Raw genomic sequence first — 72,089 nt, 5'->3', positions numbered from 1 at the left:
CAGACACTAGAGACCTATACACACATGATAGGAGGACACTGAATTGGGTTCACATACTCTTTACTCTTCATTTCAACTTGTGATATTATATTGACTAATGTTTTAAGTTTTAAAACAATACAGTTGATCAGTAATTCTCAACAGGCTTTGTTGTACTTATATACAACATTAAAAAACGTTTATTTATTATATGTGATTAACATTTTCTTCAAATTTATTCCATAAATTTTAAATTTGACATTTACTTCTTAAATCCCAAAAATAACATAAAGATTAATAAAAGTAATAGGTACGTTAAGCAACTTTTTCAATTTATTTTCCAAATTGAAGATGTACTTGAGAATAATTAAAATGTTAATACTTTGTACTCTAATAAAATTTATTACAAATTTTCTAATAAAAAATTATACATATTTTCATTTTAATTAAAATTTAAAAATAAAATACTACATTTTTTCCTTTTTTTATTGGGTATTTATTTCATTTACATTTCCAATGCTATCCCAAAAGTACCCCATACCCTCCCGACCCACTCCCCCACCCACCCACTCACACTTCTTGGCCCTGGCTTTGGCCTGTACTGAGGCATATAAAGTTTGCGCAACCAATGGGCCTCTCTTTCCACTGATGGCCAAATAGGCCACCTTCTGATTCATATGCAGCTGGAGACATGAGCTCCAGGGGGAACTAGTTAGTTCATATTGTTGTTCCACCTATAGAGTTGCAGATCCCTTTAGCTCCTTGGGTACTTTCTCTAGCTCCTTCATTAGGGGCCCTGTGATCCATCCAACAGCTGACTGTGAGCATCCACTTCTGTGTTTGCTAGGCCCCGGCAGAGCCTCACAAGAGACAGCTATATCTGGGTCCTTTCAGCAAAATCTTGCTAGTGTATGCAATGGTGTCAGCATTAGGAAGCTGATTATGGGATGGATCTCCAGATATGGTAGTCTCTAGATGGTCTATCCTTTCATCTCAGCTCCAAACTTTGTCTCTGTAAATCCTTCCATGGGTATTTTGTTCCCAATTCTAAGAAGGGGCAAAGTGTCCACACTTTGGTCTTCATTCTCCTTGAGTTTCATGCTTTTAGCAAATTGTATCTTATATCTTGGGTATTCTAAGTTTCTGGGCTACTATCCACTATCAGTCAGTACTTATTGTGTGAGTTCTTTTGTGATTGGGTTACATCACTCAGGATGATGCCCTCCAGGTCCAACCATTTGCCTAGGAATTTCATAAATTCATTATTTTTAATACCTGAGTAATACTCCATTGTGTAAATGTATCACATTTTCTGTATCCATTCCTCTGTTGTGGGGCATCTGGGTTCTTTCCAGCTTCTGGTAATTATAAATAAGGCTGCTATGAACATAGTGGAGCATGTGTCCTTCTTACCGTTTGGAACATCTTCTGGATATATGCCCAGGAGAGGTATTGCTGGATCCTCTGGTAGTACTATGTCCAATTTTCTGAGGAACCGCCAGACTGATTTCCAGAGTGGTTGTACAAGCTTGCAATCCCACCAAAAATGGAGGAGTGTTCCTCTTTCTCCACATCCTCGCCAGCATCTACTGTCACCTGAATTTTTGATCTTAGCCATTCTGACTGGTGTGAGATGGAATCTCAGGGTTGTTTTGATTTGCATTTCTCTGATCATTAAGGATGTTGAACATTTTTTCAGGTGCTTCTCAGCCATTCAGTATTCCTCAGGTGAGAATTCTTTGTTTAGCTCTGAGCCCCATTTTAAATGGGGTTATTTGATTTTCTGGAGTCCACCTTCTTGAGTTCTTTATATATATTGGATATTAGTCCCCTATCTGATTTAGGATAGGTAAAGATCCTTTCCCAATCTGTTGGTGGCCTTTTTATCTTATTGATGGTGTCTTTTGCCTTGCAGAAGCTTTGCAATTTTATGAGGTCCCATTTGTTGATTCTATATCTTACAGCACAAGCCATTGCTGTTCTATTCAGGAATTTTTCCCCTGTGCCCATATCTTTGAGGCTTTTCCCTACTTTCTCCTCTATAAGTTTCAGTGTCTCTGGTTTTATGTGGAGTTCCTTAATCCACTTAGATTTGACCTTAGTACAAGGAGTTAGGAATGGATCAATTCATATTCTTCTACATGATAACCGCCACTTGTGCTAGCACCATTTGTTGAAAATGCTGTTTTTTTTTTTTTTTTTTTTTTTTCCCCCACTGGATGGTTTTTGCTCCCTTGTCAAAGATAAAGTGACCATAGGTATGTGGGTTCATTTCTGGGTCTTCAATTCTATTCCATTGTTCTACTTGTTTGTTGCTATACCAGTACCATACAGTTTTTATCACAATTCCTCTGTAGTACAACTTTAGGTCAAGCATGGTGATTCCACCAGAGGTTCTTTTATCCTTGAGAAGAGTTTTTGCTATCCTAGGTTTTTTGTTATTCCAGATGAATTTGCAGATTGCACTTTCTAATTCGTTGAAGAATTGAGTTGGAATTTTGATGGGGATAGCATTGAATCTGTAGATTGCTTTTAGCAAGATAGCCATTTTTACTATATTGATCCTGCCAATCCATGAGCATTGGAGATCTTTCCATCTTCTGAGATCTTCTTTAATTTCTTTCTTCAGAGACTTGAAGTTCTTATCATACAGATCTTTCACTTCCTTAGTTAGAGTCATGACAAGGTATTTTATATTATTTGTGACTATTGAGAAGAGTGTTGTTTCCCTAATTTCTTTCTCAGCCTGTTTATTCTTTGTGTACAGAAATGCAATTGACTTGTTTGAGTTAATTTTATGTCCAGCTACTTCATTGAAGCTGTTTATCAGGTTTAGAAGTTCTCTGGTGGAATTTTTAGGGTCACTAATATATACTATCATATCATTTGCAAAAAGTGATATTTTGACTTCTTACTTTCCAATTTGTATCCCTTTGATCTCCTTTTGTTGTTGAATTGCTCTGGCTAGGACTTCAAGTACTATGTTGAATAGGTATGGAGAAAGTGGGTAGCCTTGTCTAGTCCCTGATTTTAGTGGGATTGCTTCCAGCTTCTCACCATTTACTTTGATATTGGCTACTGTTTTGCTGTAGATTGCTTTTATCATGTTTAGGTATGGGCCTTGAATTCCTGATCTTTCCAAGACTGTTATCATGAATGGGTGTTGGATTTTGTCAAGTGCTTTCTCCGCATCTAACGAGATGATCATGTGGTTTTTGTCTTTGAGTTTGTTTATATACTGGATTATGTTGATGGATTTTTATATATTGAACCATCCCTGCATCCCTGGGATGAAACCTACTTGGTCAGGTTGGATGATTGTTTTGATGTGTTCTTGGATTTGGTTAGTGATAACTTTATTGAGGATTTTTGCATTGATATTCATGAAGGAAATTGGTCTGAAGTTCTCTATCTTTGTTAGGTCTACTAGATTTTTTGATACAATCATTTTTAGGTTTTTAAAATCTTTGAAGATACTTGAAATTGGGTCTAAATAAAAGGATTTTAAAGCTCTGAATGGATATTCCATCTTAGGAAGAGTACAACATAAAAATTTATATTTTAATATATTTTTCTTTATTATTACTTTTATGCAAAATAGATTGTTTTTCATACAATATATTGTGATTAGGGGTTCCCTCCACGACGCCACCTAATTGCTAGGCCATCTTCTACCTTTCTCCTCATGACTGAATCCACTCTCTTTTTGTCTCTTGCTGCAGAGCCATCAACCATCTAGAGAATAATAATAAAATATACTGAAACAAAAATCAGACTTTGATAGGACAAAGCAAGCAAACAGAATAAAAAGCACAAGAAACTCTTATTAGATGCAGAGGTACACATTCTCACATACAGGAATTCCATAAAAACACAGAAAACAGAAACTTACATACTTACAAAGGACATGTAAGGCTTTTTATATATACCCCATCAAAATATGAGAAAAAGAACGTGCAGAGATATCATTTAGTTCATTTTTTGTTGGTCATCTATTCTGGTCATGGGACTTGCCCTTAGGCATTGTCTGTATCCCCAGTGAGACTCTATTGAAGAAAAAATAAATTTTTATTTGCCAATTTTTATCAATTGGAGATAGCTTCTTGGATAGGGATGGAAGCTTGTGTATATTTATCCTTCCAGTGCTGGGAGCCCATCTGGTGCAGACAAATATGCGTGTTGCTGACACAGTCTCTGTAGGTTCATACGTGAATCACAATTTATTCCTGATGTGTTTAGAATATCTTATTCCTTGGCAACCATCATCATCTCTGGCTTTTACTATCTTTCTGCCTCTTCTGCAAAACTCCGGGAGTGCTGAACAGAGGGATTTGAAAGACGCATCTCATTTAAGATTGAGTGTTTCAAGGTCTCACACTCTGTACATTTTCCAGCTATGGGTCTCTATATTTGTTTTCATGAACTGCAGGAAGAAGATTCCATGGTGATTGCTGGGCAAGGATGAGTATAGATGACTGTAGGTAGGGATACATTTTTTTAGCAGAACAGCAGTACTCAGTTTTACTTTAGGTCCCTGACCTATCCAGTCTCAGGTTCTTTGCCACCTGAGCTGCGTTGAGTTTGGGATTCATCTCATGCAGTGAAACTTAAATCAAATGAGATAATTGGTTGGCTACTCCCACATTCTGTGGGCTGCTATTGCAATAACACATCTTGCAAAAGGTCATCAGTGCATGGTGAAGGTATTGTGGTTGCATTGAGGTTCACATTTCCCCCTTGACAGAGAAGAGTATCTGATTATGTCACTAACATTGGTCCATAGCGGGGAGGTAGCAGCCCAATTTCTCCATGTTCAATGAGTTATGTCAGAGTTATCTTCAGTAATAGGGTCTTAATCGCAATGTGTGGAGAGCAACCAATACCTTTGACAATTGCCTTGATAGTTTATTTAAAATTCTTGTTTTTTAATCATCTATGAAACTCTCAAAGAACTAGTTAAGACTATGGAAATGACGTAAAATGCTTTCTATTCATAAATCTAACTCACTCTCAGTAAAGAGTCTGTGGAAAAACAAATCAAAATTTAAATCTGACTTGAAGTTCATGAACTCCATGTTTCTACATCTAGTTTGTGGTTGATTTTTACGTTACATAAATAGATTAAAGGACACATCATTTCTGCTTCCATCTCCTGTGTGTGCAATACTAAGGCAAATATTATACAAACCCAAGCAAAATGTGACAGACGATGCTCAAGGTAGTGTATGAGGGAGAAAAGCACAGTACTTTATTTCAACATGGCTGGACTAAAAGACAAGCGAGGTTTTAATCATGTGCAATGGAGAATCTAGAGTCTCCTGTGTTTGATTTCAGTCAACAAAGCCATGTTCATTTACTTTCATGACTGGAAGTAGTGCCCCTAAAGTTATGATCCTACACCATCACAGTAACAAGGAGAGCAGGCCTGTCTTCTGTGACAATTATACACCAAAAGATGACCACCACTCCCAACTCACCCCAGTTTTGGAGAAACTCTGCCAAGTTTCAAAACTCTGGAGAAAGTTCAAATTATTTGCATCCTCAAAAGATTAACAATTGTGGGTGTGATCACATAAAAACTTCACAAATAAGGAGTTCAGGGGTCTAAAGTTGCAAAAAAGATGATCTGGGATATAGTCAATTTAGGTTAAATATTTCTCCAAGGATTTAAACAATTGTTACAGTCCTCTTTCTTGGGCCTTTAACCCAAGTTTCAGACAACAGGAAAATTCTGCTTCTTGAGCTGTAGTGTTTTCTGATGTTTTCAGATTGTGTTTAGGAAGTAGTTAATTTGCTACATTGATATTTATTTTATTCCAGAATTCTTGGGGACTCACCATGATGACAATTCCTCATATATATTTGATTTCCAGTGTCAAATTTAATTTTCTTTTCATGAATACTAAGTTTTCATTTTAATAAAAATGCATAAGCTATTGTCATATTATCTTAAATGTATTTAAGGAATTATCTTGTCAGCAAGCTGTGACAGGGCTTTTTCTTCCCGTGTTGCATGTTTTCTTTCTGCTGTTTTACTTGCTGTGATAATTAGGATCTCTCACAGTATAATACAAGCAAGCAAGGTGGAAACCATTCTTTTTCTTTTTTCTTTTTTTTTTTTTCTGTTCCAAAAAAGAAATTAGACTAATATTTCACCTTTAAGTGTTAAGTCTTTTATAAGCTTGTGAGAAGACTGTGACTGAAAAAAAAAACCCAAAAAACAACTGAATACTATGTTTCTAAGAGATTTACATATGATTTTAATCTTGTGAGGATATTTTCTCCCTTAAAAATAGGGATTGAATTATAACATTTGTATTATAGAGAGTAATTTTTCTGCTATGTTGTTTTCTCTGAGTTTCTTATAGGGTTATGATTTCAGTTGGAGATAGAAACCCACCAACTTTTCTAATATGTTTTATATGCTTTTTTTTTACACTTAAGTATTTAATGTCTCCAGAATTACTATTGTTGTATCCTGGTAGTTTACTTAATTTATGTTGTCTGTTCAATGTCTGGAATACTATGATAGCATCTGTTTCTAAGCACAATTCCCTATTATAAAATAGAAATTATCATAGTGTCTTATGCCTGAATATGCAGCTACTCTACTTTAGACTTTATATCATTGCTGAATGTTTGAATGCTTAGTATTTAGCTTGTTTTATATAAAAATAAGGATGATAATGTAATAAGAAATTTTATATACATGCCCAACCTAGATTTTCACCCCTGGTTATTCAATAAAGTGCCACCCTAGTTACTGATCTAAAACAACTTCATAGACAGACTTAAGGTTATTTATACCTTCATATTAAGGTTCTTAATATGAAGATTAAAAAATGATATTGAATAATCCAGGTGACTAGTATAACCTTTGCTCTCCTAAAGCAGCAGGTATATTGGTCAAGGACATTTGTCTTCAGATAAATCAGGAAGGAAACACAGAAGAAAAGAGATCTCATGCATATGTAGAGAAGACTTGAACCTGATACTTGGTTTGAATAATGGGAAAAGATGCCCAATGTATACAGGCAGCCTCTAGAAGCTGGGAAAGATACTAGCAAAGAGAGTTCCATCACAGTAAAGAAATGAATAAAACAGATGGTCCAAATCTGTAAAATCTTTCCAAGAGATGATAATAAGAATCATAGGCTTACACATACTTGTCTCTGGGTTTATAAACCTGTTTTCTATATTGTGTAACAGAAAACAATGGGCAAATCTTTGTTTATATAAACCATGAAACATTAGATAATCTGTCACAGCATCTATTTGAAATTAATGCAAAAGCACACAGCAAATGATGACTATACCCATTAAATCATTTTGTTTGGGTAAAATACTAAGAGTAATCCTGGCAAGTATTTGAAAATAAGTCTGTTTATTTTTAAATAAATAATTAAATAAATAAATCTGAGTTTATTAGTAGTAAATACTCCTAAGAAAATTCTAGGTATCTCGGAAGATAACAAGTCTAACTTAGTGAATCAATAAGTTTCTTGGACTTATTTATAAGAATATGGATGGCACAAAGGCAGATATATCACCTAAATCATGTGCAAGCATCAGTGATGACTCAGAATGCCTGCATCCCTGGAGCTCCCTTGGGGGAAACCCGGGCAGCTCAACAGTTCAGAGGCTGGCATTCCGGAAGATTTGTTACTGCTTTCAACCATGGAGAGTGCCATTGTGGATCTTGCTGATTTCAGGAAATTCTTACCTATCTTGTGGTGTCTTTGCTTCTTGAGTCTTATAAGATTTTTTTAAAAACTTCCTGAGACTTAAAGTGACTCACTCCAAGAATATTTCAATATACCAGATTTTTCCATCACACCAACGGGTGACAGAACATCAGCTAAGATTTTGATATTTGGAGATTGCTGGCCAGCCCATTTAAGACAGAAACCATCAATACTAATTTGATTTTTCATAAGCCCACGAATTACTTTAATGGAAACTACCAACTCTACTTTGCGCATTTCAAATTCTGTTTATATGATTATCAAATATAAAAAATGATTTTATATATATATATTTTAAACCTCTTGGATCACATAGAAAAATACCATGAAATACTGTTGTATCTCGGCACACACTTCAGGCAAAATATTATTTATTTATTTATTTATTTATTTATTTATTTATTTATTTATAATATATTAAATTTATATATTTATAAATATATTTGTTATGTATAAAATATTTGTTTATTTATTTATTGTCCAAGCTGGCTTCACACTCATAGAGATTCACCTGCCTTTGCTTCTTGAGTGCTAAAAGAGGACATGACCATTCCTGGCTTAAGAATTATTTATAATAATATTTACAGAACATACTGGCATATGCTAACAGGTACTTAAGTTGAGACCTACAAATTATTATCTTTTTTATTAATCATTTTATATGTTTACATTTCAAATGTTTTTCCCCTTCTTGGTCTCCCATCCATGAATCCCCCAAACCTATGCCCCTCCCCTTTACCTCTAATAGGGTTCTCTCCCTGGGTCCCAGGGCTCCAGCCACATATGTGGCAGAGGATGTCATTGTTGGACATCAGTGGAAGGAGTGGCCCTTGGGCCTGAGGGGTTTTGATACCCCAGTGTAGGTGAATGCCATAGCAGGAAGGTGGGAGTGGGTGGGTAGGAAAACACCCTCATAGAGGCAGGGGGAGAGGGAAAGGGGAAGGGGATTTCCAGAGGGGGATCTGGAAAGGAGATAACATTTGAAATGTAAATAAAGAAAATATCCAATAAAAGAAAAATAAAAGAGGTTTCTCTCCCACCCACCCATGTACCCACTCCCACTTCACCCTTCTAGCATCCCCCTTCTCTGGGGCTTCTCTGCTACATATGTAGCAGGAGCCACCGACCAGTCTTTGTATACTCTTTGGATGGTGGTTTATTCCCTGGGAGCTCTAAGGGGCTCAATTAATCGATACTGTTGCTTTTCCTGTGGGATTGCAATCCCTTTCAACACCTTTAACCCTTCCTCTAACTCTTCCACTGGGATCCCAGGGATCAGTCCAATGTTTGGCTGTGAGTTTCTGCATTTGTATTGGTCAGGTGCTGGCAGATACTCTCAGAGGACAGCCATACCAGGCATTTGTCTGTAAGCACATCTTGGCATCAGCAATAGTGTTGGGGTTTTATGTCTGCTGATGAAATGAATAGCATAATGGGGGCAGTCTCTGGATGGCCTTTCCATCAGCCTCTACCCCATTTTGTCCCTGCATTTCCTTTAGATAGGAACAATTCTGGTTTAAATATTTTAGATGGGTGGATGACACCATCTTTACATTGTGAATCATGCCTATCTACTGGAGGTAGTCTCTTCATGTTCTATCTCCCTGATGTTGGGTATTTTGGCTAATGTCATCTTCACTGGGTGCTGGGCACCTCTCTCTGGAATCTGGGACTTTCTAGTGTTTCTCCAGGCTCCCCAGCCTACACAACTACTTATTTCTATTCATTCTCCTTGCCCTTTGCCTCATTTCATTAAAATAGACACAGATATGAATGGCTAAGGCAGACTCATGAAGGAATGTTTTGCTGAAGCAGATACAGGAGAGAGGATGTTCTGCTAAAGCAAGCAGATGAAACAAAATGTGATGAAAGATTCTTTGCTAATGACATGCATTATTGGTCCAGCTTACATTGCATAATGGAGCTGCATTTGTGAGGACTCCATGGAGAAATGAACACCAAAAAACTTGTGGTGTACTGCAGTTTGTTGCCACTTCCAAGGACTTGGACTGATTGGATACAAGGGCTGAGGCAAGACCTGTACTGAGCCAAGACCTGTGCTAAGGCAAAAGCCTTGCTGAATAAAGAGCCATGCTGAGGCAAGGCATGTGGAGAGCATGTGATTTTTGAAGGATATAAATAGGACTCCAGGGAGTGACAAAGACAGACCTTGGCTTGCTGATACAGCTAGCTGTGCAACACTTGTTGGTCTCACATCTTTGCTGATCCCTGCTTCCTTGAGAAAGTTATAGCCTAGAAAACTTCTCCTGGTGTTCCTGTTGGTCCCTCCTTCTGACTCATGCAGAGGCTGAGGCCTGGCTGTCTCTGCTAGGTTGCATCACCACTGTTGCTCACCCGACTCTACCAAACTAGACTGATGGTATATACAGAAAGTGTTTTTGAGTGCCTCAAGCTCTTGTTGCCTGTTAACCTGTAAACTGACCTGCCAATTTCCAGACAACACAGGCAGGAGTTGCTACAAAGAACCTTTCTAAACAGGTCCATTTCCTCACCCCTCAGCAAATCCTTTCTTTTCCTCTACCTCTGGTGGGTGGTGGGATACAAGGAAGGTTAATGTGTTTAATAATCTTTATTTAAAATAGGTTTTTAAAAATTTAAGTAGCATACCACTCCTGAGCATATACTCACAAGTTGTTCCAACACATAACAAGGATACACACTATCTTACTCTTTTCATTTTTTCCAAAGCACAATGAAACTACATTGAGACAATTACACATTCATGGAAACTAGAAGAATAAATGTTATTGAACCCATTTTGGGCAACTAACATCATAAACCTCAAAATGTCTACCTATTTTGAGTTAGTCATAAAAATGTTTCTTGCCAACTTCTCAGTTTCTCTTGTTTTTCTCACATTTGTTTCTGAATATAATTAACTTTCAAGCATTCTTTTATTTCTTTATACACTGAAAGACAACCTTTTAAAGAAAGAGATGAATGAAAAGTTTAATCCAAGAGTATTGAAACCTAAGGACAACTGTGACCAAGCTGAGAGCTATGGAAATACATTCAGAAAGGGAGCTGGACTTGGAGTTGGTAATCTGGGATGTATCATGGCTTCAGGAGCTTGCTGCCTGAGAGATGAAGAGACATGTGTGCATTATTTACAGCCTTGACCCTGAGTCAACAAAGTCTGTTTGCTTTACTACTGTCATCCACCCGTCTGTTCCTCCCTTTTTATTTGTATGACTACATGCTTGTCTTAACAATGTTTTTCTATGCAAAATTTTTAAAAAGCAAAAGGAAAGGGGAAATACTTATCAGAGATTGTTGTAGAGAGATGCCTTTCAGAGCTATCTCCTTCACATTTTTCAGCTCAGATGTATGTTAGAAAAAAAAAATCCAAGTTGCCTACATAAATAAAACATTGCTGTTAGTAAAGTGTAAAAGTGCATGATTTATAAGAATTACAGGAGGGAAAGTTTTCTTTCTCATGACCACACCACCTGATAGTTTATTGATAATCATGAATACTCAAATATTAAACAACGTCTATCTTAATGTAGTTCAACATTCGTGACTAACACATACTCAAGGCTAAGTTGAGTCTTTGGAAGCATATGATATCAACTCCCTGGAATTAGTAAACTTGCCCCCAAATTAAAGTAGGCTTACATTCTCACCAACTCATTCAAAATAAAAGTTCAACTATTTAAGTCAAGAAGGCATTTAATATATTTAATCTAGCATATACAATGACTTGGCCTAATTGTCCCTAACATTCTCACAATATTAATATCTTAGGGATGCAAAAATAATCTAAAACAATATCTAGTATAAATTAAATAATGAATATCAAATGAAATGAATGAAAGATCATGCTGAAATTATGAAAAGAACAATGACAGTAGTGGTGTAAGTCACTAAATGTCTCCTTAGGGCTTTGAATAATCTTTGTGTATGATATAGACATTTTTCCTTGTTCTTCCACTTTAACCCAGGCTCCAAAAGCTACTAAAGTACACTGTATAATAATAGAGATATCACATTGCATCTGCTATTTTAAGTCAGCAAATTGACCTAACCTAACAATTATTCTTTCATGATGTTAACAACACCTTTAAACATACAATGATTTTCCACAGTTGTAGCTTCTTCTTATAACCATGCCAGCCATTGTAATTGAGAACCAGCTTCCAGTACAGCTGCTACTAAGTATTTCCAGTCTTGGGGTAATAATCCTGTTTGGGGTAACACAGGTATTTAACATCTGTCTCGAATAGCGTGAATGTGTTCCATACGTTACTACTGATTCTTTAAAATGTTTAGGATCTTGTTTTTTTAACAGAATTTCAGATGTCCTCTGCTTTCTCCAATGTTTATGGGCTTTCTTCTCCCATCATGTTGGGAAGAAGATGTAAATGTTGGTTTTATTTCCTCAGATGAAGTGATGAGGTAAAATCTGTACCCAAGATATGTGAATACATGGCTTGGGTTGAGCCCAGAGCATTTACTTCTTTATTCTAATGATCACTAGGCATAGGCTTCAAAGCTTCTAATAGTATCTAATCTTCCAAACTGACAGGTGTAGAGGAATTTTAATCCAACAACATGGCTACTCAGGCAAGGAATCTAAAGACCTTGTAGATCTGTGTGATCTGCTGGAATGACATAACTTTAATTCATAGGGCTGGAATATGGATGGCTTCTTAGTATATACCTTTAATCCTTAATAATGGAAGGAGGAAGGAAGGAAGGGAGGAAGGAAGGGAGGGAGGGAGGGAGGGAGGGAGGGAGGAAGGAAGGAAGGAAGGAAGGAAGGAAGGAAGGAAGGAAGGAGCCATGTTTTAAAGTGTTATCTAATTGAAAGGCAAAGGAAGTTATGAATCAGAGAAAGATTTGACAGAATGAGTGAGACATAGGATATGCAAAAAATCTCATGAGAAAGAAAAGAAAGAGAGTCTAGTTGAGAACAGGAGAGAGAGAGAGAGAGAGAGAGAGAGAGAGAGAGAGAGAGAGAGAGAGAGAGAGAGAGAGAGAGAGAGAGGACAGACAGTTCAGTTCAGCTGAGTGCTCAGGCAATACAGTAGATTTCAGTTGAATTCAGTTAGTGCAGATCAGTAAATGCTGTTCAGTTCAATTCAGTTGAGTTCAGTTGAATTCCTGAAGTTCCACTTAGTTCTGTTCAATTCCTGTAGTCAGTGCAGCTCAGTTTGTGGACTTCAGAGGCAGTTTTACCAAGCAGAACAATTATATAAGAATCCTAGAGAAGCCAGTTTAATCAGTCAGCTAGGAAAAAGTTTTGAGCCAGAACAGTTCAGTTGAACCAGCCAGCCAGATTTCAGAAAGAACTAGAAAGGCCAATCTTATTCTGAAGTAAACTCCTGAGATAACAGCTACATCTGGTGAATAAAAGTTACTTTTACACAGAATCCTGGTCAAGTGAAAGTTAAGACAATCCAGTCTTATTATTTGAGCTTATTTAGGTACAAAAAAATGGGATCACATATGCTGACTTTGTAGTTACTTTACACACAATACCTTAAATCAACTTTGTTTATATCATCCACAATGTGTCTTTGAAAATGAGTTTAAGTGTCCTTAACTCTCTATAAGAGTTAGATTAAATTCTGCTCATAGGTCAAAAACAAAAATAAATAATAAGATGTTCAATCAATACCACACATATCTTGAATTAGTAATTTTCTAGTGTGTAGGAATTATGATTCTTATAGCATAGTAAGTGTCATCATTGTCTTGCAGTATAACATTTATTGTTCAAACAGCATGAATTATAACTTTTCTCTAGGCATCTATTTTAGAATTCTTAAATGTGAATCTCATCACACAGAAAGCCAGTTCAGAATATAAAATCACTGAAAATGTAATTGTATTCTGACAAAAAAAATGTCTTCAGTTTGAATAACTTGAAGATAACTAAACGTGAGTATAGATTAAGAAAATTTTAACATTCTTTAATGATATAATTTGTCTGTTAAAATATATCATGGTATACACACACACACACACACATATATATATATATATAATTTTATGTTCATATCAAATTAATCTTAAAATACCATTAGCGCAGCTTATTTGTTAATTTATATGACTGACCATTAGATACGATCATGATTTTGTGTTTAAGTCAATTTTAGTAATTACAAATATATGTGTGTTTTTATGTATACATAGCATAATTATAAAAAATTTTTGACCATGAAAATACAAATGACAAAACTAGAATTATCAGGTTTTATTTTTATATTTAAAAATATAATACATACGGATTGTACAAATGCATACATACAGATATTCATAAATGCATGTAGGTGTATATATATTTATTTCTGTATACCAAGAAGCTAATTATAATTGATACTTTCTGGTAAAGGGACAAAAAAAATCAAAATTTTAAGGAAATTTCAAATGTACTTCTCACAAAGTACGAGAATATATTAGTTATGTCACACAGCTCATATATACATTAGCTGCGTATATTTATTACATAAAATTTTACAACTATTATAATAATAAGCATTATATATTACTGTTTGCAATTTTCTTTGGTATAAATTTTTTATTTAATAAACTAAACCTACTCCTTAGCATTCTCATATTCCTGGTATGGGAATATTTATGTATGTGTATGTATATGTGTTTATGTATATGTTCCTGTTTACACTCGCTGGTATATTGTTTTACTTAAAACTCTTTTACATGTATTTATATGTATTTCTTTTTTTTAATATTTTTTATTACATATTTTCCTCAATTACATTTCCAATGCTATCCCCAAAATCCCTCATACCCTCCCCCCTACTTCGCTACCCACCCATTCCCATTATTTTTGGCCCTGGCATTCCTCTGTACTGGGGCATATAAAGTTTGTGTGTCCAATGGGCCTCTCTTTCCAGTGATGGCCATCTTTTGATACATATGCAGCTAGAGTCAAGAGCTCCGGGGTACTGGTTAGTTCATAATGTTGTTCCACCTATAGGGTTGTAGATCCCTTTAGCTCCTTGAGTACTTTCTCTAGCTCCTCCATTGGAAGCCCTGTGATTCATCCACTATCTGACTGTGAGCATCCACTTCTGTGTTTGCTAGGCCCCGGCATAGTCTCACAAGAGACAGCTATATCTGGGTCCTTTCGGCAAAATCTTGCTAGTGTATGCAATGGTGTCAGCATTTGGAAGATGATTATGGGGTGGATCCCTGGATATAGCAGTCTCTAGATGGTCCATCCTTTCATCACAGCTCCAAACTTTGTCTCTGTAACTCCTTCCATGGGTGTTTTTTCCCAATTCTAAGGAGGGGCATAGTGTCCACACGTCAGTCTTCATTCTTCTTGAGTTTCATGTGTTTAGCAAATTGTATCTTATATCTTGGGTATCCTAAGTTTTGGGCTAATATCCACTTATCAGTGAGTACATATTGTGTGAGTTCCTTTGTGATTGTGTTACCTCACTCTTTCTATGTAAGTACACACATACAACAATGGTTGAAAGTTAGAGAACAATTCTGGGGATTCTACTCTGATTCTCTCCAGGCAAATTCCAGGAATCAAATGCAAGCTGTTAATTTCTTTATCTGCTGAGCCATACTAAAGGCCTAGCTCTTTTATTTTTAAGGTTTGTTCCCTTCACTGAACTAAATGTTCATAAGAGGACATTGTGTTGGGCCACACAAAGCCATAAGTAGCCGCAGAGTTTCTATACCAACATTGTTCCTACTCGCACCAAGTCACAGCAGACTCATACCTCAGGAGCACTTAGTTTAAGAATACGTTATCATCTTCATTTTTTTTCTTATTTTTAGCACATCCTTACATATATGTCTCAGAACCATGGTGACAGAATCTAAACTATTGCCATGAAAGACATCACAGATGTTATTTCCCCTGGGAAATTCTTGTTACACCACGGTGAAGTTAGTGAGAAATTGTACAAGAATTACCTGTTCATTTTATCTGCCTGAAATAAGAAGACAACAAATTTTAGCATCAATAAACTATGCACTGTGACTTTTCATGATCTATACATCAATGAATGCCAGATTTAAAATATGATTCACATTTGTTTTCTACAGAAAGATGTGATGAATATTATGCTTTATGTTACTGCCCAGTACTCTGTTTATCCCCTGGTCTTAAATGGGAGAGCAGATCCCATCATGCACAGTGGAGATGTCATCATTTCATGTTTGATTATGTGCCCTGGATTTGAAATTGTGTCTTTAGGAAATGGCACAGATTTTCATTGCATTTAAAAATAAGAGGACATGTGGTCAAGACAGATCTCAGTTTTAATGAGGTATCTAAAGGCCTAGAGGACATAGCCAATAAACTCTCTTTCCCAGACACTCCTCTCTGCAAAATGTATGTAACCTCAGGCCCGCCATGAGAAGTGGGGTGTGGTTTTACTCATCCACTTTCCACCATTGCAATACATGCCTTAAACCCATGGATGGCCACTTTTGATTGGAATCCACCGTGGGGAGCCGTGGAGTCCTTTGCCTATAAAGTCTAGTCCAATCTCCCGAAGAAGGCCTCTCTGAGCTCCCAACCACGGCTGTGACCAAGCCAAGCCAAGCCAAGCCCAAACCCATAGCCATTCACAAGCCAAGATCCATCCAGAGCTCTTTCTCCCCTTTTTCCCCAGCCCTGGGCCAGATCAGCCCCCCCCGGGGGGGGGTGTCCCCACTCTGTTCTCAGATCTTCCGAGGCTCCCAGCGGTGCCTGGGTGTACAAGAGCCTGAGAACTAGATGGCCTCAAACTTGTTACAGGCCAGGGTCCTCTGAGCCAGTTCCTGCTGTCCCTAGAACCTCAGATCTCGCCTACCCGAGAGAGGCTGTGCTCTGCCTCAGAATGGACACAGGACCACTTAACCCTTAGAAGATGATACAAGAATAAATCATTATATCTTAAATGAAAATTTGCAAAGCGTACATTTTAAATACACTACATGAAAGTGGTTCTCTCTGATATTTCTTGTGTTCAATCTTTGTGAATTTTTGCATGACGATCTAAAATGAGACATATAATCCGTTGCATTATAAGAAGCATAGTTTTAGCTAGCCCTTATAATGAAAAAATAAGGAAAATTTCCATTATCCAAAGAAGCCTGGCCTGTTGTATTTCTGATTGACTATTAAAAGTGTGGTATTAATCATGCTGTTGTACTCATAATCAAATGACCACAATGAGTTCATAGATATTAGTCAAAAGGTTCATAATATAGTGATTGGAGGAAAAAGGAAGTTATTTCTTTTCATAGAATATACTGATCAATTGCCAAGCCAATGATCACAGAACAAGTCTGTTCCACATTAGCATTAGGAAACTATTTTTTTTTCTTATCATGTAGCAGGCACATTTGGTAAAGCTTCTATTTTGTCTCAGTAGTCAGAAACGAATGACTGTGCACTCTAACTACTGTTATAAAAATGATTATGACCTCCAGCTTGCCTTATAAGAATAGAAGTTGAAAATATCCATTGGCCACATAATGTTTGCAGCCATTAAGTCATATCCTGATGCACAAGATGGAGAACTATAACCTAATAATATTACGAAAAAGATGACATGATGCATTTTTCAAGACTACTACTTCATTTCTTTAATAAGTGATTAAATCTAAATATCTGATGAAAGAGTAAACGTTTAATAATATTTTTTAAATGTTATAATTGCCTTAAGTTTTAAAAAACCTTGTGTGTGTTTTTGTACGTACGTGTGTGTAGTGTTCATCTCTGAGATGTTTTATTGATATCTATGAATCGATATTTAAAAGTAAAAACTTTATAAAATAGAATTAAGCTCACTCTATAATATATTTAATAATATATCAATTCAAAGCAATGGCTGGCATACTACTATAAGTGGGTTGTGTACTTTGTATAAATCAGTCATTAAAATTTAATGTCCAATTTTATAGGGCTGAGAAGTAGAACATTAAAACACTGATCAGGTCATGGAGCCTCCTCTATCAAGAATAGGATTAACCTGATAGAAAACCCTTCCCATGTACTTCAACTCTCTGATCCTTCTCATTGAAACTGTGGAATCACATAGTATTATAAGAATAACCTCCCCAGGCATCATCTTGTAAATAAAGATCAGCTCTCATCAGATAGCTGAACATGCTGTCACCTTGAAGTTGGATTCCTAACTGTGAGAAAATAAAAATCTCAATTGTTAGGTACCGAGGCTCAAGTATCTTGCTATTGGAACAATGATGGGTTAAGACACCTGTCGGTAGTCACAGAAATTTAAAAGAAAAACACTCATGCGAGGAATCTAACTACCTGAGCATAGATTCATTTTAGAAAGATTACAATGTCCATCTAACTCATATTATCAGTAAATATTTGCAAAAGCTAAAGTATAGAGAATGTAGTTATAGCTCATATTTTTCGCTGGTCATGAAACTTTAGGCAGAACATCAGTGAGTGAGTAGAGAATTAGCCTTAATGAGGCTATGTGTACTTGTTAGTAAAAACTAACAATTCGATATAAGTCACAACACAATCCTACTGATATATTAGAGAGATGACAATACTGAGATTTCTGCCCTCCAAACACCACAGTGAAAATAGTCCGTGGTTGAAGAACTGAGTAGCCAAACAATATTGTTATCCACATCAATCTAACTTGGACATACTGTTATGGACTACATATTTATCATCTAATTAGATTTAGTATTTGGTAAAATTTGTCCTAAAATTTGCATCAAAAATTCATCAATCTTTTTTATGACTTTCTTTTATGTAGAGATTAAAAATTGTGTATTGAAAATAGATGATAATTAAGTCTGTAACATTAAATTTAACAGTTTAGCTAAGTTGATAATCATTTGTTCTGAGATATAATTGTAGATAATGTAGACTGACAAAGACAAGAAAAAGGCAAAGGCTTGTATATGCCACACTCAGCATGTACACTGCTTTATGTATCCATGACATATACTTTCTTCCCTTTTCTAGTTATTACTTAGTGCAGGAATAAAATACCCACCCCACACTAACTTTTGCCTTGTGTCAGATTACTTTGATTTTTACTAGGAAGGCACAGAAAACAGTTTCAAGAGATGTAACTTTTCTGTCTTATCAATAAAGAACAAGACTTAGATCACAGTTTCCCCTTTGGCTTCTTTAGGTAATAGGCAAAGCAATCTTAACAACAGCTTACATCCAGCATTCCAGTCTAGTCCATTCCAGCAATGACACCACCAGTATTGCTCTGAAGACCTACTGGAAACTTTTGGACACTAAAGTAGGATAAATGCAAGGTGGAATGATCTGAGAGTGTCATGCAAAACTAAAGTAATGTGAAACTTCAGAGAAAACAGCCTAAGATATAAAGCCCAAAACAAAAGTAAAGTAGGGTAATGAGATAAATCAAGGTCAGCAATTAGATTGCTATAGTATTTAGAAAATCGTAAACTCGTATTTAACATGACAACAGAGTTCCATACAACTGGAATGTGAAGTGAGCTGAGGTGGAAATGTTTGCAATGTTTCTGAATGAAGACATAGACATCCTGTATGTCAAAGGGGCTAGCACTAGTAATGAAGAGTCAAGGAATTTCATGTCCACAAAAAACACTCCTTGTGGTAAACCATTGTCTATGATTCTTGCAAACTTTTCACCCACTTTTCTGTAATGATCCCTGAACCTTGAAAGGAGAGCTCTGATGTAGATATTCCATTTAGATATGGGCATCCACAGTCCCTTAACTCTGCTCCTTGATCAGTTGGGGTTTTCTGTGTTACTTGGCATTTGCTGCAAATAGAAGCTTCACTGATGACGGTTGTGAGATGATTCATCTATGGGTGTAACGCACAATCACTAAGAGTGGGTTTAATACTATGCCGTGAACACCTCTGGTTGTGAGGCTGACTTTTGCTGGCTGAGCCATCTTTGCAACTAACACAATTCGAATATTCAACTACTAAAGAAATTTTACTTGCTTCCAATTTAAAAAGAGTTACTTGAGATGCTGTTGACATATATGTACAAAATTTGGTAAATATGAAGGGGAATTATTTCACTATTTTATGGTAAGATATTGTATATTTTCAGAGAAACTGTTAAACATTTGTAAGGTGACCTGTACCAATTACCAATCCCATCAGCCTTGAACTTAAATTCGCATTGCCCCATAACTCTGTCAATATTTCAAAGTGTCATTATTTTAGATTATGAGCAGGTTAAAAGATGTGTGGCAGCATATCAAATGCATTTTTAACTTAGTAGAATATGCTTATTTTTCATTTGAGCATCTCTTTTAATGTATCTTCTCAGGGTTTTTTGTTTGTTTGTTTGTTTGTTTGTTTATTTTGTTTTTTTGCCTGTTTGTGTATGTTTCCTTTTATTATATTTGAGAATAGTTTTGGTTTTTTGAATACCAGTCCTTTATCAAATATGTAGTTTACAAGTATTTTCAGCTCAAATCCTCAAGTTTTATTTTCACCATCTACATGTGTCTTTCACAGCATTAGAATACTTTTTTTTAACTTTACTAAGGTCCAAATTCTGTTTTCTCTTATGGGCTGTGCTTCAGATATTATATCTAAAACATCAACACAGAACTAAAGGACACATGGGTTTTATATTGTTATTTTCTAGTTTATGGCTTCAAATTTTACATTTCTCTCTCTTATCTGCCACTAATTTCTGTGAAAAGTGTCAAATATGAGTTAAGAATCTGCCTTGTTTTAAGTTTTGGTGTGAGGTTTTTAGTTTAGTACAGCATTATTTATTGAAAGGTAATCTTTTGTCCATTGAATGAACTATGAAAATTTCCCTTTCTGTTTGAAAGATAATAAGAAATATAATTTATTTATCATGAAGTTTCAATATTGTTGACATTTTTAATCTTTCTCCTTCAAGCAAGAAACAGACAAAGATACAAATGCTTTCACTCTATTTTTCTCTCCATCACTTTCATGCTGTTTGCTGATTACTGTTGAGTGGGGAGTGGGAAGCCACAGTCTCCTTATGTAGCCCACCTAATTGTAAACTCATAACCCTCCTTCCTCAGTCTTGAATCTGAGGATAAGAGGTGTGTGCCATCATGCCTGGTTATATTTGATTCTTAAGCACATTTGTGTTTGAAAATGCTTTCTTCAGGACCAAAGAAAATATCTGGAAAATGCCTTATGAACAATAAAATTGGTATGTTACTTGAAAAGAACATGCTGCCTTTTTAGCAGAATAGTACTAGGTCTTACTCTCGAGTTCATGACCCACATACCCAGAAGGTTTTGGTCAAATTATGCTGTCATGTAGAACTTTCATCTTTTGCAGTGAGTCTTAAATCCATAAAGAAAGTGATTGATTAATCCCATGATATTCTTGTCACAATTGCTCCAATGGCCATGTCTTGCCAGGCCAATATTAACAGTTGGTTAATAGTGAATAATTTTTTTTCTTCAGAGACTTGAAGTTCTTATCATAGAGACCTTTCACTTCCTTAGTTAGAGTCACGCCAAGATATTTTATATTATTTGTGACTATTGAGAAGGGTGTTGTTTCCCTAATTTTTTTCTCAGTCCGTTTATCCTTTGTGTAGAGAAAGGCCATTGATTTATTTGAGTTAATTTTATATCCAGCTACTTCACTGAAACTGTTTATCAGGTTTAGGAGTTATCTAGTGGAATTTTGGGGGGTCCCGAAGGCAATCTATAGATTCAATGAAATCCCCACCAAAATTCCAACTCAATTCTTCACTGAGATAGAAAGGGAAATTTGCAAATTCATCTGGAAAAATAAATAAAAAAACCTAGGATAGCAAAAACTATTCTCAACAATAAAAGAACCTCTGGTGGAATCATCATGCCTGACATTAAGTTGTACTACAGAGCAATTGTGATAAAAAACTGCATGGTACCGGTACAGTGACAGACAGGTAGATCAATGCAATACAATTGAAGACCCAGAAATGAATTCACACAGCTATAGCCACTTGATCTTTGCCAAGGGAGCTAAAACCATCCAGTGGAAAAAAGACAGCAGTTTCAACAAATGGTGCTGGCACAACTGGTGGTTATCATGTGGAAGAGTGCAAATTGATCCATTCTTATCTCTTTGTACAAAGCTCAAGTCTAAGTGGATCAAAGACCTCCACATAACACCAGAGATATGAAATTAATAGAGGTTAAAGTAGGGAAAGCCCTCAAAGATATGGGCACAGAGGAAAAAATCCTAAACAGATCAGCAATGACTTGCACACTGTAAGATCAAGAATTGACAAATGGGACCTCATAAAATTGCAAAGCTTGTAACGGAAAAGACCCTGTCAATAAGACAAAAAGGCCATCAACAGATTGGGAAAGGATTTTTACCAATCTTAAATCTGATAGGGGACTAATATCCAGTATATACAAAGAGCTCAAGAAGTTGGACTCCAGAAATTTAAATAACCCCATTAAAAATGGAGTTCAGAGCTAAACAAAGAATTCTCAACTGAGGAATGGCTGAGAAGCACCTGAAAAAATGTTCAACATCCTTAATCACCAGGGAAATGCAAATCAAAAGAACTCTGAGATTCCACCTCACACCAGTCAGAATGGCTAAGATCAAAAATTCTGGTGACAGCAGATACTGGCAAGGATTTGGAGAAAGAGGAACACTTCTCCACTGCTGCAGGGATTGCAAGCTTGTAAAACCACTCTGGAAGTCAGTCTGGAGGTTACTCAGAAAATTAGACATAATTCTACTGGAAGATCCAGCAATACCTCTTCCTGGGCATATACCCAGAAGAAGTTCCAACTTGTAATAAGCACACCTGCTCCACTATGTTCATATCAGCCTTATTTATAATAGCCAAAAGCTGGAAAGAACCCAGATGTCCCTCAACAGAAGAATGGATACAGAAAATGTGGTACATTTACACAATGGATTACTACTCATCAACTAAAAACAATGGAATTATGAAATTCTTGGACAAATGGATGTATCTGGAGGATATCATCCTTAGTGAGGTAACCTAATCAAAAAAGAAGTCAATAGATATGCACTCACTGATAAGTGGATATTAACCCAGAAAAATAGAACACCCAAGATACAATTTGCAAAACACAAGAAAATCAAGAAGAGGGAAGACCAATGGGTGGATACTTCATTCCTCCTTAGAATAGGGAACAAAATACCCATGAAAGGAGGTATACAGACAAAGATTGGAGCTAAGACGAAATAATGGACTATCCAGAAACTACCCCACCCAAGGATCCATCCCATAATCAGCCACCAAACCCAGACACTATTGCATATGCCAGAAAAATTTTGCTGAATGGACCCTGTTATGGCTGTCTTGTATGAGTCTATGCCAGTCCCTGGAAAATACTGAAGTGGATGAACACAAGGGCCCCAATGGAGGAGCTAGAGAAAGCACCCAAGGAGCTGAAGGGGTCTGCAACCCTATAGGTGGAATAACAATATGAACTAACCAGTACCCCCAGAGCTCATATCTCTAGCTGCATATGTAGCAAAAGATGGCCTAGTCGGCCATCACTGGGAAGAGAAGCCCCTTGGTGTTGCAAACTTTATATGTTCCAGTACAGGGGAATGCCAGGGCCAAGAAGCAGGAGTAAGTGGGTAGGGGAGCATGGCAGAGGGAGGGTATAGGAAAATTTTGGGATAGCATTTGAAATGTATATAAAGAAAATATCTAATAAATAAGTAACTAACTAACTAACTAAATAAATAAATAAAATAGTGAATAATTTTTAAACAAATAACATTCATAGTACCTTCAAGTACTATAAAAGCTACTCAGTAGGATGAAGCTTCCATCACGGTCCCAAGCCTTATTTATTCACATTCTATGTTCCAAGTATGTGATATCTTCAGTAAATAGAGTCCTAATGCCAGTTTCTGGTGGGTAAACAAGATTATGGTGAATATCCTGTAGTGCTCAGGAAGTTATGCCCCCTCATAAGCCAATAACTTCAAAAGTGGTGCTACATTCTTCTCTCCTGGCTTTTAATATGTTAGTCTGCAGACTCTAGTAGGAGCATTGTTATTCCTTGTTAATGTAACTAATCTTATTTATTTATTTATTTATTTATTTATTTATTTATTTATTTATTTATTTGGTTTTTTGAGACAGGGTTTCTCTGTATAGCCCTGGGTGTCCTGGAGCTCACTTTGTAGACCAGGCTGGCCTCGAACTCAGAAATCTGCCTGTCTCTACCTCCCAAGAGCTGGGATTAAAGACGTATACCACCACTTCCTGGCAGTGTAACTAATTTAAACTCTCTTGTATATGCATGCAATTATATAATGACTATAAGGTGTGATCAACAGTATCTCTTTGTAAGAAATCAAAACTTTGCCCCACATAGTCTTGAGCAATAACACCACAGAGAAACACAGGGATAAAAAGCTAAATTAAAAATTGACTACTATTATAATTTATTACATAAATATATCATTGCTGATATAGTTTATTAATTATGTTTTCTCTTTTACTGGAGGAACTATTTTGTCATAGTTCTTTTGGAATTAGCAAGATTTTAAATTGATCCTTTCTACCTTAATACTTTACAATGCTAAAAAATTAGGTCTTGTAATCTATTTAAATGTTCAATCTTTTACAGCCTATGCCCTGAACTTCAGGAAGTGTTCATACAACTACATAATCATTTTAAAGTACGATTGTACCTTATAAGCACATTTGATATGTATTGGATAAAGCATTAGTTTCTTGAATGAACATTGTTAAATTGCATTGTTGGTTTCAAACAGCAGTTTGCTATTAAAATACTTTTAAATTATTTGCTATTTGAGTGGCTTACACAGCAATATACTTATTAAAATAATAACCCAATAATTTACCTTCTGGTAATTCTTTGGCAACCATTGGAATTAAAAAAGTTTTGCTTGTGAATTATGAGACCATTCATAAAATCAGACATCATCTCTAAAAGATCCTTTCTCTAATTCTCTGCACTCAGAGTTCGGTTTTGTATATGTAGTCTTTAAAAGGCTCTACAATCAACTCTCTACCTTGGCATCTTTCCCAACAAATGAAATTGTTCTTACTCAATCACACTTTGTATGATACTTGACAAGATGAATTTATTTCAAAATGGATGTGTTTAATGATAAAGATTATTATCTAATGTTACTAATGAAGAGAAGAAAGGAAAACAAAACAACTTCAATTCCCTTTTTAAAAAATCTTTAAGTAGCATCAGAGTTTGGATAGACTACATTTTCTGTATGTGTTTTGATTCCGGTGTCATCATTGTTTTGGCATATTTTAGGACTTTTTCCAATTATACAATATCAGGTCAAATATCAGTTTTATACATGATTGAATAACCAATAAAAGTACAAGATTTGTGAATGCCTTCACTTATGTGTTGATTATAGCATTATTTTCTCTTTTATTAATATTAGTATAAGTATTCAACAAAATATGTAACTGGAACTATAAGCATTTAGTAACTCCCACTTCATTAGGAAATGTCATCTTTTACTTTTGTAGTAGCTTCAAAAGTCATATTTATTAGCAGAAGTGTTTATTACTTACACATAGTCAAAAATATTAAAGGTTAACAAAAATAAACTGCAGCTGCTTTGTACAAAGCAACAAATCTTCTTAAATATATGTGTTTATATACATTATGATTTTCAATGTGTGTATGCAATTGTTTTCTTCTAGATATATGTATAATTGTGGATATATTCATACAAAATATTTGTTTATCAATGCTTTATATTAAGGTGAAATAGGGTAAATGATGTGCTTTGACATAGATAATGCTGCTGTACTGGAGTACAAATAATAAATGAGAATATTGTGTACTGCTGAGTGAGTTTTGAAAATTTTTAATTTAGATTCATTAGAAAAAAAATCAGTTTATTCAAGTTAGTTCAACTTTTTAACAAAAACAACTAGATGGTAAATATTAAAATAAGTATCATCAATTTGTATCACTGTGACTACATTGTTTACTGTGAACTCTGTTTACTGTTTACACACTGGGGGGGGTTCTGGATCATTCTTTGGGTTTTAATTGAATTAAAAATGTCTAAGTACATCAGCTTGGTTTCTGCACTGCACTTGAATCCCACTGATCATGGAAGACTAAGAAAGCAGGTTCTAGACTTTAGTATTTTTGGACCATCTTTATGTTTTCTTTTGTGAGATCATCCCTTTAAATGTTTAGCAAGTACCATTTCTACATATTTCCTGAACTACCTTCAAATTTCGTAATGATTCTGATCAACAAGGACACTCTGGCAACTCTTATGTCCTCTACTTTGTCAGTCCCTCCACCCATGTATCCTTTTCACCCATATTTGTTTGCTTTCAAACTGCCTTCCTCTCTAATTTCTTCTCTCCCTCCATTTCTTCTCCTTCTTTCCAACAGTCCTCTCTCCTCTTCTCTCTCAAATTTCCTCAACTAATATATTTTTCCAGAACTTTGATTTTCAGATCCAATTGTTGAACTGAGAGAAGGAAACTTTTACTCCCAAAGACCCTTTATTGTTTTACTCTCTCCATAAAGTGGCCAATCTGTTCACATTCACTTGCTGTATACAGTATGTTTTCTAAATCCATACCATGCACACAATTACCACGACTAAATCTTTCAAATCCATTTTATAATCCTATACCCTCTACTTACTGGTAAATCAAACAGATGTTTTCTACTATCTTATTAGTAAAATTTACCAATAAGAACATGGGTTAAACATTTTAAATCTCAAATGTCTCTTTTGGTTTTTATTCTTTTCATCTGTCAATCATTATCAACCAATGCCATTTATTTTTATTTTCTACTAAAGAGAGCTCCCAACTTAAATAGCCACTTATATTAACTAGCAAGCAAGCCACACAAGTGTCTAAAATTTCACCGATATAATGCAGTAAAATCATTTTCAGATTTCATTTAAATTTTTTCTTCCATTTTGGTGGTACTGTCTTAATAAAATTGGGCCCTTTATTAGTTAGGGTTTCATTGCTATGAAGAGATACCATGACCAAGGCAACTCTTATAAAGGACAACATTTAATTGGGGCTGACTTAGTTTCAGAGATTTGATGTTATTACCATGCTGTTATCAGCATGGCAACATGCAGGCAGATATGGTGCTAGAGAAGCTGAGAGTTCTCCATTTCGATCTGAAACCACGAAAATAAGACTATATTTTTCAAGCAGCCAGAAGACTGGTTTCCACACTGGGGGGAGTTTGAGCACAGAAGTCTCAGAGTACATCTACACAGTAACACACTTCTAATAAAGCTACACCTCCTCCAAGGCCACAACTCCTAAGACTGCCACTTCCCACTGACCAAGCATAATCAAAACACCACCGGACTCAAAGACAAGAGAAAGCAAAAAAAAAAAAAAAAAAAATGGATTATAATGGAGAGAACTGGATTTTTAGACCAAGTTAGAATATACATAAAAAAGTAGAAATATCTGAGAATGTAGACTTTCTACCATTCCTGCTACCCAGGAAAATTAATTAAACTAACCTTGTATAAAGCAATACAATCGTTTCCACATTCATGTAAAGTTAATACAAAATATTTGTATTATTTATATACTATATATATGGCATTAATAATAATATATTAAACTCTCCATGAATGTTATATATTGCACTGGTTGACATAGTAGCCATAATCCTTTAAAATATCCAATATATGAGTAATATTAGTCATATTCTTATATTAGATTATAACTTTATAGACTTCAGTATTATCTAAATATCAACATACATTTTACTTCTACTAAATTTGTCCTTTAACTATTTCATGCAAGTTATTTTCTCACTTTTATGAATATGATAATTTGTGTCCTTTTTAGACACAAAGACTATAATTTTGCAGCAACCCAGCATTTAATTTACCCACAATATGACAGGAGTTCTTTTATTACTTGCAGCTCCTTTGTTCTTTTATGCACAGTTATTATAACATCTTCCTTTTGTCTTCCTTTCTGAAATGAACTCTACATGTAAATGAAAATGTAATTTTCCTCAGGACTGTCACCAACTTGTTAAAAGAACTACACTGCTTTTACTGTTTGTGAAGTTTAACTCCATAGTCAGACATTTACGGATCCTCACTAAAGATCTGCATTTATGATTGAAATTTCTTCTGTGCATTTCTAGAAATAGTATGTTGAAAAAGTAGTGTTATAATGGATCTGAGCTAGGGTTGTCTGCATGTATGTTATTGTTGTGCAGCTTGGAATGCTTGTGGAACTTATAATGGTGGGAGTACAGGTTGACTCTGACTCTTCTGCTTGCTCTTAGAACACTTTTCCTCTTACTGTGTTGCCACATTCAGCCTTGGTATGAAGGTTTGTGCCTAGTCTTATTATAACTCTTTATGCAGTGTTCAGTTGACATCTGAAAGAAGCCTGCTCTTTTCTGAACAGAATGGAAAGAGTGTATATGGGGGAAAGGTGATGTAGATGAGAGGGGTAAAGGTAGGGGAAACTGTAGTTGGGATGTAGTATATGGGAATATAGGAAAAGAGAAGTAGACTTCTAACCTTCAAGCATTATAGTTTTATTTATTTGGTTCTTTGGTTCTCCCATAAGATTGGGTGGAGGGTCACATACTCAATGCTGACCCATATTATAAGTCTCTCTTCTCTAGAATCCAATGTTAGTATCCTGCTATATTATGTCAATGGAGACATATTGTATGTTTTTATAAAGTGGTGTTGTATGTAGTATTTAAAAACTTGCTACCATCTTTGCCCTGGAGATGCTCTACCAGACCCACTCAGAACCCTTTTGGTTTTATATATATATATATATATATATATATATATATATATATAATATTAAATATATATAGGAATATATATATATATATATTCCTATGAGGAATATATATAAATATATATATATATTCCTATGAGTCAACCACCTCCACAACTTCTTCCAGCTTTTCACTAATTCAACTACAGGCATCCCTGGTATCTGTCCATTGGTTGGGTATAAGTATCTTTGTCTGTCTTTGTCAGGTGCCTATTGGAACTCTTGGAGGGCAGCAGTGTGAGACTGCTGTCTATAACAACACCATAACATCAGTAATCGTGTCAGTCCTTGGAGCCTTCCCTTGAGATGGATCCCAAGTTGGACTGGTCACTGGACCTCCTTTCCTTCAGTCTCTTTCATTTTTGTCCCTGAAGTTCTTTTAGACAGGAACAATTCTGTCAGAGTTTTTGATTGTGGAATGGCAACCAGATCCCTCCACTTGATACCCTGTCTTTCTAATGCAGGTGAATTCTACAAGTTCCCTCTCCCCACTATTGAACCTTTCCTTCAAGGTCCCTCCCTTTGAGTCCTGAAAGACTCTTACCTCCCAGGTCTCCAGTACATTCTAGAGGGTCTCCCTACCTCCTACCTCCTGAGGGTGCCTGTTTCCATTCATTCTGCTGGTCCTTAGGGCTTCCATCCTGTTCTCCTACAATACCTGATCATGTTCCCTTTTCCCCTTCCTGTCTCCTATCCAACCCATGTCCCTTCCTCCCTCTGTCCTCCCTCTGCCCTGTGATTGCTTTCTTCTCCCTCCAATGTGGGATTTTCCAGCTTGTTAACTTTCTTGATTTCTGTTGATTGTATACTGGGTATTCTATACACTCTTAACTAATATCCACTTATTAGTAAGTACATACCATGCATGTCCTTACAGGTTCAGAGGTTCAGTTCATCATCATCAAGCTGGGAGCAGGGCAGCATCTAGGCAGGCATGATGCAGGCAGAGCTGAGAGTTCTACATCTTCCTCTGAAGGCTGATAGTGGAAGACTTTCTCGTTTTTATTTGCCATGAATAATTTTCAGTATTTTGAAATTGTATCTTCTTGTTCAAAGAATCATCACTTAAAATCACACAATTAATATAAAATTAATATAATTTTTACAAGTTGCAAAAATGATGAAAGTGGATATGTGTCATTTCTTTGGTCAGAGAGGATTATAATATTATGATTCTACAAAGATTTTTTATATGCAAAATTTCTACAGACACAGCTATTCTCACACTTGATATTTTAGATAAAATACACTAACAATTAAAGTTTAGAAGCTAAAAGTTCAAAAAAGATCCTCTAGAGAAATGGAGATATGTATAAGTATTGAAGTAATTGAACTGATATCTGATAAAACAAATATATAGACAATGCAAAAGGAATGGTATGCATTTGCATCTTTTGTAAAAATAAATATAGAAACCTTCAAGAAATCATCTCCTTCAGCCCGGTCCTTGCTGCTGGGGCAGACCCCCAGTTAGTCTGTTCCTGTGAAGACTCTATATCCTGATCCATCCTAGAGGACTCACTGCACTCAGAGCAGTTGAGGAGCCCCTGCACTAAGACAATTTGTCTAAAGACCTCACAGGAGATCTACTGCAGCCAGGGCAACAGATCAGCAACTTCTCTGTCCCTGTGAAGAGGCCCCAGTTGGAAGTCCCCACAGGTGGTCAGATACAGCAAGGGCCACAGGCCAACCAGGAGACCTGAAGCAACTCAGGAACAAAAGAGGCAGACTCCAGACACTCACTCAAACCAACAAACGCCAGGGATATCCAGATGGCAAAAGTACAAGTAAGTACAAGACCATGAGCAACAAAATCCAAAATATGTGGGCATCATCAGAACTCAGTTTCCCCACCACAACTAGCCCTGAACACAATGAAACACCTGAAAATCAGGAATCTGTCCTAAAATTCTATCTCATGAAGATTATAGAGTCCGTTAAGGAGGATATCAATGACTCACTGAAAGAAATACAGGAAAACTCAGGTAAATAGGTAAAGAAATTTAATAAAACGACTGAAGACCTAAAAGTGGAAGTAGAAACAATAATGAAAACAAATATGGAGGCAAACCTGGAAATGCAAACTCTAGGAAAGAAGTCAGGAGTTATAGATATAAGTATTACTAACAGAATACAAGTGGTAGAGGAGAGAATCTCAGGTGTAGAAGATACAGTAGAAGAGATTGACACAACTCTCAAAGAAAATTCAAAACATAAAAACACTCCTAACACAAAGCATCCAGGAAATTCAGGACACAATGAAAAGATCAAATCTAAGAATAATTGGAATAGAGGAGAATGAAGATTCCCAGTGTTGTTTATAGCTCTGGGGCTAATTATATTTGATGTTAATTCCATTTTCCTGTGAGTGGTTGCAAACAAGGAATGAGTCAGCACTCAGGTGATTTCCTGTAAGCCTGCTTCCCACTTTTATTTGTAAAATAAAGGAGAGCTGATGAATGGGCAGATAAAAGGGAAGGTAGAGCAGAAGGTGAGGGAGACAGAAGAAGGAGAAAATGGAAGAGAGCGAGGATGCAGAGGAGGAGGAAGAAGAAAGAAAAAAACTGAGCAGAAGCACATGGCCTGGAGAAACTGCAAGTTCTAAGGAGTCTCATAGATGTGGAAGTTGGTAGTGTAGTGGTAGATCTACCCAATCTAGGTGCACAACATGTAATCATATTAACTGTGTTGTGTTTTCACAACATATTTGGGAGAGATTTACTGTAACATCCCAGCTCAAAGGACCTGAAAATGTCTTCAAGAAAATCATAGAAGAAAACTTCCCCAACCTAAAGAAAGAGATGACCATAAAGATACAAGAAGCCTATAAAACACCAAATAAATGAGATTAGAAGAGAAAATCTTCTCATCACATAATAATCAAAACACTAAATGCACAAAGCAAAGATACAAAGGTAGACCTATCAGAATTACAGCAGATTTCTCAACAGAGACTATGAAAGCCAGAAGAGCCGGGTCAGAGGTCATGCAGACTCTAAGAGAATACAAATGCCAGTCCAGCCTACTATACCCAACAAAACTGTCAATCAACATAGATTGAGAAAACAAAATATTCCAGGACATAACCAAGTTAAAATAGTACCTATCTACCAACCTAGCCCTACTGAGGACCCTGGAAGGAGAACACCAACACAAGGAAGATACCTGAACCAAAGAAAGGACAAGATATTAAATATCTCACAAGAAAGTCAAAAGCAGAGAGTCACAAGCACATAAAGCCACCTACAAAAACAAACATATCAGGAAACAACAGTCATCTCTTTATAATATCTCTCAATATTAATGGACTCAACTCACCTTTAAAAAGATATAAGCTAACAAACCAAATATTCAAATAAGATCCAGCATTTTGCAGCATACAAGAAACACACCTCAATAACAAAGACAGGCATTATCTCAGAGTAAAAGAATAGAAGAAGGTCTTCCAAGCAAATGGTCCCAGGAAACAAGCAGGAATTGCCATCCTAATGTTCAATAAAATAGACTTCCAACCAAAATTTATCAAACCTGATGAACAAGGACACATCATATTCATCAAGGGGATAATCCTCCGAGAGAAAGTCTTGATTCTGAACATCTATGCCCCAAATGCAAAAACACCCAAATTCAAAAAAGAAACTTTACTAAAACTCAAAACACATACAATAATAGTGTGAGATTTCAACACCCAACTCTCACCAATGGACAAGTCATTGAAACAGAATCTAGACAGAGACAGAGTAAAACTAAGAGAGGTTATGAACAAAATGGATATAACAGATATCTACAGAATGTCTCACCCTAAAACAAAAGAATATACATTCTACTTAGAACCTCATGGTACCTTCTCCAAAATTGACCATATAATTGGTCACAAAACAACCTTCAACGGATACAAAAAGATTGAAATAATGCCATGAATCCTATCAGACCACAATGGCCTAAGGCTGATCTTCAATAACAGCAAAAACTACACATAGCCTACCTATATGTGAAAACTGAACAGCTTGGGGAAACACCATCCCTGACTTAAAGCTTTACTACAGAACAATGGTGATAAAAACTGCATGGTATTGGTACAGAGACAGACATGTTAATCAAGGGAATAGAATTGAAGACCCAGAAATAAAACCACACAGTTAGGGTCACTTGATCCTTTATCAAGATACCAAAAATATACAATGGAAAAAGAGAAAACATTTTCAATAAATGGTGCTGGTCTAACTGGCTGTCTGTATGTAGAAGAATGAAAATAGACCCATATTTGTCACCTTGTACTCAAGTCCAAGTGGATCAAGGACCTCATCCTAAAACCAGATGCACTGAATCTAATAAAAGAGAAAGTGGGAAAGAACCTTGAATTAATTGGCACAGTGAGAAATTTCCTAAACAGAATTCCAATGGCTCATGCTCTAGGATCAAGAATTGATAAATGGCACCTCATGAAACTGGAAAGTTTCTGTAAGGCAAAGGATAGAGTCAATAAGACAAATAGGCAACCTACAGATTGGGAAAAAAATCTTCACTAACCCCACATCTGATAGAGGACTAACATCCAAAATATGTAATGAACTCAAGAAGTTAATCACCAAAACATTCCAAACAACCCAATCCAAAAGTGGGGCATAGAACTAAATGGAGAATTCACAACTGAGGAATCTTGAATGGCTGGGAAGCACCTAAGAAATGTTCAAAGTCAGAAAAATGCAAATCAAAATGACCCTGAGATTCCAATTTACACCAATCAGAATTTCTAAGAACAAAACCTCAGGGTTCATGTTGAACAGGATGTAGAGAAAGAGGAACAGTCTTCCAATGCTGGCGGGATTGCAAACTGGTACAACCACTCTAGAAATCAATCTGGAGGTTCCTCAAACAATTGGAATTAAACATACCTGAAGACTCAGCTATACCACTCTTGGAAATATAACCAAAAGATGGCCCACCATATCACAAGGGTATATGTTCCACTATGTTCATAGAGGCCTTGTTTGTGATAGCCAGGAACTGGAAACAACCTAGATGTCCCACAACAGAAGAATTAATACAGAAAATGTGGTTCATTTACACATTGGAATACTACTCAGCTATTAAGAATGAGGACATCCTGAGTTTTGCAGGCAAATGGATGGAACTAGAAAATATCATCCTGAGTGAGATAACTGAGACCCAAAAAGACATGCATGGTATGTACTCACTAATAAGTGGATATTAGACCAAAAATAAATGTAGAATAATCAAGGTATAGTCCACAAAACTCAAAAACTTCAACAAGTTGAGATGCCCACGTGAGGACACCTCAGTCCCACTTGGGAGAGAGAAGAAAGTAGTAACAACTGGTGAGGGAGGAAGGGACCTGGGAGGGAAATGAACTGAGAGGGGAAAGGAGTCTGGGGTGGGGGGGGCAGGAACATGGTCTTATATTGGGTGAGGGAAACAGAATGAAGTTGTGAAGGCCAGCAGAAAGAGTGGAAACAGGCAACCTCAGGAAATAGGATGTTGGGGTAACCCTCCAGAACGCACCAGAGACCTGGAATGTAAGAGACTCTCAGGAATGAAAGGATCTTAGATGAAATGCTAGACAGTAGGGAGAGGGAACTTACAGAGCCCACCTCCAGCAGGAAGATAGGACATCAAATGAGAGATGGGGTTACCATCCCACAGTCACATCTCTGACCCATAATTCTTCCTGTCTGAAAGAATTACAGAGATGAAAATGGAGAGCAGCCTGAGGAAAACAAGGTCCAGTGACAGGCCCAACGTGGGATCCAGTTCAAGTGGAGGTCACAAGAACTGACACTATTACTGAGGCTTTGGAGTGCTCACAAAAATGGAACTATCATGACTGTCCTCCAAAAGACCCAAAAAGCAGCTGAAAGAGTCAGACGCAGATATTTGTACACAATCAATGGACAGAAGCTGCTGACCCCTGTTGTTGAATAGGAAAGGCTAAAAGAAGCTGAGGAGAAGGGTGATTCTATAGGAGGACCAGCAGTCTCAATTAATCTGTACCTCTGATATCTCTCAAACACTGGACCACCAAACAGACAGCATACACCCACTGATATGAGGCACCCAACACACACACAGTAGAGGCATTCTTGGTCTGTGTTCAGTCAGAGATGATGCACCTAACCCTCAAGAGACTGGAGGCCCCACGGAGTTTAGAGGTCTGGTGGGGTGGGGGGACATCCATTCAGAGACAGAGGGTGTGGAGAGGAGGTGTAGGATGTGGAACAGTCAGAGGGTGGATGTGGATGAGGAATTGAATATGAAATATAAAAACTAAATTAAAAAAATATCATTATCAATCAGAATTTCACACACAAAAAAACTCTCTAGAACAAAATTGGATTTTAGACATGTATGTTGGTTTATAAAATTCATAAGTATATACATATGCATTATATATATATATATATATATATATATATATATATATATATATATATATCACTACTTCAGTAAGGTGTAAGTAAAAACATCTTGCCAATAAATATGAAAACATACTTGACAAAGGATAGCAATCCCTTAGAATAAGATACTCAACAAACATAAAAATAGAGAGCAATTCATTTTACATGCTGAGAAACATCTACTATGAAAATTGTACTTATAGGAATTATCAGTTTCCCCATAAGATTAGGAACCCTATGGCTGTTTTCTCTAATATATACTATAGAATAACCAGAGTTATAGGAATGGTGTAAAAGTGCTCACCTCATTAACATTGGGAACTGATTTAATTTCTGAAAGTAAAATTAGAAAGTGATGTGACCACTGATTTCTTAGAAATGAAGTTATCTTTTCATCAGGTCTATGATTCTGTTTTCACATTTGCAGAAGGAATTTAAAGATAAACAAGAGAAGAGGCCTATATCGGCCCTTATGATAATTCTAGAAAATTTAGAATAGTTTACAGCTAACAATATGTAGTTGAATTGCTACATATAAAAATGCCCAGATATTTGTTTATACTTAGTTGTATTTTTCCAGACACATACACTTCCTAGATGTGGGGTAAGAGCTATTCTGGATGTGATGAGCGCCCCCCCCCACATCAATTATTGTACTTAGCTCTAGGATCTTCGACTCTACAATTAGGTCCTCTTAGAGAAAAGGAGTATTTTAAAACCATAACAAATGATACCGAAAGAAAGCCAATTGCACTATATAGTGAAAAACTGTGAAGAAGCACTATAAAATATAATCTTCATTAATAGGGGCCAATGAGTTATGGAAAATAGCTGTAAGAACCCCCAATTAACACATGATTGTCCCAGGCTGAAACCATTTGAAGGGTTGGATAAGTCAGTATTAAATCATGAAATATCTATGAATACAAATGTATGTAGCCAAATTATTTATTAAATAAGACAGAAAAATCAAATCTCTTCTGCAACCCAATTCTGAATCAAAAAGATACACTGTTATCAAAAAAAGAAAAATTAAATCAAAACATCTTAGATGTAGGTTGCACATATTGATTTCATTCTAAAGTATATCACAGGTTAATGGAAAGAAGAAAAAGGCAACTCAGGTTGGTATGTAGTCTATTCTTTTACCTTCAGATAAACTACTGGCATTTTTGTTTCCTTTCTTTCCTGGTAAATGTAGAATGTTATCATTAGACAATATTCTTTTGTTTCTTATTCTAACAGAACTATGTCTTTGAACTACCTTTGACCCGTTTGTTCTTTTTCTATTCCAGTGTGTTCACCAATTTAAATATATTTCCCATCATTATGTAGCTGAGTTTAAATGGCCCACTTTTGCTTTGTTTTTCTATATTGTATAAACATTTAGAAAATATTGCTGAAATTATTTCTGAAAGGAACACTGTAGCTTCAATAATGCTTTTACCTTTTGAACTTGCTTTCCTGGGAACAGTTCTGGTTATTATCGTTAATAAAAATCAATTTCTTCAAGTAGATTTCTTTAATAAAGTACTTTATGTTCCATTTTTATGTTTAAGAAATCCTCTCTTATACTTGTCTTCCTCTTTCTGAGAAATGCCTTATGTGTGCTCATCGATATTCGCTTATGTACACAACTCTTCCTACAAGGTATATCTTGATACTTTCTGATTCAAAGGTAATCAGATAGTTTCTCTGTAGCTTTGGTTTTGCTAACTTGTCTCAAATATAGAGATTCTATTAAGAGGTTAAGTCAAAAGCAAGGAAATAACTTTCAGTATTTGAAGAATGTTCCCCTTGATATCTACAGTACGATTTAGTTATTTATGTATAATCATCACTTTAAAAAAATTACTTCTATTGTTTTACAGTCCAGTTGTTACCCCATTCCTGGTGCACCCTGCCAAAGTTCCTCATCCCACCTCTCCCTCCACTTTGCCAGGCCTCTCTACTCCCTGGGACCTCAAGTCTTTGGAGAGTTAAGCGCATCTTCTCTCTAGGCTACAATGGACACAAGAGCATAAACCATAGAACAAATGATTGATATTGGTGGACTTTTTCACACTAAGAATCTGTGGTGTGCAAAATACAATGTTAGGAGATTGAGAGTGCAGATCACAGACCGGTAACAATAGTAAAGGACACAGCTAAAACACTTTTTATTATATACAAAAGTTCCTTTAAATTGAGGATAAAAAAGTGAACCATGCTAAAAAGGTATTCCCCACTTCAATAAAGAAGATAAACAGATGGCAAAACATCCCCGAGAAGCCCCATTTTTAAGTCATCAGGAAAATCAAAACGGAAACACGGAGAAATCCAGTTATCTATAGTTATGAAAAGAGTCAAAATCCAGAGCCCTGACTCACCACATGCAGACAAGGATGAGGGACTGCAAAAAAAATTTATTGAGATGCACAAAGATGCAGACACTTTGGAAGACAGTTTGTTAATTTCTCACAAATTACAATGAATTCTTAGCAAACGATCTGCCAATCACACTCCTTGGACAATTGTTGAGAGCTTGCATCCACATAAGACATCCTGCATACTGGTGTTTATAGTATTGTCAATGACACAAATCCTCCTGCCCACGCTGCTGTGATGCATCCCACACTGTCTAAGAGTGAGGTTTACATTTTACTTCATTCACGATATTTTAACCACTCTTAATCATCTTTCACCACTCATATGTAATAGGTGTCTATTTTATCCCCAAGTATGTGGGATCGTCCAGATAGATCATGTATTATAGTTGACTTCTTTCATTTCACTGAGTTTTTAGAACATACTTTACACGGTGTTTACTCTTTAATATGCTCTAAACTGTGTTTTATGCTCCAGAAAATAACACATTATCACATATATTCCACAAAAATTTTAAGAAAATGAATATTTTTGTACTTTTGCAGAGAGCTTTCCTATGTGCCATATGAAAGATAAGAGTCATGGCCTTAGAGAGTGCTTCCAGTGCAATGTGTTCCATTCATGCCTCATTGAGGTCATTTCATCAAATTCTTTTCTTTTATTTTTAAATCCCCTACTGACCAACTTTTATTTTTCTATTTCAGATCAAATGGATGCCTTTAAGATCATGAACTGATACAGCTATTGTTTCAAAACTATCACAATTTTGAAATATGGAGCCTCAACTTATAGAAATGTATTACACAAGATTATATGAATTGAACAGTATTAAGTGGGGTTTATATGTTACAAGATTGAGTGAAGTTTTAAAAAGTGTCTCATCTGTAACCACTGACTACAATGAGAATCACTTGAAATTTCCACTATAGAAATATCTAGAACATATTCTAAAGCAAACGACCTAAAAAATTTCACTTTATATTATTGTTTTATATGTAGCATATATGTATAATAAAATTAAGGTAAACTATTTCCTTAGTTTAAGGAAGCAGAGTAAATAATGTGAATGGATGTACTTAAAATTCAATACTCTATTATATTCACCATTAAAGCAATATTTAAATTACCCTATATCTCAGCAAAACTATTATAACAACTAATGAAACTTAAAAGACAGAGCTACTGAGACTGAAAGGGAGCCTGACTACTCTCCATATTCTTTCTCTTAAGTGAATGTGCTACATAATCAAAAACATAACACAGGTGATTAAGAATTTTCTTTCAATTTGCATAATCTCAGTTACTGAATGTATATTGTTTTAAAGGACTAATGATAATTTATGCCTGTCATCTGACTCCTTTACAGATTTTTATCATGCCAAAGTCTATTAGAGTATTTACTGTGAATTATTAAGCCCTTAGGATATAAGACTTACAAATGAACCATTACTGTCTGATAGGTCAATACAGGTGATGTGCATAGGCCATATCTTAGATAAAATACTGCTTTTCCCAAGTAAAAATAGATAATATGAATTTCTGACCTGTAATAAATTTAGATATAAATGAATTACAAGCTTATACTACTAAACAAAACCTCATAAGATGTTTAAAATATTTTAATGCAAATATTTTGTAAGCACTGTATTTGATGGTATTTTTCTGTTGTAGCTAGGAGAATGGTTGAGATTTATAGGCTATCCAATTCTTCTCAAGGGTAACAGGACAACACTGAAGAAATTGACTCAAAATATCATTTATATTTAAGACTATGGGGATAGCATCAAGCTAGTTAAGGAACATTACAAAGCTATGAAAGGAATAAAAGAACCTTGAGATCAGAGATCCTCTCTGTATTCTGAGCTCTGTTTCTTTCCTGATACATTTAATTTATTATATTGCTGTTACTATTCTTTATACTAATAATTTCAATATGTAATTTCTAATGAAAATCCTCCAATTAAGCAAAGTTCTCAGTAATTAGTACTTTTGAAATATTAATTTCAAATTCAAATGAAAAATTAACACACACAAAAAAAAAAAAGCCGGGCGTGGTGGCGCACGCCTTTAATCCCAGCACTCGGGAGGCAGAGGCAGGCGGATTTCTGAGTTCGAGGCCAGCCTGGTCTACAAAGTGAGTTCCAGGACAGCCAGAGCTACACAGAGAAACCCTGTCTCGAAAAACCACAAAAAAAAAAAAAGAAAAATTAATAAGTAAAATAAATATAAGTATGCTTACATTTTCAAATCTTTGTTTCAATCCCAGAGGCATTCCTAGCTAAATGACTGAGAGAAGACACTAAAGCAACTGTACAGTTCCCCATATTAAAAAAAAAAGTTTGCTAGTTAAAACAGAAGTTGACATTACATTGTAAAGCAAAATTATAAATTTTATAAGTATTTAAATATTTTATTACTTTTATATTTAGAACTAGAATGCTTATAGATATACCATATAATTTTTATCAATCTTATAGTTTTATAATTTTAACATCCTATTTTATTTATTAGTCATTTTATTCATTTACATTTCAAATGACATGCCCATTCCCAGTTTCCCTTCCACAAATCTCCCATCCCATCTGCACTCCCCTTCACCTCTAAAAGAGTGCTCTTCCACCCAATCACACACTCCTGCCTCACCATTCTAGCATCCCCCTATGCTTGGGCAATGAGCCTCTACTGCACCAAGGGCCTACCCTCCCATTGATGCTAAATAAGGCCATCCTCTGCTGCATTTGAAGCTAGAGCCATTTGTCCCTCCTTGTGTACTCTTTGGTTGGTGATTTAGGTCCAGGGAGCTCTGAGGGGCCAAGTTAATTGATAAGGTTCTTCTTTTATGGAGTTGAAATCCCCTTCAACTCCTTCAGTCCTTCCCCTAACTTTCCACTGGGGTCCCAGGGTTGTCAGATGGTTGGTTGTTTCTGAATCTGTATTAGTCAATTGCTGCCAGAACCTCTCAGAGGACAGCCATACCAGGCTCCTGTCAGCAATAGCTTCTTGGCATTAGTAATAGTGTAGGTGTTTGGTGTCTATACATGGGATGGATCCCTAGATGATGCCTTCTCTGGATTTCCTTTCCTTCAGGCTCTCTGTCATTTTTTGCCCCTGGCTTTCCTTTAGACAGAAACAATTCTTGGTTAAAAATTTGTAGATGGGTGGGAGGCCCCATCTCTCAACTTAGGGCAATGGCTATCTACTGGAGATGGTATCTAAAGGTTCTATCTCCCCTTTGTTGTGTATTTAAGCTAGTGCCATCCCTATTTGGTCCTGGCAACCTCTTGCTTCCCTGGCATCTGGGACTTTCTAGTGGTTACCCCCAGTTCCCCATTCCCCACTGCTACATATTTCTATTCAATTTCCTAACCCTCTGTTCTTCTTTCCTGTCCCTGCCAATACATGATCCTTCCCTCCTTTTTACCCCTTCCCCTCCTCTCTCCATCCTAGGTCCCTCCCTCCCACTACCTCCTGTGATTATTTTGTTCCCCCTTCTATGTAGAATTTAAGCAACCATACTTTAGTTGTCCTTCTTAATTTATATGTTTTGTGGGTTGTATAGTGGATATTCTGAGGTTTTAGGCTAATATCCACTGATCAGTGGTTATATATCATGTGTGTCTTTTTGTGTTTGGGTTACCTCACTCAGGATGATGTTTTCTAGTTCCATTCATTTTCCTGCAAATTTTATGAAAACCCAGGATATTGAAAACTAATCTCAACAATAAAAGAAATTTTGGAGGAATCACTATCACTGACCTCAAGCTGTACTACAAAGCAATAGTGATAAAACCACATGGTATTGATGCAGAGAGAGGCAGGTAGACCAATAGAATAGAACTGAAGAACCATAAATAAACCCACACACCTATGGTCACTTGATCTTTGATAAAGAAAACAAAGCAATTCAGTGGCAAAAAGACAGCATTTTCAATAAATAGGGCTGGTTTGGCATGTAGAAGAATTGTTTCAATTTTATCTCTTTGTACAAAGCTCAAGTGCAAGTGGATCAAGGACCTCCACATAAAACTAGATACACTGAATCTAATCAAAGAGAAAGTGGAAATGAGCCTCGACCACATCAGCACAGGGGAAAATTTCCTCAACAGAATGCCAATGGCTCATGCTCTAAGATCAACAATTAACAAATGGGACCTCATAAAATTGCAAAGCTTCTGTAAAGCAAAGAATACTGTCAATAGAACAAAACAGCAATCTAGAGATTGGGAAAAGATCTTTACCAACCCTACATCTGATAGAGGGCTAATATTCAATATGTAAGAAGAACCAAATAACACTATTAAAAAATGGGGTACAGAGGAATTCTCAACTGATGAATATCCAATAGTTGAGAAGCACCTAAAGAAATGTTCATCAGAGAAATACAAATCAAAATGACCCTGAGATTCCACCTCATACCAATCAGAATGCCTAAGATCAAATACTCGGTTGACAGCAGATGCTGGTAAGGATATGAAGAAAAAGGAATACTCCTCCTTTGCTGGTTAGGCTGCAATCTGGTAAAAACCACTTTGGAAACCAATCTGGTGGTTGCTCAGAAAGCTGGACATATTTCTACCTGAAGACCCAACTATACCACCGCTGGGCATATAACCAAAAGATGCTCTAACATCTTATTTTATTATTATTAATTTAATCACAATTAATGAAGCAGTATTTTTTCATTTATTAGGATTGTCTCAGTTTTTAGCTATATTCTTTTCCTATTTCTAGTGTTGTGCAGAATACCAAATTAATGTAGTTAGCATATCTCTAGGCAGCATGGAAACCTTTTCAAAATGCAAATGTTTGATGATCTTCATATACTCCATGCATAATGATTAAGTATTTTGCACAATACAGATTTCTTGATGCCTCAAATATTCTTTTTCTTGTTTATATATTGTACTCTTTTGAGTGAAATCACTGTTTTCAGGAGAATTGTGCTTTATCATTTATAAGGTAATGTCTAAAAATAAACAATTGGAGTTCTTTTGCAGGAGAGATTTACTTAAATCCATACAAATCTATAAACATTTATAGTTTACATTTTAATGTAATTTTACTTATTTGTTAATTGAATTATCTAACACAATTAAAATGTCTGCTATATTTGGTTGCTGTCTCTGTTACATAATACTATAATTATCATTTTGATCATTGTATTATAATCAGGAACTAAAAGACTATATTGGGATTTTCTTGTATGAATCAAGTTCTAAAATAAAGTATCTCTCCATGAAAGATTTGATCCTTACAATGCCAATGATTTTCTGTGTAATATGTGTCCTTATAGCTTAGTGCTATTGAGGTGCTATTACTTCTATGTCCTACTAACTTATGGGGTATTTATATACATATGAGTGTAGACATAGGTATATACATATATATGGATCATAAATCAGATATACATATATATGCATTATATTCTATATTAATGATCTAAATATTGGTTTAAAATGATATCACTATTTTGCACCACCTAACACATGTATCCTTCTTGGTAACTCTCATTGATTATTTTTAATTGCCTTTTAACAATAATAGTCTTTGCATAAAGTAGTTCCAAATTCTTACCCCTCTTACTAAATGGCACAAGAATATTAACCAGAGTACAACTGATATATAGTTCCTCTTAGCCTTGTTGTTGTCAATTATTTCCAAAGAGAGAATTAGTTCAGTAACTCGTTGTTTGACCTCATTCATTACATTATTTCATGCATTTCTAGTAAAGTTAGAAGTGTTTTTATTTATAGCATTCATTCTATCCTATGATCTCTGAACTACTCAACTATTTATTTAGTCATACACATTTCTAAGTAGTAAATATAGTGTAATATGTAGTAGAGTATGCAACATCATAGGATATGTGTTTATATATATAATATATATTATATATAATTATATATAATATATGTGTATATATATATATATATTTTTTTTTAAGGTAGGTAAGCCACTTGGGTTGACATGCTCCCCACAAGAACAATAGGTGAAAAAAATAAAATGAAATATAACCCAGTACCAGACATGGGAAACCTACCTTTTCAAGAGGTTTTATTTTATTTTATCAATATAGTAGTCCACACGACTGTTAAAACAATATAAATGATTGATGTAACTCCTTCTTCTCTCTCTGAGATTAATATCAACCCCTATTGTTGAAGACACCACACACTTAAGACACAGGACTCAGATAACTTGAGCAGGATCTAACGTTTTTCCTGACATCTACTTTCCAAGGTTCCATAAATGCAATGCAAACTGCCAATGGAGGTTAGAAATAAAAAATCTCCTAGAATATCTAGAATTTATGAAAACTACCATTATGGAAAGATATTCAAAAGACGTAAGACGTGGCATTCACAGGTTGGTGGCAACCAAAGTAGCTGACTAATTGGATTTAAGGCCCACTCAAATGGAAAAGAAAATAAAACCATGCCTGAAACTGGAGCACTAGCCAGCTTTGTTTGGGACAGTAAGGTTATGACTTTAGAAGCGTCTACTACTGCCACCATTCTTTACTGTATTCTATTTCTGATTGTTTTTATTTTTAAAGTATTTTTTGGTTCTTATGTCATATGTTTCATTTTTAAAATGTGTATATCACCAATTTTTTTGTTGAAATGATAAAATACAAAATAAGGCCATGAGATGGAGTCTTCAGGAGGGGCTTATGTTTTCTGCTCTCTTATCATACTCAGTACTAGGACTCTAGAGGCATCCCTCACTCCTTCCATCATGTGAGGTCCAAGAAATAGGTGAGTGTTTATGTAGCAGGAAATAAGTCCTTATTAGACTCTGATTTGTTAACAGTTTGATGTTGAACCCTTCCATCTCCCAGAACTACTAGAAAGAAATTTCTATTCATTTTAAAAGCCAACAAGTCTAGGGTACCTTTTTACAGCCATTGAATGCATTAAGACATTATAGTACATAATCTTACAACATGAGGACTTTAATGCCAGTTCATTAGCAATACTCATAAAACACTTTACATCATTTCTGTATGTCCATACAGCCTATATCATTTATTTTGATAATTCTATTTCCCCACAGTGTGGTTCTACAGTTTGTATCTACTCACCTAAATAAGGATATAGGGATTATTTCTATGTGCTATGATCATAAACACAGATGCTATTCACTACTATCTTAAAGACTACTTGTATAAACACATATATAAGACGCTCTACTGGAACATGAGTAGTCTCTCATACACCACATCCATGAAGATAATTGACTCTCCCTTACCTAGTAGCCATCAATTGCCAAAAGCTGCTTAGCTAGAGTGGAACTTCATACACATCTTCCTAATCTATGCTGGAATTTTGTTCATGATAAGCTTATATGAATGCAGACATAGCCACTGTGAGTTTATGTGTATAAAAATAAACTGTCATGTTGAATAAACACCATTTTCTCTGAAGACTCGTATTACTCTTGGCTCATATAATAGTTTCACCTTTTTTACTCAGTTATCTTATATCCTTGAGAGGGGAATGTGTAACATAGATTTAGCATTAATAACTGACTGCTTGGTGGCTGGAGCAGTGGCTCATTGGTTAAGAGCAATGACTGTTCTTCTAGAGGTCCTGAGTTCAATTCCCAGTAACCAAATGGGGGCTCACAACCATCTCTAGTGGGATCTGATTCCCTCTTCTGGTGTGTCTGAAGACATTGAGAGTGTACTCAAATATATAAAATAAATAAATATAAAAAAAAGAACTGACTGTTCCACAGACTCACTCTCTCTCATATATATTATTTATTAAATTATATTATATCATCAGCATAATTGGTCATATAAATATATCACTATATCTATATTGTATCATTAATATCTATATATCTCTATTTCTCTATCCATCTCTATGTCACATATGTCTATATGTTTTTCTCTCCCTTCCCTTCTCTCTCTCTATAATTATTTTAAAATGAGTTACTCTATGATGAGGGGGATTAAAATGCAATGTATATATATATATATATATATATATATATATATATATATATGTGTGAAGTGGAAAATGAAATTGCCTTATTATGTTTTAATTTGAGGTTGATTATGGGATCCACTGAGAAACAACTCAGAAAGAGGTAATCCATGCCTGCCACTGTGCTTTATCAATGTATAGTTTATGGTATCTAAGGGAGGCATTTTATCCCTGCACACATCATATGGTAACTCATTTTAAAATAACTAGAGAGAAAGAGGAAGGGAAGAAGAAAGACATAGAGATATAGACAGATGATATAAAGATGGATAGATAGATAAATAGATAGATACATAGAGATAATAGATAGAGATATTGATGATACAGATATAGTGACATATATACCTATAGTGCATACGCACTATTCTGGTGAGGACTGGGGGCTGCATTAATGTACAGGTGTAAAGGTAAGCACATAGGTGTTTTATTACTATGTCCATTTTGCAGAATATATTATTAGGTTCTATACTAAGACTTATGACTTAGATAACTATTAGTTATTGGTGCAGTTGATGGTACTAGGCATGGATTCCATCTTACAGAATGAATTTTAGTGTAAAACCAAAAATGGATATCACTGCCATAGCATTTTTACTACTATTAAATAAATGGCATATCTCACCAAACCAGGCATTATTGTAGCTTGCAGTGCTTACAGCTGGGTGAGATTGCAGATTATTTTTCTCCTCAGGTTATTTAAATAGCGACTTCTAACGCTATGAAAGCTATCAAATGGGAATGAAGCTTCTGAGTGAGAACCAGAATGACTTCTACCCTTCCTATGACTCAGTGTGTGCCTTCGGCAACAGAGGCTTGCCATAAATGTTTACAAACTAATTAGGAGAAATGACAGCAGCTTTTAATGTTTTAATTTGGAGGCAGTTATGAGATCCACTGACCACCAACTCAAAAAGAGGTAATCCATGCCTGGCATTGAGCTTTATACAGTTTCTGGTGTCTAGGGGAGACATTTTATGCCTCCCACCCTTCATAGGGGAGCTAATTTTAAGATAACTTTATATGTAAGTGCATATATTTTTTAAAAGACTATACAATAGTAGTTTTACAATAGTAGTTTTATGTGAGTTATCACTTCCTGCACTCACTCCTCTACTCTGGCCTTCTGTCACCTCCCCTGTTTAACTCTCCCCCTTTACCACCTGGAGCCCATCCCCTTTCCCAAAAATTTATGGGAAAGTTTTTAGAAGAATATACATTTATCACTCAGAGTAATGTACATACCTTCAATTTTCATCACACAGAAAGACAATGTCTAGTTTTTAGGAAGTTCCCAAACCAGTGTCTAATGTCTTTTTGCCAATGTATATTTTCATCAATCATCAAACACATTCTTCATATTTAATAGTTTCATTTTAAGGGTATAATTATGTAATTACATAGACAAAGATTCTTGGAGGTATAAATTCTAGATTTGACACACAAAGGTTGTGTTTCAGACACTAGTTGTTTTAGGAAATACACTTTGTTGGTTTTACATAATCAGGTAATACCAACATATGTTCCAGAAAATAGAAGTTACTATAGCTAGACACAAATATTATAACCAAAACCAACTTGGAGAAGAAAAGTTTTGTTTCATATTGCATACAACAAATAATCTATCCTAAAGACTATATAGTATAAGACACTATAAAATGTGGCTTATAAACAACAGGAATTTATTTATTAAAAATTGGAAGTCCAAGATTAAAGCAATTGTGAATTTAGAATCTGGGGTAACCCTCTCTCATACTTCTGGATGGTGTGTTTCTGGATGTGGCAGTTAAATGCCCAGGTCACTGGGACCACACTTGTAGCAGTAGTAATCTGATCCAATGACTACACATCTGCAAGAGATGACATTGATAAGACAAAACCATTTTGAGCCTATAGATACGAATTCATGACCCTCAAGTTTCTGTTTCCCTTAATGTCTGACATATAGTCTATCTCATTCTAAAGAAGTTTTATGACTTTAAATATCCTAATTTTTAAAATTCCTGCAAGTATTCTGTTCCACAAAATTCTGTAGTCTGGTTATCATCATCTATTTTAAACCCAAGATTGCATGTTAGATCTTGCTTGACAGGAAACTGGAGATCTATTAAAACGAACTTCAAAGGATGATATATGGAAACATTAATTAATTTCCTTTAAGTGATAGAAGCAATAAATCCAACTAATTGGCAGGAGAGGAATATATGAAACACATTTAAAATCTTATAGAAGAAAATGGTGGAAATTAATTAGGAAGATATAATTAGGAGTTTGGAAAATTGGATATGTGAAAGTGAAGCTTGAAATCATGGCTAATATTCTATTAATATAAAAATTATTTAGGGACAAGAATAGACTTGACCTATCTCTGTAAAATATCAAATTAAATATAAATAGAATGGATGTCTGATAAAATACATTCCTTATTACAAAACTCAGCAGTATCAGAACTAGGTAATATTGCTGTGATACATTAATTATGAGTTTATGTTTGTGAATGTATTCATACATGTGTTTATATGTTAAATTTTTTCAATAATAAATGGATCATAGAAGTAAAAATGAATGAAAAAATATCACAATAAAATAATATGTGTGGAGTTCTGGTTTTGACTTTCTTTCAGGTAACTGAAAAGTAAAATATGGAAATTTATTCCTCTTTTGAACTCTGAAGTACTTACTTTTGTAGAGAATGGTATTAAAAATACAACTACGCATTGTGCAATAGTGTCTGGGTTTGGTGGCTGATTATGGGATGAATCCCCAGGTGGGGTAATCTCTGGATAGTCCCTCCTTTATGAACTAACCAGTACCTCGAGATCTCGTATCTCTAGCTGCATATGTAGCAGAAGATGGCCTAGTCGGCCATCACTGGAAAAAGAGGCCCCTTGGTATTGCAAACTTTATATGCCTCAATACAGGGGAATGCCAGGGCCAAGAAGCAGAAGTGGATGGGTAGGGGAGCAGGGCAGAGGGAGGGTATAGGAAACATTTGGGATAGCATTTGAAATGTATATAAAGAAAATATCTAATAAAAAAATAAATTTAAAAAATACAACTATGTCAAAATGCAGAACTATGACAACATATGCTGTCCCTGGGTTATTATCTATGAAATGATAGCAATACTCTAGACTACATAATAGTCATAATTGTTTAAATACAAAAAAGAATATGATGATGACAACTTTCAGAACAACAAAAATAAGGATTTTTGCATTTTACCCAATACTGAAACAAAAGCAGGCATGCTAATGTCCACAAAATGAAAACTCCATATCCTTCCTGCATTCCTGAAGTTAGATAAGAACCCTCTGAACTGTCCAGCATAAATATCTGAAATAACACAATAAATTTTATCTTCAAATTTTCAGTTGAATTTTTTAATTTACAAGTAACAAACTCATGTCTCATTGATCTTTGGTCTGTCATTTTCCCAAATGAAATTTGCTTTAACATTTAGGGAGAAGATTGAAAATAAGAAACAACACTATAATTATGTACACAGCGATGAATCTCTCCTTGTTGGCTCTGTGCTGTTTGCTATCTACTAATTACAATATTAACAATGAACAGCACACAGGACATTAGTTCATTGTTGTGTGCACCCTGAACCAATGGCATGAGAAGATTCCACAGAAGCCATTAGGTGGATTCAAACTCATTTAAAGTTTGCTTAGCTTTCAGGTTGTACTCATGCTATATAATAAGATTTCTGGTACCCTGGCTAAGAATAAAGAGATATGTACTTAAATCATACTACATGGCACTTCAAAAGGTTTTTATCTCACCTAATTTAAGATTCATAACTAAAGCCAGGCTATGATTTTATTCTGATATTTCATCTGCTTAGCATAAGGAAGAGTCATCATGACCTCAGACTCTGAGCCAGCCACAGTCATTCAGCAATCTAATTTTATACTCAGTGGGCTAGAATACTTTTCATCATTCTCAAAATGTGCTGGTTCATCTAGGAAACACTAATTCTTCTATTTTATCTTCTGAAGTAGACAATGGCGTGGCAGCGATAATGCAGATTAATATTAATTGTATTTAATTGTCTGAAAATGCAAATGAAAAATGTGTTAATGAGAATAACCCATTTTAGGTATTTTTGGCAGCTGTGTCTTAGCAAATGTTCCTGAGTGCAGTGTATCCTGAGATATATGCTTCTTGAAGTATCCCTGATTAAGTGAATCAGATGTACTTAAAATGCAATTTACAGTACTCAGTTCCAGATTGATCTGTAGCACAGCTTGAAGTGTTTAACTGTCAGAAATTGCCATTTTTATATTTCCTTTTCAAACGCTGATGTACTTAATATTCCTCTCTTTAACTTTGCTTTAATCTAATGAAGTTTTATTTGACGTACATAAAGTTGATAAAAGTAGAATAAGATGTACATTTTAAAACAGTTATTTATGAAACTGGTGTTCCACAGATGGGTGGAACCAATGTACATTTTGAGTCATTAATCCTTCTAAAATAGACAAAATTTGAGGCCCGTTTTGCATCAGCCATAACACCAGGCATTTTGAATAAAGGCTTTCCAAAAAAAAATATAAAACACTCCAGTCAATGAATTGAATTTATGTAAGACTTCTAACAAAAAATAGCACAGAATAATAAATGATTAAATGAAAATCCCAAATTATCCAGACTCCAAATCATAGAGTTCACTTGCAAGTCCACTTCAGTGTTTCTTTCACAATTCCCATGTGGGATGCCATCACTCGTGCAGAAAGCCAAAGAAGGGAGACCTAGCTATCCCAAGAGTCACCTGCTTCTTCCTCTGCCACAGTAACCACAGGAACAGCTTGATACAACCTGAACTCCAGATAACACAACTGAAGCCTGCTGTTCAAGTTGTTTCAATCTCTAAACTGAAGTGCAGAGGTTTTTTTTCTAATTATTGTTTTTAATCTTATGTCTCTCAGCAGTGCTTTTAAAAGTCTCTCTTAAAGATGATGAGGTCAAAGACAGTTATGACATTTATTAATACTGTTTAAAAGGTCAAACCCATTGAGCATGTGAAGCATGAAATAAAATAGCTTCTGATGGTAAATGTATTAATGCTTTAGTGTTCAGAGCAGTGCTGGACTGAAGTATATTATGTCACAGAGGCTGCAGGTATAAAAAGGCATAGAACATCACAGACATGTACTGAGCAAGATTAATAGTTCTCCAAATATAATTTACAAGAAACCGGTTGTTCCCAAGGACATTGTAGGTTGCCAGCCAGTCCAGTTCTCTCTGTGGAATTAGTTTATGGTATTTAATTTATTTACATACTGCCTAATTCCAAAAGTGATTTGTGCTTAAACTACATTCAAAGAGAATCACTAAGTAGATGAGCACATTAGAGGTAAAATCTCAAATCTGGAAAATATAGGGTATGCATGGATATGGGTTTATATAGTTGTCAGAACTGATGTCAAAATTAGAATGATGTTGTGCGTGCAGAAGGAAACAGACAGAAGGAAAATTCATTGTGAAATTGACCGTATCTGAAGCATGATGAAAACCGGCTGCATGCCTAGCATTGATTTCTCCCCTTTCCAATATTAGGAAACAGGAGAAAGAATGTGTTTCAGGGAGAGAGGGAATTAGAGTTTAAGCAAATAATTTGAGACAGTTCAGTGAAAATAGAACTGTTCAAAGAATTTTAAATCCTCTTTAAGAAACATCTCCATAAGCCAAGGGGCAAAATAACATATCTCCTAATTATGCTTGTGTGTGTGTGTGTGTGTGTTTGGATTTAAATTTGTACTTTTCAATAGCTCACTATGGAAGCACCTCCACCCTGACCAGTGAAAAAAATGCTGGTTTGATATGATCCTAAACTAAGGGTTATTAATGACTAGAGAAGAATACTAAGGAGAGAGGGAAATGTTATAACCAACAACTCGAAGGCCAAATAGAGGGTGTTTAATAGTGTGATCAGAAGCAAAAAAAAAAAAAAAAAAAAAAAAAAAAAGATACAATGTGGAGAATGACTTGAGAGCTATGTTGCACTATCATTAGGATTTTTAAAAAAATATACAACTACAAAAACTTCTAGAGTGTTTTGAAATTGAAATAAAGATACTTTGAAGAAATTAAATCATTTGGTACTGGGACAGAATGAACAAAGACAATGAGAGAAATGGAGACCAGTGTGCATGTTTAGTGACACTAAGAGGAGCAGTCAATATCCTGCCTGCATTTCTTCCATCCTAAATTCTTCTCAGCAGTGTGTGTGTATGTATTTCCATGCTGCCTAATCAGTATGACAATTTCCTATCAATTAAGAAGTTTTAACTTTTCTTTAAAAATGTAAATATACATACTTCTATAATTTATCATATTATAGGCTTCCAATCCAAGCACCATTAATATTCACATTCATGTATCTATAATAGCCAATGTTATAAAAATATCTATCTTTAATCTTTACATTTATTTTAGTTATTGTTTATATGGTTTTATTTTAATAAGCCGTCCTGACCTTTAATGTCATCTCTACTTAACTTTATAAGTTAATTCTTCACTATTTCCACTTGAATGCTTTTTAAAATTTTTATCTGAAATGTAACAAGTGAAAATTTCAGAATCTGGGGAATAGAAATTAAGAAATCTACAGGTTGGATTTGGTGCTAACAGAGAAAAGATAAGGTATCACTCACTAAACAAACAAACAAACAAACAAAAACCTTATCTTTATGTATTTGTGATAGACTTAATACGCTCTTATTATCATGTTTTTTCCATTTTGTTTTTATAGAGATTTTCATTCTAAGACATTCATATCCATGTGACATAGTAAATTATGTTCTTTTTTTTTTTTTTTTGGAGTGACTGCACTAAACACAGAATGAAACTCTCAAACATGATACTTGATTTGACTTGTAGATCCATAAAGAGCTTCATTTCCTCATCCACCTTTTGAGAATGCTTATATTTAAAGCTTCTTATTCATGGTCCTACATGCTCTTCTTGAGTTGGATTATTTTCTTCATTTAAAAGCATGTTATAGCTTTGCTGTGCTTTTTTTTTTTTTCTTATAAAGGGCAACGTTTAATTGGGGCAGGCTTACTAGGTCTTAAGTTCAGTCCATTATTAGCATGGCAGGATCCAGACAGGCATGGCGCTGAAGGAGATGAGAGTTCTACATCTTGTTGCAAAAGAAACAGGAGACGACAGGCTTCCTGACAGTGAGGAGGGGAGTCTCTCAAAGTCCACTCCTACAGTGACACACCTCCTAATAATGCCACTAACTGGGCCAAGCATATTCAAACTACCACATTCTACTCCCTGGCCCCCATATCCTGTTTAAACACACGAGTCTATGGGCACCATACATAGCCAGACCATAATGAACAATACCTTTAGTCCAACTTCAAAAGTCTCACGGTCCTGAGCACTCTCAACAATGCCAAAAGTCAATGTCTCTTCTGATATTCATGCAATCTCTAATCTGTAATCTCCTAAGAAATCAAAATAAAAAGGCAGATCACATACCTCCAACATCATGCAGGATATACATTACCATTTCAAAACACCATAGTTAGGAAATACCTGACCAAAGCGAGAAGGGAAACCAGCTGGACAAACTCCAAACTTCAATTTTCTCTCTGATGTCAAAGCAACCTTCAGATCTCCATTCCTTTCACCCTTGCTGACTGCTATAGGCACATCTGGCACTCAGTAGCAACAAACTTTGTTCATTTGGGCTGGATCCAATCCCTGTAAGGAGCTTTGCTTGGCATGTATTTCATGGCCCTTCATCTCTAAAATCATGAGGTCTCCAATTCAACTTAATTTCACGATACATGTTCCAATGTTAGGGATCCATTCATGGATCCTCTGGACTCTTCCAAAGGCTTGGGCCTCTTCTCCAGCTCTGCCCTCTCTAGCACTCTAGTCTCAAGTTGATTATGATTTGCTACTGCTGCTGTTCTTGGTGATCATCCCATGTTACTGGCATCTCTATTATATTGGGATCTTCCACTGCAACTAGGCTTCACCAATAACCTCTCCCATAGGCTCTATTCAAGATGCTAAGCCTCAACTTCTTTACATGACCTCTTCAGTCCTTGGCTATCAACTGCAACTGAGGCTGCACCTACACCAATGGCCCTCCCCGACATCTTACTGTTCCAAGCTACTGCTGCTCCTCATGAACCCTTCAAGCCTTCAAAATTAATACCACCTGGGTGACTCTTACAGGTTAGCAGGTACAGCTGCAGCATGAGGCACAACCTTGGCTATCTCTGGGGCACAGTATCTTTATGTTCTCAGAAAATATATCCCAGAAGATTTCACCTCAGTGATATTGGTCTCGTCTTAATCACTGCTAATTTCTTAGCTCCAGGTAAACAGCATCAGTTATCCCAGTAGTCTCCTCCTTTTGACTATAAAGCCAGAGTCAAATGGCTGAAGCTGCCAAGTTCTACTACTTTCTGTGTCTGGACCATGATCCACTTGCTATATTACACCAGCTTTCTGTTTTCTAATGGGCTCCTTCACTGCCTAAGCTTGACTGTCCTGGAACTTGCTCTGTAAACTGACCTTGGACTCAAAGATCTGCATGGCTCGGTCTCCTGAATGCTGGAATTAAAGGGGTATACTACTATGTCTCGACCTAAGCTTTTCTTTACCTGGAATTTGCTTTGTACAAGTCTTCTCTTGAACTCAGAAATCTTCTAGCCTCTATCTCCTGGGATTAAAGGCTTCTACTGCCATGCCTCAACCCAAATTTATCTCGGGTGGGCTCTTTCACCAAAGTCACCACTCCCTTAATTTGTTTGTCTCCTTGAACACAGAATTTACATTGCACTTCCTGGTGCCCATTTACTCTTTAAACCATATGTTTCTTAATTTTCTTTTATGCTTGCTGCTTTTCATTAAAAACAAAATCAAACTCTTTGTAACAGTGAACATTAGTAACCACACATATTTATACTGGCTGTTTTGAGGTTTCCTTAGTCAATTCAATTCATCTAAATCTCTTCACCTTAACCTCAGGAAGACGCATTGGACAATGGCAAAAAGCAGTCACATTCTTCATCAAAATTTCACAACAACAGTTGTGCCAGGAAACATACATGAATACCCAAATGTCCACCAAGGAGCAAAATCTGATGCAACCGCATTAAGGTCTCTTTATTTAAGCTCAAGCTTGGAACACACCACTGTCTGTCACAGGAGAATGGGAGGGGCCCTGAGCCCAATTTTAGGCAAGCATTTAAAAGAGGCAAGAAGTGGGTATCTAGCCTGGTACACATCTGATTGTGGGGCCATTATGAACTTTAATATAATTGGCTGCCTCTAGGAGCCAAACCATAAACTTAACTTCTGTTTTCCTCCTGATTCATGGTGGTTAGGAAGTGAAGGGTCAGGGGCAGGTTTGTAACCTGTAGGTACAGATTTATTGGGGAATAAACTGGAAACTGGTGCTAGAAGAAGGTCTTGTTGGGGAGTAACCTGGAAACTGGTCCTAGGTACTCGCCTCTTAGTTTACTTTAGTTCAACCTTAGGTCAGGTTCTCTAAGATGGACTCTGAACCGAAAAGATTTGGTCTCTCACAGTTACTAGGGCACCTTCTTATTTTCTTCTCCACTGAAAACTCTTGGACTAGAGCTGCACAGTTCCAATCATGCTCAGCACCAATGTCTTCCATATTCCTTCTAGGATAGACCATTAAGCCCCTTTAAAGCATTCCACTGTTTTCTAAATTCAAAGTTCCCAAAACTATGTTCTTCCAAAAGAAAGCATGGTCAGGCCTATCTCAGCAATACTGCAATCCCTGGTTCCAACTTCTCTCTTGGTTAGGGTTTCCATTGCTATGACCAAGGCAACTCTTATGAAGGACAACATTTAATTGGGGCTGGTTTACTGGTTCTGAGATTCAGTCCCTTATCATCATGGCAGGAAGCATTGCTAGCTTCTTGGCAGGCGTGGCACTGGAGAAGACAGTTCTACATCTTGTTCCAAAGGCAAACAGGAGAATCATGTGTGTGTGTGTGTTTTAAATAAATAAATAAAAATTAAAATAAAAAAACATGGTTTATTTTGAGTTGCATGCTTAATTTTAGGTATTTGGGGCTTTTAAATCATTCTATTGAAGTTTTCCAGAATAATTCCACTTTGATCAGAAGATATCTTCATTATTATTTGTACTTTCATTGTGTTTGTGTTAGTGTGTATTTCATTTGGGCTGTACCCTGCCTCTAATCCTACATAGTGTGTTTCTGGCACCCTTGGTGCAGTGTTCTGTGTCGAATGGGAGAAGGCTTTGCTTTGTTCATGCTTTGCATAATCTTTATGGTTTTATATCGGCTTTGCTTAACAGTTGCTAAGATTTATGTTCAGATCTCAGCTGTGATTATAAAATTTTGCTTTTCTTTTTATGTCTTTAAATTTTGGCACTTTGCATTTGGAATCTATGTCAGTATCTCTACATAAATTTAGTATTGTTACGCTTCCATTTTTAATAGGCATTTTATCTATATAAAAAGGCTTCCCTCACTTCTGGAATTTTCTATTCCAAAACTGAGTGCTTTATATTATTATAGTATCAAATTCTTATTGTCTTGCATTTGAATGGAATGATTTTGTTCTTGAATATATCTATACTGTCATTAAATAAAGTCTGATCTTCATAGCTGGAAAACAATTAACTCTTTCATTTCTGTCCATTCTGACAAACTATTCATCAGTGACATTTATTTATTTAATATATAAGTTAATTGTCAATATAGGTAGATTGAATTCTGCTGCCTTATTATTTATAGTCTAACTGTTGCACAGATTATTCATTTTTTAATTTTGTTTTTTTCTTTTCCCTGAGTAATGCTCTATTCTTATTATATGATTCTGTTCACATTCTTACCTTATTCAGTTATACAGAGATAAACTGAAACTTTGGCTGAGTCTTGTATGACTTTTAGTTTCTTTTATATTCATTTTGTGTCAATCTTTCATTGTGTTGCCCAGACTATTTTGGAGCTCAAGATATAGACCAGGCTGGCCTTATCCTATTGGGAAAGTTTATTGTTACTACTTATCAGTTTGAGGGTTAGAGCCATCAGCCTTTGAACTTAGTACTAGTTTCGTGATTTCTCAAATAATATAAGAAACTTTCAGAGGTTTAATTCTGTGTACCTGCTTCCCAGACTTCATTCTTTCTCAGTATACTTGCTATGTTATCTGTTTAGAATGCATAGAGGCTTACAAACATAATGAATTATATTCTATTTATAAACACACATGAATACATGCACAAACACAGGCCATTTTGTGTTTCCTTTTTTTTTTTTTTATTTATGTTGCCTCACAGTTATTTCTACTTTATAGGGTCTTTACATGTAATAATTTGAATTCTACATAACATTTGTCTACAGTGTTTGAGTCCTACCCACCCACAAGTCACTTCCCACTGTTCAATTTCAGAACCATAGTAACTTCACAAAGGATGAGAAGAATATAAGTTGAACACTAGCATCTCTTACCTCCCACCAAGCAAATTGTACACAGATAGACAAAAATGTCTAGTGTATATCTTAAGTACAAAGAAAGTGTAGTCAAGAAACAATGAATAAATAGTGACAATTCACAGAGAGATAGAAAGTAACAAATGAATTCAATTTAATCTGAGGAAAAACAGTATTAGCCTAACATGAAAAAAAAATCAACTCTTCCCATTTGGGACTCCCAAAGAAATGGCACCTCATCTCCACTGTGTTCTTCTCTGTTTTTTGGTAAGTTTGTTTTTGCTTTCCTGAATAGAGTCAGGTATTTGCTTTGCCTTTCCATGGGCTTGGATATCATTTTTATGATGTTTAATAATTAGCATTCAGAGCTTTAAATCTTGCGTATCGAAGTAAGATAGAATCACTTTTAACTTTAATATACACAACATTGTGGTCAGGATGCTTCCACAAGGAGTGATGATGGCTATACATATAAATTTAAAACTGTATAATTAAGGTTGGATATTATGACTCTTACACTTCTTGAAAGATATCAGGAGATACAAAAACAACTCCTGTACTGTGTAACACAAGAGTGTTGAATTGCCACACACAAAAAATTTTTTTAATGTTCAGGGAAAGCAATAAAAATATTATGACAAGCCAATTAAAAAACAAAGAGGGTAAAATTAGGCCTGTTTAAAAACAGTAAGAATTGTTGTACTTCAGGAAATAGTCAATGCAAAAAAAAAATCTCAATTCTGGAAACAAAACTTTGAATTCATACCAAGTTATGATCGCATAAGATAGCACCTTTCAAAGACACTTAAATAGTTACAGAAAAAAAGGAAAGTGGACCAGTGTCTAGAACACAGAAATAATAATTTCAGAGCTCCTTTCTTCTGTCCTGCTAGCATCTTCCCCCATTTCTATTCTTCTTGGTGCAGCAGCTGACAATGGCATGCTCATCTCTAGTTGCTGCTCTTTTTAAACATACCACTATCCAAATGGTGCTCTTTTTTTTAAACTTCTTTTCTCCACCTTGATTTTTTTGTAGACTTTAATTTTTCAAAACCTACTTTAATAAGGGTTCTTAAATGCTTTGACCTCCCTTCTAGCCCACCATCCACCAGAGGAAGTAGAACTGAAAGGTTAATAGAGCAAGGGAGGATATGGACCTGTTTATAAATAGTTTCTTGGTGTGAATCCAATCTGCATTGTCAGGATACCAGCAGTTTAGTTCCCATGAATCAGCAGTGGTAGCTCAATCAACCATTCATGAATCAGCAATGGCAATTCAATTCAGAAGAAACTAGGGGTCTCTATCAATTAGCCTGAGTCTGCTGGAGCAGCAAGAAGCTGCTGTAACAACAGCAGAGGTTCTTTGGTGATGAGGCAAATCCAAACTATACAGCTTAGAATTACCAGCAAAGAATGATATACCAATACCTCACAGCAGCATCCACAGTGTATTGGGTTATATTCATACCTCTTCTAGACATCACATGTTTTTTCAAGTGTTTGCTTTCACAAAGCATCACATGACCCTTTCTCATGCTGACTCAAACAGACAAACAACAACAACAACAACAACAACAACAACAAAACCCAAGTGTCTGTTTCATCAAAAACATAGAGCAGTTTCCAGAAAAAAAAATCACATGGCACAATTGAGTCTTCAATGAAACCAGAAATTTCAGCTTCATTTTTTAAAATAAGTTTTATTAAAGCTTTCATTGACAATCTCATCCATGTATGTGATACAATCTAATTACTCAGTCACCACTCTCATCTACTTTCCATCTCCATGAATGTTGCTTCTCAACGACTTCCTCACATTCATGCTTTGGGTTTTGTTGTATGTCCCACTACATTTAAGATGCCCTTTTATGTGGTTATGAGTTTTTAACCATTTATTAGGGTAGTAGTTCTCAAACCTTTTCACAGTGGCCACCCAAGACCATTGGAAAACACAGACATTATGACTCATAACTGTAGCATTATTACAGTTATGAAGTAGCAACAAAAATAATTTACGTTTGTGGGTCACCAAAACATGAGAAACTGTATTAAAGGGTTGCAAGATTAGTAAGGTTAAGACCACCACATTAGACCCTAGTAGTCTCACCAGTGGACACACAGCTGAAGACACTAACTAACTCTCTTTTAGAAGCCACCAGTGCCCAGTAAGTAAACAGAGAATGGTGGAGATCTGTAAATCCTGTCTTTATCCATAATTAATTGTCAATAGGACCAGGACTGTGGAGCCCCAGTGAAAGCATTCTCAAATGCTCTGAGATCATGATAACAATGGCTCTGTCATATCCACAAGATGATTTGACATATGAAACAGAATAACAAAATAAGACAGAATAACAAAATAAAAAATAATAAAATAATAAATTCTAAATTTATAGAATTTAGAGCTTAAAACTACATAGTTATTTTCAAATGCTATAATGAGAGAGGTTGAAGAATGATGTGAGAACTAGAAGTTTCATCAATTTTTATCAACTGAGATCAGATAAGAACAAATAAAGGAGAAAAATAGTCACATTATAAGAAATAGTCTAGCATCTATTTACATCCCAATTCCCTTTGAAAAGCACCTTAAATTGTTTTTCTGAGATATTTCTTTATATCGAATTAACAAAGTATTAATGAAGAAAAATTTATGAAGCCCCAAAAAGTAGAAGAGAAATTTTTCAGAAATTTAAACATTCAAAAGATTACATTGGTAGTAAAGATTCCATGAACAAACTGAAGTGTTTGGGTTTAGGTTTTCTTTTTTAAATAATGTCATAGAAGCAGGATGCAGACCAACCTTACAAACTAGAGTGATACAAAAGATTAATTAATAAGATAAATTAGAAAAAATAAGGAGGATAGTATCTGTTGTGTTCTGTGTTCTGTGTTCTGGCTCAAAAGATGAGAAAAAGATAGATTGAAATGATAAGAATGAGATAATAGGGTAATAGAGACAAACAGAGCAGTGACCATTGTGAGGGCTACTAAAACAGAATGACTCAATCCAACCTGGAAACTGATTTGGAGAAATGATACTGGAAAATGTCCATGGAATGAACATTAAACCAAAATGCATCAGTAATCCAAAATATGTCCAGTATGCCAAACTACATTAAAAGATAGAAATCAGTATTGAATTATATACCAGATATTTGAAGAGTCAAAAATTGTTAAAGCATATTTTATTTAAGTGACTGGAAAAGGAGAATAAATATTTAGCAAAGAGAAAACTGAACAGAGCTCAGACACAAACAGAAAGAAGGCAGTAAAAATGAGGAAACACTGGAAACGTTTTACAACCAAGACAATTATACAAAAGTTAAGTTTTAGTATGGTAGAAAAGTAAAGTGGAGCTGGGCATGGTGGTGCACACCTTTAATCCCAGCACTAGGGAAGCAGAGGCAGGTGGATTTCTGAGTTCGAGGCCAGCCTGGTCTACAAAGTGAGTTCCAGGACAGCCAGGGCTATGGAGAGAAACCCTGTCTCAAAAAACAAAACAAAACAAACAAACAAAAGCAGACAAACAAAAAAGCAAAGCAAAGAGGAGATCCTCTCATATGTGAAAAAAACAGGGAAGACCACATTTCATATTTGTGTGTTGGAGGGGGGGGGCAGGAGTCTATATACAGACATTTTGCAAACCAAAAGTGTTTCCAAAATTAAAAGAACAAAAACTAACAAACAAACAAATAAAAAGACATGTAAAAACTTTGAAAGCATGTGAAATCACATAAATATACAGCTCACATTTTGAAGCAAATAGAATTCTGAATCCAAAAGGAAAAATGCTACAAATTCTAACAAGGTGAAATATAAGTCACAAAATTAAAAGTTTTAGGGGGATAAGAGAGTGAGGGTTGTAGTAGTAGTAATTTAGTCTTCTGCAGAAGATGATTAATTAATAAAATAAATTATTAGTAATACTAGTCTTCTCATTGACTTTTTGTTCAATGTCTCATCTGTTGTGACAAGAATGATTCTGGTAATCCCACCTTCAAACATTGTCTCTTTCTACTGTAACAAGACATACCAGTATCTAAACACCAGGCCATCCAATAAACATCTTCCATCCATTTTTGTGTTTTCCAGGAATTTATCTTAGCAAAACATCCAGGAGGAAGTTAACATAGCTTACTCTTTTGTTTAAAACTCAGTTATGTAGACCTGATTGTTTAAGTAAAGGACATCAATACATTTAAAATTTTTTATCGACAGTTGCCAGTGGACTCTCCATGCTGCAGGTGTGCTAGCATGCCCAGGATCTTAGGATCACTGGTAAGTGGAACACAACATCTGTTCCAAAACAAATGTGAGGGGCCTGTGACAGCAGGAGTAAGGACACAGGAGCCCTGCCTGACCAGCAGCTCAGGTTCCTTCTGCTCCATGCTGGTCTATTTTGGTTTCAAGCACAGTGGACAGCCCCACGGTCCCCAGAGGAAGTATCCCTTCCAGGCACTTTAACACACCCAGGAACTTAGGATTCCAGGATCCCGGGATCCCAGAAGCTTGGTCACACAACGATCTCAGGGTCTCAGGAAGCTTGACTGCCAAGAACTCTTGACACACCCAGAATCTCAGGTTCACAGGATCCTGGAGTCACAGGATAACAGAGAAAGCTTGACTCTGAGGAGTCCTAAATCAACAAGGATTACAAGAAAGATAGGCTCCAGTCAGATATATTGAGGGCAGGGAGCATTTGAGATATTCAGATGGCAGGAGGCAAGTATAAGAACAGAAGCAACAGAAACCAAGGTTACTTGGCATCATCAGAACCAAACTCTCCTACCATAGCAATTCCTGGATGCACCTTCACACCAGAAAAGCAAGATATGGATCTAAAAATCACCTATCATGGTGATGATGGAGGACTATACAAAGGAAACAAATAACTCCCTTAAAGAGATACAGGAGAATTCATCCATTCAGGTGAAAGACTTGAACAAAACCATCCATGATCTAAAAAATGAAAGTAGAAATAGTAAAGAAATCACAAAGGGAGACAACTCTAGAAGTAGAAAATGTAGGAAAGAACAAACAACCCTGAGATTCCACCTCATACCAGTCAGAATGGCTAAGATAAAAAACAGGTGACAGCAGATCCTGGCAAGGTTGAGGAGAAAGAGGAACACTCCCCCATTGCTGGTCAAATGGCAAGCTGGTACAACCACTCTGAAAATCAGTTTTGTGGTTCCTCAGAAAATTGGACATAGTTCTACCAAAAGATCCAGCAATACCACTCCTGGGCATACCCAGAAGATGCTCCAACATGTAATGAGGACACATGTTCCACTATATTCATAGAAACTTATTTATAATAGCCAGAAACTGAAAAAAACCCAGATGTCCCTCAACAGAGGATGGGATACAGAAAATGTGGTACATTTACACAATGGAGTACCAGTCAGCTATTAAAAACAATGAATTTATGGAATTCTTAGACAAATGGATGAATCTGGAGGATATCATCTCTACTGAGGTAACCCAATCACAAAAGAACACACATGATATGCACTCACTGATAAGTGGATATTAGCCCAGAATTTCAGAATCCTTCTTAGAAGGGGGAACAAAATACCCATAGAAGGAGTTACAGAGACAAAGTTTGGAGCTGAGGCTGAAGGAATGACCATCCAGAGTCTGCCCCACTTGGAGATCCATCCCATAAACAACCCCAGACACTATGGCAGATGCTAACAAAAGTCTGCTGACAGGAGCCTGATAAAGCTGTCTCCTGAGGGGCTCTAGCAGTGCATGGCAAATACAGAAGTGTCCAATCATCCACTGGACAGAGTATAAGGTCACCAATGAAGGAGCTAGAGAAAGTATCCAAGGAGCTGAAGGAGTCTGAAACTCCATAGGAGGAACATCAATATGAACTAGCCAGTACCCCCAGAGCTCCTTGGAACTAAACAACCAATCAAAGAAAACACATGATGGAATTTGTGGCTTTAGCTGTATATGTAGCAGAGGATGGCCTATTCGGTCATCAATGGGAGGAGAGGCCCTAGGTCCTGTGAAGGTTTTATGCCCTAGTATAGGGGAATGCCAGGACTGGGAATGGGAGTGGGGGATTTGGGGAGTGGGGGGAGAGGAGAGAGAAGAGGGAATTTTCAGAGGGGAAACTAGGAAAAGGGATAAACATTTGAAATGTAAAGAAAATATCTAATAAAAATATTTTTTAAATTGTGATAAAATTTTTTATCATGATTTTAAAACATTAATTTTTTTCATTGCTTTTAACAAGCTGATCTCTCTCGGATGTCTGTAGTATGGGTCTGACCATAGAAAGGGACCATAGAAAGGTATATGAGAATTATCCTAAATGGCTTGGTGAGGTGTTTATAAACATCCTGGGAATTTTTAAAGAGAATGACATATAAATTTGAAGCTTGAGTTAAGGTATTTCTCATAGTATAATTAACAATTGCAACTGTAAGGTTTAAGCCCATTTTGACCACATTTTATCAGCTGAATGCACAGCTTTATAAGACTCCTATTCTGGGTAGAAAACCAATGGAAGCTGTGAATTCAGAGGAAGCATGACAATGATTGCCACATTTTAGAAACAGAACAAAAATAAAATAACTTTGAAAAGATCTAAATGACAGAGACATGCAAGTAAGAAAACTGTGTGTGTGTGTATGTGTGTGTGTGTGTGTATGTGTGTGTTTGTGTGTATTTGTGTGTCTCTGTGTTGCTGTTTTTGCTGCTGCTGTTGTTGTTGCTGCTGTTGTTGTTGCTAAGCCTAGGACCACATGAATGCTAGGCAAGTGCTGTGTCACTTTACAGTAGGCACAGACCCAGAAGCACAGTCTTAAGCTCTTTCTTCCAAATACTTGAAAGCTTCTAAGTTCAGAACCCAGTGTGTTATAAAAAAAAAAAACTGTCATATTAATTAAAAAATAAATCAATTTCAAGATTTTGATGATTTATACCAAGGATTATCTGCCTAGTATATGGAGACATGTTTTTAAAACTATAGACTATGAGACTGAGAAAATCAGTTTGGTACATTCACTAGAGATTTGAAATTTAAAGATATGTATAGCCTATAATTTGGTTAATTATAGGTCACTAGTACATGAACTCAAATCAGTTGTCTGTACCAGAGTTTTGGAGTTCTATGAATTTCTTGGTATGCTGGGTATACTTTCAAAACATGTCCAGGCTAATATATTTTATCTGGCATGTCCTTATTATAAAATTCTTTTAACATGTCTTTACCTAGAGTTGTGTTCCTATAGGATATTCCCTTGAAATTCAAACAGCACGGAGTCTTTTAAATTTCGCAGCTTGCAACCTAATTCTCAGGGGATATTCATCCTTGGAACTAGGTCATACAAGTACATGCCAAGTAGTGGTTTGGACGGGGCAGATAGAGCTGTTCCAGGCACAGCCTCAGCTGAGGTCCCAGAGATAACCAGCATCAAGCACCAGACAAGCAAAGAAACAAAGTGTCAGATGATTTCTGATCACCAGGCTGACTCTAAGTATAGCAGAGCCCTACAGAGCTTCCTCATGATCAAATATGTACTGCAGCAATTTAAATCTTCATAAGTTTCTGGGTTATATTATTACTCAATAATGCAAAACTAGGGATAGAGTTTTGTTTGCCTTTCTCCAGACCACAGGAGCTCAAATGACTCTTTACCCCTTTCCTAGTCTATCCTGTATAGTAGTATAAGGCCTACAAACTGCATTTGTGAACTTTCTGAAAGTTGTCTTGTCACTTGGTTCAGTAGATAAGAGTACCTAGAGGCAGTTTACAAGGTGAGATAGGTCAGCCTAAAGTATTTGGCTTATGTACTCTTGGTAACAGAGAATGTACCCTTCATAGACTATCACTATGTGCACAAGGCAAATGATGTTTTGTGTTTGTTTGTTTGTTTGAGTCAGTCTGTTTTTCTAGAGAAATATGTGCTTCTTGTGTTCATCCAAAAGATTTGGTAGTAACAATTGCAAGAAGCTAATTTTTCTACAAGCTTATAGATACATCACAACCTACTTAAAAGAGCTTATTAATGCATTCCTAGTATTATCAATATTGTAATTAATAGACCTTTCATTTCCTCTGTTGAACTTTATAAGTATAATGGAATAACTCCTATCCATAGATGTAGGGCATTTACAACTGCTAAAATATCCATGAGCTTTGTACTCAACCTATAACCAAAGGTGAGGAAAGCATTGCTACGCACTCTGGTCGAGTCAGCTTGACAGGCCTGAAGCCTTAAAGCCTTAAAGCCTGTCAGCCCTTCTGTGTTTGTATTCCTCTGTTTTGTGTAAGAATCCAGTAACCTCTTTGTACCTTTCTGGTGTGTGACCCAACTTCCCTATTTTCTTCTGTACAAAAATTTTGATGCTCGATTTGACAAATTACATTCAGATACTACACAACCTTTCCTGTGTGCATCTGTCTGTCATTTCATCCAATGCTTTGCCCATCTGCTCCAGAGACCCGTTCCATTCTGACAAAGGGATCCAGAGGGTCTGCGGCAAAGCATCATTCATAAAATTAATTTTGGATATAAGGTAGCTTACAAGTGACTTAATTAACACATATTATGATCTCTCTCCAGTTCCCGTGTTTGCTTTATAAACAGATGTGTTCAGGAACTCTGGAGACTTTGATGTGTTTGTATAAGTAAGAAAAAAGAAGTCTTAACTTATCTACTATTTTTCAATATAGAAATATTAGTGGAAAATTATAGTGTGATACTATCACATCCTATGTTAATATGAATTTCAGCTTTACTCAGGAGAGGGACTAATATAAAAATGCTCTTTTCCCTGGCAATTTGAATAGCAGCTGCTATTCTATCCTTGATAAGGTGATTAGGGGACTTTGTGTCAGACACTATCCTTTCCTGAGAGAAATTGGCAGTTCAGAGTTTTGAGATTAGTTGCCATTTTCTTCTGTTGTGTAGCTGTTGGGAAGCTTCCTATACTTCAGTAAATAACCTCGCACATCCTCGAACAGATACTAAGGCCAAATCCCACAGGGACAGCTAATTCAGTTAAGTTCCACCATTCAAAGTCTCTTCACTTTTTCCAAACATCACTACTGTCTGGCGAACAAGAACTTAAACACATGAACCTAGGAGATATTGGGAATGTAAAGCATACCGTCCACTGATAGCCATTGATTTATGTTGACATCTTCATAAGCTCGTTGCTAGAACAGTGGATGAATAGTTTGTGTTAACTAAGCTGCTCATCAACTCAGAATCCTCTAGTCCATGAACTCATAACAGGAAGTGTACTCCCTGGATTCTGTATTGGTTACTCTCGTTGTTACTGTGATAAAAAAATAATTCTGGCTAAATATAAATCAGAGAAGTAGTTTATTTTACTTCCAGTACCTAGAGAGTTCAGAATGGTTAGGAAGGCATGGCAGAGGGCTACTTGGGCAGGAAACTGACTGAGCAAATTTCTATCCCCATGCATGATGCAGACAGAGAAAACCAGAAAGACAGCTCTAATTGATACATACACTCTATCAAACAAAGGTGCCATGTCCTAAAACTTACATTAGGGCCTCAAACAGTACCATTTCTTTTATCAAAGAAGATGAAACTATAAGACTGGCTTCAAATTCAGAACAGTTTTCAAATGTGAGCTGCATGTGCATATGGTTTCACATGTTATTATTACTACTATTCATTATAATTTCTGCAATGTGTCCTTATTGATCTTGTCTACTATAGACACTATGTTTTTTAAGCTTTGCTTAAAAATGGATAATGATATATTTAGAAATCCTGGTTCATAGGATTCAATTTTACCTTTATTCAAAGACAGAAATAATTGTAAAATTATACCCATGATTATTTTTACTAACATATTTGATAATCTACACGTACCATAAAAAGGAAATTCTGAATATATGAACTTAAGAATCCAGTCATATTTTCAGGTATGGAAAGAGATATTACTACAGGGTTATTGAAAAATATATTATCTATTAGAGTATCTACATAGTCTGAAATTACAAGACAACAAATCTCTATGTTGTAGAAAATACAATAAGTCTCCTCATGAATAAGAATTTTTCAATATGATATGAACAAAGTGACTTATTTTACATTGACTGGCTCTTTATTCAAGTATAACAGTGTTGAACAATAAATTTCTATATCTGATAACAAAATTATTTGTACTCACAGTTTCACATAAAATTCTCATCAAGTTTGAACTTGAAGCCACCATTACTAGGTATTAGTGACCAACTGCAATGTCTGAATAAATTACCATATAGGGCAGGGAACAAAACATAGAGTGTGGTGAAGGCCACACAGTTCATTCTGTCTGTAGACGTACCAATTTTACTCCAGTGTAATAGGTTTTCAGTCTGAATTTGCTATTCTCTCTGTCTCTGTCTGTCTGTCTCTCTCTCTCTCTATCTCTCTCTCTCTCTCTATCTTTCTCTCTTTCTCTCCATCTCTCTCTCTATCTCTGTCTCTATCTCATGCTAGTAGAACACCACTCTGACCAAGGAACCACTTATATAAAAATTAGGCAGTTGTCTTATTCTTGCAGATATATTGGTTTTCTGTCATGCACACCATCATCCAAAAATGTCAACCCCTAAAGAATGAAGAGATAAAAGAATAGGAACCTTTCATTACTTTCCTGCAATATATACCACAATATCAGTGGCAACAAGTCCAAGTTGCTGCTTTCCTTTTCTTTTCTTTTCTTTTCTTTTCTTTTCTTTTCTTTTCTTTTCTTTTCTTTTCTTTTCTTTCCTTTCCTTTCCTTTCCTTTCCTTTCCTTTCCTTTCCTTTTCTTTTCTTTTCTTTTCTTTTCTTTTCTTTTCTTTTCTTTTCTTTTCTTTTTTTTCCTTTCTTTCCTTTCCTTTCCTTTCCTTTCCTTTCTTTTCTTTTCTTTCTTTTTTTTAAAGGTAACATTTTTACTAATTTTCTTGGAAAGTCACATCAAGAACTCCAATCAAACTTACTTTCCAGTCCTTCGATGTCTGCATTCCCACATTTGTTAACCCAGGAGAAGACGAAGAAGAAGAAAAGAAGAAGAAGAAGAAGAAGAAGAAGGAGGAGGAGGAGGAGGAGGAGGAGGAGGAGGAGGAGGAGAAGGAGAAGGAGAAGGAGAAGGAGAAGGAGAAGAAGGAGGAGGAGGAGGAGGAAAGAGGAAGAGGAGGAAGAAGAAAGAGGAAGAGGAAGAAAGAGGAAGAGGAGGAAAGAGGAAGAGGAAAAGGAGGAGGAGGAGGAAGAGGAAGAAGAAGAAGAAGAAGAAGAAGAAGAAGAAGAAGAAGAAGAAGAAGAAGAAGAAGAAGAAGAAGAAGAAGAAGAAGAAGTGCATTTTGTGTTATGTTTTCTATATTCTCACTGGAGCAAGGACAATCTCTCAGTGACTTGCACCTGAACTAGAGCTGAGTTCATTCCCACCTGCTTTTCCAAAAGAAGCAATGGATTTTGCAGAGCACCCCATCATACTTTTTAAGAGTTGTTCTCTATGGCTTCAAGTTTATGATGTTCTTGGGCCAGCCATACAAAGTGTAGAAGGAATGGTTAGGATTTTGTGTTTAACTGTAATTAGTGTCTTCATACTAAATTGTGTTTTCATGATTCTGAGTCAATTTAGACTGCCTTTAGAAAAGGAAGGGATATTTTCAAAATTGAACCCAAAATTTATAATGAAGACTCAAACTATTATTGGGCATTTTAAGAATTACAGGATATTGTAAAAATTAGAGAAAATGTTGATCTATGGTTCTGTTAATGTGGCTTGCTGTCTGACCCTAAGCATTGAAACACTGTTTTATTAAACCCAAGGAAAAATGAAACTCCTCTGGGTCCCTTCTTTCCTGATTACATTGCTACAATTTAAAAGAGAGCTTCGGCTTACATATCAGTTCTTAGTTTCTTCAAAAACTTTTTTTAACATGATTACCATTCAAGTGTCATTTATAAACAGTGAAATGGCATATAGCCAGTCTAGGGTTAACTAAGCCTTTGTGACTATAATCCACTTCAAGATTCATTGCATTATTCTCACTCCATAGTGCTCCATCATGCACTTTATACTGGATGTTGTCAACCACCAATGTGAGCCCCAATAGGATTTCATACATAGCGTATTCACTCTAATTCATGTAATTTATTTTATTCAGCATTGCTTAAATGTTTCAGTTATGTTGGGGTTTAGAATGATAATTTATCAATCTATTTCTTGTTGATGAGAAGCATTCAATACACAATTAAAAATATCCATACCCTCCTGTTGATGTCATCTGAGAAGTTTTAGATTTAAATAATTGTAGGCAAAGTTACACGAAATATTATTACAATTCCTCATTGAAGGTATGTAGTTCCACTTCCATTGAGGGAAGTCTCAACATATTGTAGCATAGTGCCATCAATATTACAGAAAACTTTCAGCCAAGAATTCCTCTTGCATTACAAACTGTATGAGCATTATTTACCAGTGTTTTTTTTTTAACGTTAGCAATTTTTTTGTGACGTAATTTTTGAATTACATTCTCCTGATGCCTATTGATACTGAGCCACACTTATAAATTAATTTTTTACTCACTTAACTACATAGGAAATTATTTTTGGAATTATTTGGCCTGCTTTGATTTTTGTTTATAGAGATTAAGAATTTGAATAATCATTTTCATATTTGTAGGAACATACTTATTATCCACGTATAGTTCTAGAGATTACAATAATTTGTAATCCAACCCAATCTTTCACCCTCCAACATTTTCCAGCCTAACTATCCAATATAGCTCCATTCCAGCTTCAAGTCTTCTTCATTTTGATAACCCATTATTGCAATTAATAGAACCCATATATATACATATGACCATATATGCAGGAACATGGGAGGAATCACTTTTCTTTTTGGATAACCACAGGCAGATTGCATATTCACTTATATTAGGAGGTGACCCCACAGTCATGCCCATATGGCAGCATTAAATTGGTATCAAACTTTATTATTTGTTGCAGAAATAGACTTGTTCTGAAATCTAATGGGGGAGGGGGCGTGTTGGAGGTTGAGACCCTCCAGAATGTACAAGAGACCTGGGAGGTGAGAGACTCTTGGAACTCAAAGGAAGGGGCCTTAGATGAAATGCCCTATATTGGGGAGAAGGAACTTGCAGAGCCCACCTCCAGAAGAAAGACAGGGAATCAAGTGAAGGATGGGGTTGAAATCCCACAGCCAAAACTCTGATCCATAATTGTTCCTGTCTGAAAGAACTGCAGGAATGATAATGGAGATGAGCCTGAGGAAAAGAAGGTTCATCAACAGGCCCAAAGTGGGACCCAACACAAGGGAAGGCCCCAAGGAATGACAGTATTACTGAGGCTATGGGGCACTCATAAATAGGGACCTATGAAGACTACCCTACAAAAGACTCAACAAGCAGCTGAAAGATTCAGGTGTAGATACTTGCACCCAACCAATGAACAGAAGCTGCTGATTGCTGTGGTTGAATTAGGGGAAAGCTAGAAGAAGCTGAGGAGGAGGATGACCCTGTAGGAGGACCAGCAGTCTCAATTAACCTTGATCCCAGAGATCTCTCAGACACTGAACCACCAAGCAAGCTGATATGAGGCCCCCAACACATATACAGCAGAGGACTGTCGGGTCTGGGTTTAGTCAGAGAAGATACACCTAACCCTCAAGAGACTGGAGACCCCAGGAAGTTTAGAGGTCTGGTGGGATCAGAGGCAAAAGGTGGGACATCCTGGTGGAGGCAGGGGGTCCAGGAGGAGGTATGGGATTTGGAACAGTTTCAGGGTGGATCCAAAGGGGAATAAAATCTGTAGGGTTAAATAAATAAATAAACAGATAAATAGATAGATAGATAGATAGATAGATAGATAGATAAATCATTAAAAGAAAACAATTTAACAGAACTAAGGAAAGTTTTTCATTTCATTTTGTAAAACATAAGCAATTATTTCTAAAGTATAGACAGGAATTTAAATGGAATATATATCTGAAACTGTCTTTTTAAAAATATTTTTTATTAGATATTTTCTTCATTTACATTTCAAATACCTAGTTTCTCTCCCCAAATCCCCTATCTCCTCCTCCCACCCCTGCTCCCAACCCACCCACTCCTGCTTCCCAGCCCTGGCATTCCCCTATACTGGGGCATAGAATCTTCTCAAGACCAAAGGCCTCTCCTCCCATTGATGGCAAACTAGGCCATCCTAACATGTGTTTTCTTTGATTGCTGGTTTAGTCCCCCGGAGCTCTGGGAGTACTGGTTAGAAGCAAAAAGACCAAAGTTTGGATACTTTGATCCTTCTTAGCAGGGGAAACAGAATACCCATGGAAGGAGTTACAGAGACAAAGTTCGGAACTTAGACTAAAGTAAGGACCATCCAGAGACTGCCCCACCAAGGGATCCATCCCATAAACAACCACCAAACCCAGACACTATTGCAGATGCCAGCAAGATTTTGCTGACAGGACCCTGATTTAGCTGTCTTTTGTGAGGCTATACCAGTCCCTGGTAAATATAGAAGAGGATGCTCACAATCGTCTATTGGATGGAGCACAGCATCCCCAATGAAGGTCTAGAGGAAGTACCCAAAGAACTGAAGGGGTCTGCAACCCTATAGGAGGAGCAACAATATGAAACTGACTTTTTTTTTTTGATTTTTAATATTTTTATTACATATTTTCCTCAATTACATTTCCAATGCTATCCCAAAAGTCCCCCATAGCGCCCCCCACTTCCCTACCCACCCATTCCCATTCTTTTGGCCCTGGCATTCCCCTATATTGGGGCATATAAAGTTTGCAAGTCCAATGGGCCTCTCTTTCCATTGATGGCCGACTAGGTCATCTTTCGATACATATGCAGCTAGAGACAAGAGCTCCGGGTTCTGGTTAGTACATCATGTTGTTCCAACAATAGGGTTGCAGATCCCTTTAGCTCCTTGGGTACTTTCTCTAGCTTCTCCATTGGGAGCCCTGTGATACATCCAATAGCTGACTGTGAGCATCCACTCCTGTGTTTGCTAGGCCCCGGCATCGTCTCACAAGAGACAGCTATATTTGGGTCCTTTCAGCAAAATCTTGCTAGTGTATGCAATGGTGTCAGCGTTTAGAAGCTGATTATGGGACGGATCCCTGGATACGGCAGTCTCTAAATGGTCCATCCTTTCATCACAGCTACGAACTTTGTCTCTGTAAATTATAGTACATTTACACAATGGAGTACTACTCAGCTATTAAAAAGAATGAATTTATGAAATTCCTAGCCAAATGGATGGACCTGGAGGGAAACTGACTTTTAAAATAAGAACAAATTTAGAAGTTGTACACTGCCTGGATTATAAGAGAGTATAAAATCAAGGCAGT

The sequence above is a fragment of the Mus caroli genome, unplaced genomic scaffold, assembly GCF_978045245.1.
Source record: "Mus caroli unplaced genomic scaffold, Mus_caroli_1 scaffold_7, whole genome shotgun sequence".
In the NCBI taxonomy this organism is placed as follows: Eukaryota; Metazoa; Chordata; class Mammalia; order Rodentia; family Muridae; genus Mus; species Mus caroli.
This window is presented reverse-complemented; position numbering follows the sequence as displayed.